The sequence below is a fragment of the Bacillus rossius genome, chromosome 3 (genome assembly GCF_032445375.1).
Source record: "Bacillus rossius redtenbacheri isolate Brsri chromosome 3, Brsri_v3, whole genome shotgun sequence".
Taxonomy (NCBI): Eukaryota; Metazoa; Arthropoda; class Insecta; order Phasmatodea; family Bacillidae; genus Bacillus; species Bacillus rossius.
In genome coordinates, this window is record NC_086332.1 from 23,559,097 (window position 1) to 23,627,281 (window position 68,185).

A 68,185-nucleotide genomic window follows, 5' to 3' on the forward strand; every position below is an offset into this window, starting at 1 on the left:
TCACACCGAGTGCTACAGAAACAGATATTAGTATAGTCACCACTAGCAAATATCTTGACTCAGAACTGTAGCAGTGTCCATTTGCTGTATTCAGACCACACATTACACACAGAAAGTACACTATCAGAAACAAGTCTCCTGACTAAAAAAGTTAAATAAAAAATTAGTCTCTTTGGGGCTTTAATGGCATTTGTAACTTGCAAAATGCAAAAATTCCATGATAACATCGCTGTTTTTTTATATTTATCTCAAGACTGTATTCAAATGAGGTTGAAAAGTTACTTTTTACACTTCATAATAGAAATGGATTTAGAAGTTTCAATCACAGATAATTTGACAAGAAGTGTTTTCTGTGTTTCCTGTTTATTTTATACATACACTGAAAACTTATGCTCACATCTAACACATCCAGAGACTGGATGAACTTATGACCAGCATTTTAGATTAAGCAAATATAGATACACACAAAGTATAACCTCGATTAACCGAAAATTTGATTAACTAGGTACTCAATTTAAAATTAAACTTTGGTGGGGGGGGGGGGGGGGGGGGGGAGGATTTACCAAGCCCGCAAAGTATAATTCATTAGGGAATTGACAAGAAAGGAGTAAAACTAAAAACTATGTATTAAAAGAGAAACGAACAGACAAAGAAACAGAATTGTTTGTTGATTCGGGAAAGTTATTCGTTAAATTGCACGTACCTATGCATATCAAATTGTAAATATAATTCATATTTTTCATTGAAACTGTATCTTTTTGTTCATTACAAATAATTTCATACATACATATTTTTTAAGTAATTAATGTATTACTTGTATATTTGTTTTGTACAAATTACTTAACTAAATTTTTCTGTATTTTATAACCTAAATACATCTGAATTTGATCATCCGTGATTTTCGCTTATCCGTGCTGTACATAACTTTTTTTCTTTCTGATATTTCATGCTTCACACTTTTCACATGCACATACTCTCTCACTAATTTTCTTGACATGTTCAAAATGCTCATCGTTCATATTCACGTGCATGACAGATGTGCACAAAGCTTTCATTTGGTAAATGGGGCTAGTCCAAGAGAGTGGTGGCAAGTGGCAGCAATGAAAATAAATGCAATGGGGATCTTCAAGAAGCCTGATGCCTATTTCGAGCAGCTGGACGTTGATTCAGGATGGACGGCAAGCGAACAAGCAACTAGTTTCTATAACCACGGCATTGCACACACTGCGCAAAGTGCTTGGTTTCTGCTAATATTGTATCTCGTTTTGTGCATCATCAACCTGCTGAGTGTGATATTGATGAAAAAGAACAGCACAAACAAAAATAATCTGCAAGTAAAATTAAAGAAATAATAAACCATACAAAAGTTATGTATTTCTTTTATTTATTATAAGTATATCCTCTATAAACAAAATTTTAAACAATGAACATACTTTACACCCCTGTACAATATTTTTCAAACAGTGAAATCAACTTGTTTCAGTTCATAACCAGACAAAATGTATTCACATTATTTTTATCACTAAACTTCGAACACTATATACAATAAATACATTTGTAAACAAAATGTGACAAACATAAGACTTGACACACCGTAAAATCACTGCAGTACAATTTAAACTTCAAATATTGCAATAGCAAACCATGCTACATTTATACAATTGTATTATTCTTGACAACAACAAAATATTCATAGTTTTTATAAGAACCAGGGGTGTATGCTAAGGAAAACTAGGGATGACTATGTCCCCATTCTGCAAAATCCTACAAAATCAATTATTCCCATCAACCAAAAGATATAATTTGAAAGAAAACAGCACACAATATGATTCTATCACTCCCCCCCCCCCCCAAAATAATTATTCTGGGTATGCTTCAGATAAGAACAGTGTATCATAAGGTACCATAATATAAATATTCAATAAATGCAACAATAAAATGGAATGTATTTGGGTTAGATCAATTCAGCAAATGTAAAATGATTAGTAGTTTCAATTCCAAAAATCAAAAATAAATAGGTTTAAATAGCTAATTTACAATCCCAGGTACTGTGTTAAAATACACCCCAGAATTTTGAAAACAATTGTTGTAACACACATTTCATACTGCCTGAACAGGGTTGCTACAAACATGGAAGTCTGAAATTCCCTGACTTTTCCAGTTTTTCCACATCTGAATCGACAAGTTTCTCTGACCTTCCAGACACAAAAAATTGCGGAGACCACTTAGTGTTACTTTCTGGGGGGAAAAAGAGGCTGTATTTACTGTTCAAATATGCCACCTTAGCAAAATTAATGCTGTTTTAGATAGATTCATGTGTTTGTAAACAATTGCTATCAATTCATCTAAAACTTGATCGTTGGCTAACAAATTTTTATGTAAAACGTGAAAATAATTTTTTTCTCAATGGATTTACACTAAAAAGACAATTGAAAAATTAATTGAATTTCATGATATTTAAAGACTTGGTATTTCTTGAGGTGCCTAAACATAGGCGTAAGCAATATTTTACATTTTGCTGTCAAAGGAATAAATTTCAGTAATATTTGTTTTGTTTTACCCTGACCATTTTAATTTCCCTGACTGTTCCCCGTTTTCTGTACTTATAGCAACCCTGTGTTACACCCACACATACCACGCCGGATTATTCTAAATTGATTTAAATGAAAAACACACATATACAGGTATTCCACACAATAAACAAACTTATTTTAACACAACTAACAGTGTTAATCATCCTACAATATGGTCAAACATAGATTTCTCTTCAACTTGCCGGACGTGAACCCCAAAAAACCATGCATAAGGACTTTCAATCGTAGATCACATGAACTGAAATAATTTTTTTTTAACTTAAGTTCTGTACACACACAGAAAGCAACAGTCAAGTGTAACACTGTATTATGTATTTTAAAGTTATCCACTTGTATGACATCACACTTCTGTCATGATGGACTGAAACACTGCATTAGTGCTGTTTCCCAGTCTCATTGTTAGTATTACGAAAAACAAGCAACATTTATGGCAGGAAAGATTAGGTAATGAGAAAAAAAAAGTTAAATCCAATTCTCCATCTTAATAATACCTAAAACTATGTACACAGCTTTGAATATAAAGGGTATAAAATATTAAGGGTCACCCCAATATTTGTACATTAATAATAATAAGCATAGGCCACATGCCCCTGATGGGAAGTCCTCTCATCAACTATGTTGTTGTTTCGATGAGTTTATAACCTATTAGTAATTCATATATATTATTTTTTTGGATCAAAACAAGGTACTGTAGTTATGGAGAAGTGAAAGAAAATTGTTAAAAGAGATGATTTAAGAAGAGTAATAGTGAACATTCTACACAATATTATGCACTATTTTCATTATTAATTCATTATTAATAATAATTAATTTCTAATTATTTTTTCTAGGTTTTTAATCAAGTGACATTGAGAAATACAATAACTGGGTATTAATGCAGTTAGTTTAAAGCAGTTGAATTTGATAAAAATCCAAGGGCAACGCAGTGAAAAATAATAATAATGTAATTGTGTTGAATCACATACAATCATTGTCAACTGAAAATAAGAGAAAAATTATTATTATTTTACAATTAACATCACTAACATTTATAACGTTAATTTTTTATAATCAAATAGTTGAAAGTATTTCAGCTTGTCTATTCTCTAAAAGTATCTTAAAAGCAAATGGTAATAAACTGCTAAATGTGAACATCAGCCCAAAGTTTTCTTCCATTAGAACAATCCCAACAATTACTGGTAATTACCAATGTTATGTTAAACATATTGTATGGTTCTTATCATAAAAGTATTCTTTGGTTATATTGATATGTTAAGTAGTAATCAAGAAAAAATTTAACAACGAAACTTGTCTCTGTTTGCAATTTTCTTTAATACCTCCATAACTACCTTGTTTTGGACAAAAAATATTATACATATAAATAACTTACATGCTCACCTAAACGTTAACACACTTGATGATAAGACTTTCTATTAGGAGTAGATTGCCTGTGCTTAACAGTCTATTTCCTTTCAGAAAGTCCTCAGTGAACCAAAGCAGAAAAATTATATCCCTTGCCATATACAAAGTTAAAACTTATCAATGGACTGTGAGACAATTTTCACAGCTATAAAAAAAAACGTTCAGTTGCAACAAGCAAACAGGGATCAGTATAACAGTAACAGTGTATCACAGATAGCTGATGCTATTGGTTCTGCACCAGCAAGGCACAGACAGACTCGGGTAGTGTTTGGAAGAGCCAAGATATAATAATCTTTACTGGTAAGTAACAATTACAGAGATGTTTTCAGTATTGAGGATAGTTAATAAATTTGCTCTATCTGATTGCGAACTAGTTTCAGAGTCAATTCGTGTCCATTCATGTTTTCTCGCTAGGCCTGTCATGTGCTTCTTTGAGCCAGATACCAACAGCACACCTATGGGAGGTTCTTCCATTTCTTTTTGAACATGTTGTGCATGCATGTGTGATGTTAACTATGTATTTATCAACTATGTATTCATTAACATTTGCCCATGTTGCAAACAATCTAAACATATTGAAGAGTCCAGATCGAACATGTGCTATTGAAAGAGTGGTCAAAAAATCCAGCCCATTGCCAGGCAATAACCAGCCTATTTCTCTTCCCAATATGACAATCATATCCACTCATAGCTTTCTTGTAAACAAAAAAAAAAAATTTGTGTTAATTTCAATATGATTCCATCAGCTTTGTCCTCCCTCCTTGAAACATCCCCACAAATTCCAAAGATACCCATTAACAACTTTTCTTACCTTCCTAAATAAATGTTGAGAGAAAAACAATATTTTAGGTGGGTAAAATGTGTACCTAGTCTTGAGAATTTTAGAATTTCCTGTTATTTACTGACATAATTCTGATGTGTTAATGCTAATTTTTTTATTATCATGTTGCTGAACTGAATCAATTAAAACAGTTGTGTCAGTACATAATTAACATTAATCTCGACTTGAAACAAGCTCTCGCACCACCTAAAACCTCACTACTACAAGTACTTGTAACAGCCAAATAATTATGAAAAACTTAACCATAAAAATAATATTAAATTACATTCACACACATTTTAAAAATGTATACATTTCACAGCATAGAGAAAAAAAAGCCTAGAATAAAAACTTTAGCATATTATTCTACAAAAGAGATAGCTACTAACCATTTAAATTTTATTGGTGAATTTTACACTGTGAAGCTATGTTGCACTTCTCCTACTCTCAGCCCTGCCCCTGTGCATGTGTGTGAATAACAATTCACAGGCACTATTCCGACCCTTCACTTTTATGCATTTACAGCTGTGGGGACAATTAGTTTGAAAAAACTACATGCTCCAAGGCTTAACTGTGGCACTGTCACATTTGACAACTTTTGTTTGGCTTCCCGATCTGTACACCAGATGTGACAGATGGCACATGGCACTGATAACACCTTGGAATGCAAAGGGACAGAATGGCAACAAACATTGCCCCTCTCCAACCCCAACCGTCGAGTGAGGGAGAGGGTTCCACCCACTTCCTCTCCTCTTCCCAGTGGCTGCTAGTGAAGCACGGGAGATAGAAAATGAAAGTAACCTTCTTGTCTTGGTTTTAACACTTTTATGGCCCTAAACAGTTTTTACCTTTTGATTTTGAAAATTTGGCTCTTTTGAAGTATAGTAATACATTACATAATTACATGGCATGCCTGAAGTTAAGGGGCCCGCCTAGTTAGGGCTGTATCTGTGTTAGTGAGGAAGGATGATAAGTAAGATGATTGCTGGTGCTTCTAGCGCAGTGTAGCCACTAAACGTATGGCTATGAACTAACACGCAATCTTCTCATCGTGCATAGGACAACTATGAAATTTGAACAGGCGACAGAGAAATGAAAATAAAGATGTAATGCAAGGCCCTTGGGTGCTTAAAAGAATCTTTATGAGCGTTTCTTGTTTAAAACACATGTTTTAACCCTTTTCACTCTCTTAAAAATACAGTTTGAAAACAAAATATGGAAACATAACTAACCATCCGCCCTCAGCGCATTCTTAAAAGCATTTTGTACAACAGACACCACTCGGATATCTTTAGCAGTTTTAAAATTGCCCCGTTTCTTTTGAAGCTCTATACACTGTATGTGTGCCATGGTAGGCAGGGCCTTTAACAATGACTGGTCGCTACAAATAGGTTTTCCTGGTAATTCAATGGCACTTTGTATTTATTTTATTTTTGAGAATGACAACACCTGTAACGATGACGTGAAATTGTGAAAAACATGTTAAATTGTGAAAAACATGAAAATTTAAGTGATTTTAGAATTCAAAAATTTTTTGTACCATACAAGGCAACAATCAGTTTAAATAAATACAAGAGTATAAAAAATGTTTACCTTTAATCAATATTTAAACAAAATCTAATTTACACAAAAAATATTAATTGAAATTTTAAAAAAAATTAAAAACTGCAAAATAAGTCAGAGCCAAAGAATTACCAAAATTTTTTTGAACACTAGCAGAGAACTAAAGTCATACTTCTTTCACATGGTGGAATATCTGTGTAATTGTTCGAAGTCAATCTTCCGAGAAAAGAGGTCAATTTAACCAGTGCTGAATACAGGAAAGCAAACACGTCATAACTATTGAGGGGTTTTTAAGTGACTGAAGCCACAAAAGTCCTCTACAAACTCCTTTTGCAATGATAGATTACAAGCCTCCTGGAATTGGTCCCACACACTTACAGAAATGTTGAAAGGTTCTAACAAAATGTTATTTTCCACATTAAGAATAGTAAGATCCGAAATATTGATGTCTTCTACTTCCTGATTTACACCTTCACTGTTACTGCTTTCAACTCTACGCAAAGCACGTGTTCGTTTCTTTGCTGCCCTCCTAACCAACTTACCATTCCGTGCTGGAAACTGCCAGTCGTGGGAAATCACATTTTTACTACGTGAAGATTCAGCAGTTTTAAGAGAGTAGTTTAACCTGTGGAGAACAACGGAACAAGGCTTCACCCTGTACAGAACAACAGAGCACGGCCTCACTCCTGAAACTTCCAAACCTTGCTTTAACTTCTGGCAAGGATTTATTCTTTCGAACCCATAGAATTCATCATTTCCTTCTTCTGCAATATCAGAACCTTGAAAACTGTCATCTAGGTTATCCACAATCTCTCCATCAGTGTCCAAGCTAATGTTAGTTTTGGGAAAACCCCAAAATTCATCCAAGAATTCAGTGCATGGAACTGAACAAGTTTTGCAACGGTGCAATGAGTTAAAATGTGATACATCTGGTTGAACATCACACACAAGAGAGAAAGTAAATTCTTTAAAAACCTTCAGAGATGGTTTCATTTCCTTTTCAACAGAAAAACTACTTTCACTACCAGAGACTGATTTTGGACCAACAGCACTATCCGGATTTGGCTTTTTTTCTGAGTTTGCAACATTCTCTTCAACAAAGTTGGTGGTTGCAGTGCTTAAAGAATATTTTATTACACTTTTGAAAGCAGCTTCAAGTCTTTTCTCACTGCCCTCATCAATATACTGCAGACTCATTGATGGTTTCACAGAGAGGGAGTACTTCTTTATAGTACTTGTAGATGGCTCTACTTTTATGATGGGATGATTATTCTTCATGCTTTTCTGTGCACCTTGGTTACCGTAAGGAGATTTCCACACTGATCTCTGACCTGTTCGTTGACTCCGCAAGTGTGGCATGGCAATTCTCTTCAAAACCATAAAAACCAGTAATATTGAATGGCCTAGAATAAAAGAAAAAAAAATTGCTAAGTATCTAAAACTTATCAGCGCATCACAAAAATGTCAACATAAGTTAGATAACCAATAATCCTAAATTTATCATTTTGGAAAAAATTATTTTACATAAATTAGCATGATCTTATTAACATACAATAGTATGGATATTTTCTGCTTCCTTTATTTGGTACAGAAATGAGAAATTTTCAGATTTGTGTGTATCTACAGTAAGTTAAAATTCAATATTTAAGAGTTTTATAAAATATTTAGAATTCTGTTAGCGAGCGTGGTTGTCGAACCCAGTGAACTTAACCTGGTCAGTCAATACGAAGATATTGGGAATGAAACACCTAGGTGTATATAGGACAAACTGGCAGACGAATAATCACAAGGGTTAAAGAACATATCAGTGACTATAAACATGAAAACCCACAATCAGATACAGCAGAACACTCCTTGAGAAACCAGACACAGCATTGATTTCGACCAATTCCACTCCATAGCCAAAATCTGACAAGACAAGAAAAGATACATTCAAGAATCAGTAGAAATATTAACACACTCAGCAAACATAAACAGAGAAGATAGCTACAAATTAAGCCGAATATGGGAGCCACTCTTCAGAAACCCTCAAAATCTAGCTCTGCATCTAACAAAAGACAGGTCACCTCTGGTTGGCCAAACAGCTCAGCCAATCAGAAAAGAAGAGACCATTGATTTCCCAGCACCCCCAGCCAATCACAGAAGCTCAGTTCCGATTGGCCAAACCAACAGGCTAACTAGACAAAAGGAAGGCTGTGATTGGCCCACAGCTGCAGCCAATCGGAAACACTCTTCTCAGGCAAGAGTATTAAAGGCAAAAGAGCTTGTAATAACCTCAGTAGGTAACTCTACCCTGATAATGGTGACTGCAATGTCGACTGCAACGTCAGTGATATATTCGCCTTGGTCGCGACTACAACCCAAAAACCAAGCTACTTCAGACAATGGCTGCGAAAGTCTGCAATCTTTATTAATGAAATTATGTTAATGATTTAATCAATTTATAAAGTATTGCCCATAACTGTAACATTTACTGATATGTTAGTATGAATTTCTAATGGTATTATGTTAATTGTATGTAATAAATGCCACAAATCTGAGTATTTTTAATTTTTGACTTTACAAGGTTTTTCAGGACATCATTGGGTCAGCAAGGAGAAGAAAAATATAATGTACCTACATTCAAGAATTGAATTTAAAAAAATAAATAAACAAACAATTAGTTTTGTATATGCGTATTTGGAATGCAAACCTACTAGTTTGGTATTATAAGAAAAATAATTTTGATTTTGATTTGATTTATTACACTCGCAACTGGGGTTTCATCTCCTGGCAAGGAGTCCTGCCCTTATTCACCCTCCCCCCCCCCTTCCCTTTAGTCATTTCCTCAGGTCCTTTGTATCTCTCACTCCAGCATTTCTTCCTCCAACCCATTCCACTCCTCTGGTTTTTTTTTAAGGCACCTTCAAAATGGCGATTTATACCTCCATCACAGAAGTGTGTAGGAGAAGGTGCACTATGCGTGCATATCGTAGAAATTCGTTTTTAAATTTTAAGGCGTCCTAGACTAAACTATTTATTCTGTGATGGAGGTATAAATTGCCACATTGAAGGCGCCTTAAAAAACCAGAGTAGGTTCCCTCGAAGCTGATACACTGGATAACACCCACAAGTGTGTACGTTAAGGTGCACTATGCGTGCATATCGTAGAAAAAGGTTTTTAAATTTTAGGGCGTCCTTGGCAATTTATTCTTTGATGGAGGTATAAATCGCCACATTAAATGTGCCTTAAAAACAACCAGAGTAGGTTCTTTCGAAGCTGTTACACATGTGTGTACGTTAAGGTGCACTATGTGTGCATATTGTAGAAAATTGTTTTTAAATGTTAAGGCGTCCTAGACTTGGAAATTTATTGTGATTGAGGTAGTATAAATCGCCACTTTGAAAGCTCCTTAAAAAAAACCGATTAGGTTCCCTCGAATCTGATACAATGGATAACACCCACAAGTGTGTACGAGAAGGTGTACAATGCGTGCATATCATAGAATTATTTTTTTTTTAATTTTAAGGCATCCTAGACGGCAATTTATTCTATGATGGAGGTATAAATCGCCACATTGAAGCCACCTTAAAATAAATACCAGAGTGAAGTTGTAGTTTAAGTTGCATCTCTATTCTCCAATTAAGTTAAGCTGATACACAGCCTGTATAAGGAAGATTTTTTTTTTAATTTGTAGGTTAAGTTGCATCAATATTTAATAATTGAGTTAGGCCTGTATTGCACCAACGTCTTTCGTCGAGTTACCCAATTTTTATGGTACGGTATTGTAACTATGATACCTCTTGGGAAATGAATACCGGATTCGAAGCTTACTTATCCTCTCAAATCCACAGACTGGAGAGCACTCATTTCTAATGAAGAAAAGTATCCAAACTATCCTAATGAAATGTTGGCGGTAAGGAAATTAAAGAAATTGTGAAAAAAGGATCTACGGGAATCGCCAATCGAAAGATTAATATAAAATAGAAATTGAAAGTGCCACCTCAAAATACAAACGTGTCACTAATAATACCGAACTACATCTATGATGTTATAATATGCTACACATACAAGACCGTCATTATCAAATTCAACTAGTTTATTACAAATAGCCCAAAAACCCGTTCTCACCATTAACACAAAGCAAAGACTTAAATTCACGATACAAAAACAATACACAAAAACAATAAAACAAAAATTCACTATCGCCGGTTCAAGCATAGACGAGACCTTATAGATCGAACACTACTAGAGCTGTAGAAAACCGTATGTATTCGGTACTGAGTAACGGGTGCGACATCTAGTTACGAGTAACGAAACGTTACAAACGGCTGGATTTCGTTACTCGCATTTTTCGTATGTTTTACGCATGCGCGCGCATATTCGATGAATTTACGTTACAAAGAACGATGTTTGTTTAATAATTTGGAAATTCGACTTCCAAGTTTTTTACTATTTATAAGAAAGTATTTTTTTCAAATTAGAAATATGTATGTTTTTGTTTTTTATTATCGCGTATTTTCACGTTTTTGTTGTTTTTATCTTAAAAGAGATAGTATAATAAAACCGCTTTAATAGAGATTTAATTGTTTCTTGGTTAACTGTTAATTATCAAATATTGTTAATTTTTTATATTCTATTTATTATTATTTACGCGACGTCATACTGTACACGTACACAATACGACTCGATTCGTTGCTGCAACATAACTGACGCCGTCCCCATTGCCTGATCTGAATTTTACGTGAATTTAATAGGTTCGATGGATTTTAATCTCGAGGGCGGGGTTCCTGGCCTCGTGGCTACAGGCAGGGACGCGTCGACAAAGGACTCCCCGGGCTGTTTTGGCCTCCCAGGACGCCTTATTAATAAAAACACACACGTACTTTTAGCTGGTTTATTCCGTCGCACAATTTACACGTTACACGCTCACGTAACTGGCCGCTTCAACGTCGACCTAAGCTCCACGCACGCCACCCTCTATTGGCGGACTTGTTACGGCCACACATTAGCCCGGTGGCAAGTACGTTGATAGGGGCTATTCCCGGCGATTTGCAAGTGAGATGCTCTGGCAGGCGATAAGTCTGTTCATACCTTGGTGGAAGTCCGCGGCACGCAACGTGAAATGCGTGGGGAGGTTGTTTACACAAAATTACTTAAAATCAAACATTACACAATAGTCACTGCGATTAGTCCCGTGTTCGGGTCTAGGTAAAGTGTTCCACTCAGCTGGTTAACTAATCGCGGCTACTCCGCGGGGTGGCGAGGGCCACGTTATGCTGGGTACGGGCGCGGTGGAATCCGGTAGGATATCACACACGTGACCGTGGCACGTCCCAGTTAATGACTCGTCTGAAAGTTTAGATTCGCATTTGGCGTAGTGCCGCCCTGCGGGGGCGATGAACTAGTTCCCGATGTGGGACTTTACAGCGTGAGGCGCAGGTGCCACGATGAGCCACCTAATCATTTACGTATTATACTAAAAGTCCTGTGTCGGACTGCACATTTTATTGAAGGACCGCGCGGGGTCTCGAACGGTCGATTCGGGCCGACCGGGGAGCTGAATAAAACGATTTGGCTATAATTACCTATTGTAGTTACTGGTGATGTTGGCGCGAAAGTTGAGAGCTCCCCGTGCGTGGGCTGCCGGCCCGGGCGAGTGCTGGATGGCGACTGACTAACCTCCCTGGCCGCCGGGGCCAGGGAGGGGGGAAATTTCGCGGGAAAACTGCGGAGCGCGGGAAGATGACTTCGGCCAGTTTTGTGAATGATAACCCTTTATAAAATGGTTATTAAATTAACATTAATTATTAATGGTTTTAGACTTATTAGTTTCTGTTTATCTTATCAAATGCATGAATAAATAATACCCTTGCGCAGTGCCACACCCGGCCGGGCGCTTTACACACGTAGGGGGCCGTGACTGATGTCACGCCGTTCGGGGCACTGCACTATGTTGCGCGCGCGGGCGCGTTCGAGGCGCGGCACTGATCAAGTGTTGAGGACACATAACGGCCTGTGCTCTCAGAGGGAGCACTGACGGCGGCGTCACATGGTGGTGTGTAATGAAGTAATTGATACAAATAATTGATTATACAAATAGTGCACTTGCACACAAGACTGTTATTTGTAGAGTATTTACACACTATAATGTTGAGGTGTCCTTTCTTAACCTCAATATTCGGCCCCACCGTATGGGCTCCAAATACTTATGTGGGGAAACTTGTGTATAGGCCTTCAAATAGATCTGTGCAGAAATTCTTCCTACTTGTGTTTTAAAGGAAATGGTACCACTCGGGTAGCCAATTAAATATGTGCGGCTGCTTCTCACACACACACTCTATATACACTTGTGTGAATGGCCCCACCTCTATGGAGATAAACATACATTACACATTAGGCTGTGTTAGACTGTGTAAAAATCGAGCTTATTGATGTGGCTCTCCAATGATATGTGAGGATATTCTGTAGGCCACAGTTAGGTATTAATAATTGAATAAAGGTACCAATATACATAGACATACACTAGGGCAAATGACATTAGAAATGACATAACACAACACTCATAAATAAAATATATAATTATTTATTGAACCAAAAAAAATGGTTTAAAATTTACCCTTATTAATAGTATTTATTTAATTACTTACTATATTCAAAACCTAACTGGTACTTGGCATCATAGATCACACATGCATTCCAATCAATTATCAGGAGTTATGGTGCGCACATTTAAGTCTTAACAAAAGTCTTTACTTGGATTCGTCGAAATTACACAGTTTTGCTATATGTTTTTAGGGATCTTAATTAAATTTTCCTCGGCTAGTAAGGTTCGAAATATCGTCGGTAGAGCTCAGAGTCTCTCAATCTGTAGGACCTCTGAGTTGATGTAATAGTGTGTAAAACAGTTAAATTCGTATCAAAATATCGTTTATATCGTAGAAGATGTCAAATTACTTCAAAATATCAATGTTTACATTTGTTTTTGACGGCGATGTGACGGAAAACGGGAGTTACGTGACGATGTGCATAAATGGAGGAAACAAATTTTTGGCACTTTTAAATACTCACGTTTTACACTCCTAGGTTTTTTTATCTTTTTAGATACATCCTAAATTATGTTCTAGACTCCCTAGAATACATAATTAATCATCCTCGGTTCGAGATGCTTACCGCTCATTAGCCAATTGTAGGATTTATTACCGACGACGGCACAAGCTTCAGCTTTCTTAGCTGGCCATTATAGAACTCTCTTTCTTACTAGCTTCTTAAATTAAGCCAGTTAACTTAACTTTCAAATGGCGGGCCGTGATTGGCCGAAAACCAAAATCAGTTACATTAAATACTTAATAAAACGTGAAATCCGCACACAACAATAGTGCGGATTACAAAATTTCACGTAAAATTTAAATAAAAAATTATTAAAATAAAAATTTATCTTACAAAATAACGACGTTAAATTTACTGTTTACCATCTTAAAGTTCATTTAGTCCTTAGAGGGGTTCCAACAATACATATTTCAAATAGTCCAGAAAAAGTCCATAGAGTCAATTTCTCATAGATACACATACAAATAAATTACCATTTCTGAAAATAAATAACATTAGACATAGAGCAAACAAAATAAATAAATTATAAATAATAATTAATCTGTCAAAACAAATAACATGTTGCAGTACCAGGTAGCTTTGCATTTTTTACGTAATTTCATGTCCAGAGATTAAGGACAGTGTAATTGAGTTACGCAGTTTCGGCTACAAAGCCAATTAATTGTTATCGTCGAAGAGTCTAAGCAACGTGTGTTGAGTTCTTACTCGTTAACTTATGCCTCTTATCTTTCATCGTCTGTAAATGTGTAACTTGTAATGTGCAATCAAACCGAGTAATTTTTAACTAGAAAGTGACTGTAACGTGTATGTTTCCAGCTTACCGGGTTTACGTACTTTTCTGGACTTTAATATTTCGCCACAGGTTAGATTGCAAATAACTTTGGAACATTCGTTTGTATGTGCCGTTCTCCATGTTAACGTAAATGTCTGCATAAGTTGTTGCAGCACAGAAGCTCCGCGACTATCCGCCGCATCTTTCACGTTGATAATCGACCACTGTATAAGTCCGTATATACCACTTTGCAACCTATCCTGGTCGCGCTTACCGGTTACGCATAGAGACACGCGTGTTGCAGCGGTCAGACAACAGACGGGGCCAGTACCTGGACCAATATGTGTATCGGTTTTGAATAAAGTGCAGTGTCATGTCAATTCGTTTACCAGTTATTTATAAGGCATCCTGGGTGGCCTGAACAGCCCGGGTAGGTTTCGAACCGCGATGCGCTCCTGCCTACAGCCACGAGGCCGAACCCCCGTTAAAATCCCTGAGATCACTTTCAACATTAATAATTACTTAAAAAACTTAGACAGGCAGCGAGAGTGACGTCAAGCTTCCCTAGGTAAAAATCTAAATCCGTTTTCATCCGCTCCACAGCCGGCCCTAAATCGACTGTGCGAAGTGTCGCGTGGTTCTGAAATAATTGGGTGTGGCTCAGTCATGAGCCGTTTCTCTTAATAAGTATTTTTTATCGTTTTGGGCAGCACACCGATGTGCCCGTGCTTCATGGCATAATACCTCCGTCAGGAGATTTAACTTTGCCCATGAAGGGCCGCGTTGTGCCAAACGCGTACAGTGACACTTACTAACAAATCAGATCCTGGGACGTGCCGTTGTCGCGAGTGAGTTATCAATGCCCCGGTACCGCCATGCCCGCGCCCAGAATTTAGTGGCCCCACGCCACTACGAGGAAGGGCTCTTGGTAATTATGTTAATCTAATCTGAGCTGTGTTTCTGTATCAGATTCATTCTGACCTACGGGACTTTTCCATGTTAGACTTTATCCCACGATATTAATGCTAGACTTAGTTTCAGCGATCAACCATGTATAGTTTTGTAATTCCAATGTTTCACCTAGATCAATTTGTAATACCGTCGTCCCTGTAACGGGTGCTGCGTTAGCGGGTGAGCCTAGTAGGGAAGTCAGCTGGTGTACTGTTTGGTCCGGATGGGCGCCAGGCTAGCTTGCAGTTAGGCCATGGTGGGTGTGGGTCGTCAGCCACTGTGCAGCTCACTAGGCTCGCCGGCAGTGCGGAGTTCGCGTTCAGAAAACACTTACATATATCACTACTCACGTCTTGCGGGCTCACATCTCCCGGCGTCTCACAGGGTCACACGTCCGTCCTGGGTCGCGCGCGGGCGAAGACTGGCTAGCGATGGTGACTGCACGGAGGAGGGGTGTGAGGGTTTGTTCTGCCAGCGGGGGCTGGTGCTGGCGGGGTGGGGACCGGGCTTTACTGCCCACGGAGGTACAATGTCAGTAATTAATTAGTTGAATTATTCCTTTGATTCGCCGTCCGGCGTATCATTACCCGCAGCATCCAGATGCGCTACGCGCCTTCATCACCACTACTACTAGTTTCAGGATAGCCTGAAACCCTCGGTGGGGTATTTCCAGGGAATACAGCAAACCGTGAATCAGTGCCGCCATTCGAGGGCTTTGTGTGCAGAGATTAGAAGGTAGACGATGATACAGCCAGTTACGTGATGGCGTACTGTACCAGGTGACGTAATGTACCGTGTGACGTGCTAATAAATCCAGATATATTTGTGTTCTTTTAATCGTTACAGCGCCCTGGGTGGCCTAAACAGCCCGGGGAGTCCCTTGTCAGCACGTCCTTGCCTGCAGCCACAAGGCAAAGAACCCCGCCCTCGAGTCAAAATTCTAGCTTTCACAATTTAAATTTACTTATTTTAAAACAAGCAGCGGGATGGTGTCACATGCAAAGGCCTTCTAATAATAAATATCAAACATTTATACAAATTTTAATTGTTTCTCAAACTATTTCAGAAATTACTATGTCGTAGGAGCAGATATCACCCCCCATGCGAAGTTTGTACAGTCTCAATACTAGAGTCGCGGTTCAGGCCTTTGGCGGGGGGGGGGGGGGGGAAACAACTCCTATCCACACTACTAATAAAAGATTGCAAGTTTGGTTTGTGTTTTTAATAAACTCCTCACACAGTCTCTTTATATGGGGCTACCTGAGACACAACACCCGTGCACCCGCAGAGTGAGGCTCGGCTGCACGTGTTTAGGTGGGCAGGCGCCTAGTGTGGGCTGCCCCTGTGGTATAGTGATATGTTTGTACGATTTGCTAGCTATTGCCCCCTGTTATTGATAGTCGGGATATAGTTACATTAAGGTGTTGGCGACTGAGGCGTTATGTCCGTCCCGCTACTGTGGTGACATGCCCGATGGTACATGCAATGTCTGGACACTAAAAACCCTTATTTACTATTACGAACATTTACAGGTATGATTCGCGATGTACTACACGTAATCCTGATTTGTCGTCGCCCTCGGCACAGTCTACTCGCGTACATGTCGCAGGTTCTCAAGTCCTCTCCGCGGCCACTAGTCTCTAATTCTTAATGTATATGTCCCTGATTGTCTTAAATAGTTCGCTATACTTCCCACTTATAACGCTTGGTCTCACCAGTCTCTGCTCTCCGACCCGGTCCTCTGCACACATCCGCCTCGTTCGCTCGCCAGATGACGACTAACTCCCCTCTCCGTGCGTCGCGCCTCGTCTGCCCGTCCTTCCCCCACCACGCGACACGCGCAGCCCTCGGGTGCTACCGAGTGTTGGCCTCGGCTTCGTCGCACGGTGGACAATGTTGTACAAATATTTTACGTTTATGAAAAACAACTAATTATTATTAAAAATAAAATATTACATAAATAACACTAGAGTTTATTACATATCGGTATGTTCATGTTGTCACGACTTAATGTTTTATTAAACAAATAAAAACAATAACACTTAACACACTGCCTTGGGCAGGGAAGGATCAGGGGTTGGTACAGCATAACGGTCTTTATGAGCAGGGGAGACACTTGGGTCGACGTCAACTAAATAATTAAAATCAAATGAAATTATTTATGGACGATAAAAATATAACTTAGTATAAATATAATTAAAAATTTTAATATTCATTATTCAGGTATTAAAGTAAATAAAGAACAAAGCCATAGAAAAGTTATACTTGTGTCGTGGTCTGGTCGACTAGTTCCTGACAATGCTGCTGTCCTGCCGGCTACTCAGTGTACGGTAGAGAGGGGGTTCATGCCGCGTGGCCGAGGAACTTAGTCTCCAGAGATTAAATGAAAACAATTCTAATAAAGTTTGATGGTCTGACTTGTCCCAGGCAGAGAGGAGGAGCGGGAGCGGTCCCAAAGTTGGGGTCGCTGCCCAAGAGCAGGGAGAGGAAGGAAGGAGGAGCAATCCTCCCGAGAGGTCGCTGCCTAAATAATACTGCTCAAGTATTTTTGCCACTTTTATTTACCCAGAATTACTGGGGAGAGCTTTCTGCCTGGCTTAGCTCAGCCAGGGTAAATATACAATGTATGTACATATTCATTAGGGAGGGCACATCTGTACCCTTCCTGTGCATACATATTCGAATTACAATACTCTTTACATTCACTTGTATAATTAACAGGTTTCTTGTCACAACACTGGGTATTTACATAATTGTCCTGAATTAGGCTGGGCAGGTAGACAAAGTTTCCTTAATTTACATTCCCCTTTGTTTGCCATCTAGGGGCGGGTTGCGAACTAACTTTCCTCCCCATAGATTATGTAGGATGGGTGGCGCACTTGGGGCTTGTGCTATCATACCAGCCGAGGCCAAACTGGTGGACATGACAATTCGCCCCCCTCCCTCTGTGGCCTTGACTGGGATCGTTGCACATGTCAGGAGTCAGCACGCTGGGCTTCAGTCCCAGGGCTGGCTCCTCTACACTGGCCACTACACTATGTGGAGGATAGACGGTAGCGGGCTGGTCTGCCCAGCCGTTCCCATGGTCGTAGGGTCCTGGGGGTAGTTGTCCTGGTGAAGAGGGGCTAGTAGGTTCCTGGGGTTCGGGGTTTTTGGACAGATCTGTTTTCCATCTCCATGGCTGCAGGTGAATCCTGTTCTGGGGAAACCATATTCCTCGGTCTGGAAAAGGCTCTTTCTTTCAGTGGCATCTTGCCTTTGAGAGAGCGCCGCTTAGCGGCTGTCTCCATGACTGCATGGTCGATTTCCCCTTTGGGGTTCCTCCTTTCTGGCACCACTGAAAACCACTGCCCGAGTTATTTTGGCTTAGCTTGGTTGTGGCAGAGCGAAGGGAAGGAGTTTCTTGAGGTCTCTGGTCCCCTTGCGTCAACACAACCATAGGTTGGTCTCTGTGTTGTTCAGTGCAGATTCCAGGATTAGGGTTACCACCACTTTGATTAGGGGCATTCAGGTCACCCATTCCTTTGGTTCCCCAGTCAAGAGTCCGGTGGGACGTTCGTCCGAAGTGTATAGTTTGATCTTCAAAGTCCAATATCGCCTGCTGCTACGTGAGCCAATCTTGGCCCAGCACAAGTTCTTCTCGAAGGTCCTTTGCGACTAAACATGGGATCTCCATCTCCATATCGGCTATGCAGCATTGTACCACAGCATTGCCCAGTAAGGTCATGGTGGATCCCTGGGTGGCAAGCTGTGCCATTTGGGGTTGGGAATTAATAGGGGTCCCTATTATCTGCACCACACTCTCGCGCACATAATTAGTGGTGGCAGCTGAGTCGATAAGAGCCTGAATGGTCTGTGAGTCCAGTTGCACCTTGACTCTTGGCAGTTCTTGTTGTGGGTGGTGCTGTACGCACATAAGGCTCGGGGTCGGTCTACCTTCGAGCCGAGCTTGGGAGTTGAGGTCTTCTACCTTCGGTGTAGGGGTAGGGCTCGTTGGCACCACTCTTTCCCTCCAGGGGTCTACTGTGTTGAGGCTGTTCCTTTCAGACTGTTGGCAGCGGAGCACTGGGCAGTCTTTGTGAAAGTGTTGTTCAGGGCAGTGCCAACACTTCGGCAACCTTTTGTTGGGGGTAGCATATTCTTGTACCAGGGTTGGTGGTGAACAAGGTTTACTTGTTACAGTGCCCCTAGTTTCGAGACAGTCTCGCTGCACGGCAGTGGCTCGAACCATAAGTTCGGATAAATTCTCGGGAGGCGGATGCCGTAGAAATGGCCGTAGGTTGGGCCGCACCAGCTCCAACAAGGTAGGAAGAAATTCATTTGGGTCTCTCCCTGGGTGTAGCCTCTTATAAAGTTTCCTTTTCTGTAGTGAGAAACTTTCGACATCCTCTCCTTCCTTTTCTTTGGTACCATATAATTGGGCAGTAAGCTTTGCCAGTCTTGATTGGCTTCCAAAATGGTTCAGGAAGCCCCCTGTGAACTCTTCCCAGGTGTCATACAGCCCTTCATGGTTATTCCACCATCTAGTAGCTTCCCCCATTAGTAGTGCTCCGACATGGTCAATCCATTCGCCCTGGGGAATCCCCTGGGTCTGTAGGGCCTGCTCCCAGTGCTGGAGCTGTTTGACAGGATCCTCCTGGTCTTGTCCCTGGAAAGGCCTCGGTGTCATCTTCGTTTCGGCGCCACTGGGAATTTCTGGGGTGTTCCTACATATCCCGCACTTGAAAGAGAGTTCCGTGAGGTTCAGTGGGGTGTCATCCCAGCCTAAGCAGGATAGATGGTACTCCCGATAGCAGCTCTTGCAGGTGGTAAGCACCAGGGCAGTCCGTGGGCAGTCTCGGGCGAAGCATCGGCGTGGTACAACTGATGTTGGCTTCTGGTCCCGCAATTGTTATCGGCAGGTTTGGCATATGTGGATGAAGTCTTGGGGATCGGTGTCTCGATTATTGTGTCCCAGACACTGCAAGTGGAATAATGTCCTGCAACACACGCAGGGGGTTTGGGGTCCATCCTGGGTACGGCAATCTGGGGCGGCACATGGTGTAGACTCCATTGCAGTACTTCTGTTGGGCGCCACCAGGTGTTGTCTTCACTCCTGGAAGTGGATGTATGCTCTGGCTGTGCTGATAGCTCTCGTAGAGGCAGGGCGTGGTCCTCAGGTTATCCAAGCTGAATGGCCCCACGTTGGGCGCCAAATTGACTTGTGCCAGGCAGAGAGGAGGAGCGGGAGCGGTCCCCGAACAGGGGTCGCTGCCCAAGAGCAGGGGAAGCTCGGGCAGAGGTGAGGAGCGGGAGCGGAAGCGGTCCCCAAGTTGGGGTCGCTGCCCAAGAGCAGGGAGAGATCAGGCAGAGGGAAGGGGGGGAGAGAGTGGGAGCGGTCCCCGAGTAGAGGTCGCTGCCCAAGAGCAGGGAGAGGAAGGAAGGAGGAGCAGTCCTCCCGAGAGGTCGCTGCCTAAATAATACTGCTCAAGTATTTTTGCCACTTTTATTTACCCAGAATTACTGGGGAGAGCTTTCTGCCTGGCTTAGCTCAGCCAGGGTAAATATACAATGTATGTACATATTCATTAGGGAGGGCACATCTGTACCCTTCCTGTGCATACATATTCGAATTACAATACTCTTTACATTCACTTGTATAATTAACAGGTTTCTTGTCACAACACTGGGTATTTACATAATTGTCCTGAATTAGGCTGGGCAGGTAGACAAAGTTTCCTTAATTTACATTCCCCTTTGTCTGCCATCTAGGGGCGGGTTGCGAACTAACTTTCCTCCGCATAGATTATGTAGGATGGGTGGCGCACTTGGGGCTTGTGCTATCATACCAGCCGAGGCCAAACTGGTGGACATGACAGGTCCTTTATGCTCAAGACTCCGAACACTTTACATGGGGCTGCCATGTTTCCGCCTGTGACTAATTCGAGGTGGGTCGAAACCCGGTTCCGCGCACTGATCCAGTTAAGAAAATTACGGGACGTCCCGCCCATGATGACTATCACTCCCACGGTAAAGAATATACTCCTTAAGACCCACGCGTGATAGGATGTCTGTCTGACTGTATTCAGCACAGGCCAGAAAGAAATAAAAAAAATAACACAGAACCTATGACTGCGAATGACCAGGATGAAACAATGAATCGCGACTCGCCCGAATTGACAACAGAACACGCGTGTGCGAATAGTAAAACGAAAGCTCGCGACCGTAACTGCTTAACGACAAGCTCGACTGCAAAGTTGATGAAACGTCTCCGCACGACAAAAGTCTAGTGGTTCTGCAAATACCGCGCCCGCTTGCCTCACCGTCCCGGAGCGACGTCCCCAAGACGTCCGTCGCCTCTCGTGCCGGGTCCACGACTGCCCTCCCACTCTCCTGCCGCGTCTGAGCGCCCGCGTCTCCCCCCTTCTCCGCGAGCCCGCGGAACACGCTGATTGGTCACAGGCGGAAGCCGCGGCCTTGGCGCCCGGTGAACAATTAAAAACTTTCAAAATACAAAACCCTTCAATACAAAATTAATTAAAATAAAATATAAGCAAAAATATGTACAAAAATGTAAAACAAAAATATATTTACAATAAAATAATAAGTTATATCCTGTAAAGCAAACATACGTCGCACGTCTCCGACACTTGCGTCGCATAACACACTCAAGAGATGGCGCTGGCGAGGCATAACGGCCTGAAGGAGCCGGGGAGACACTTGGGTCGACGTCACTTGTAGATAGTATCTTCCTGTATCGTAGAGTTTTCGGTGGTTTGTGTGCTGAGATTTCTAATCATGTTTAACTAGAGATTAGAGAAAGTTACAGATGGAGCATAAGCTCTGAGCACTGTGGCCAGTTTGTTCATGTAAGAAGATGGCGGCCATTTGTTTATATAGTATATAGAAAAGTAGTTTACTACATACTCTTGCGAACAATCATTTTTCTCGAGTCAACATTCTTTATTTGTTTAATATTCATGCACTTTTCCACCACCATACATACATCGCTTATGAGAAAATGCGATTTTCTTCACGGAACAATTTGGCGGCGACCTGCTTCCCCCTTACGTTCCCCGGCTTCAGCAGAGATGCCTACAAACTGTGGTTATGCTCGATTTTTAACTTTCTCTAATCTCTGTGTTTAACAAATTACAAGTATCGAGTATTAAAGTTTAATATCGAAAGAAAAGTACAGGTTACCAAAAAGTATCGATATGTATTTGTTAGAGTTCCTGTATTAATTGTATATTGTTTTTTATTTTTTATATTTTATTAATTTATTTACATTGATTTAATTACATTTAGTTCTTTACTATACGTTTGAAATCAATATGAAATTATAGAATGTAATATGTTGTTATATAAATTTAGACATTTTATTTAGAAAAAAATATTGTATAGTTAAATTGCTTTTATAGTGCACTAAATAATTAAATTAATATCCTATATAGCATGTGCGCAATAGGTTAGTAAATATATGCTACATGAAAGTGACATGAACATTTTGATAATCCCGCCAACGCCGCCATTGTCAAATTAGTTCAAGGTCCAAAAACCTTGAGCGCTGTAAGTATTCTTAAGGATGACATGAGTGATATTCAACGCGGACCTAACAAACGACAAACTCTCAGAACTGTTGTCTTAGTGGCTATACTTTCTTCATTCATTTTTTTTAAATTTAAAAATAAGATTTTAATAAAAAATAGTGATATTGAAAATATACGACGAATTGTATAATAAAATATGTCAGCTTCAGCATCGGAACTGAAACACACTTTACGAAAAGCAGACTTTCCGGCATGCGCACGAGAGGCACTTGATCGTATAGGTAATTTTAGTTCTCGACTGCTAACAGCAGTGAGTTTTCTGTAATAATTTCTGTAATAATATGTGTTTAATTATTTATTATGCTTAGGGTTCCGTTAAAGATATTTTTCTGGAGTATGTGCTGGTTTTAAAATGTACAATTCTGAAAATTGAGTTTTTCTAATTATAGTATTATTTTATTTACGGAAAGCCACTACCCGATAAAAGTTCCAAAAATTTTTTCGAACAGTTGATTAGATAAGGTTAGCTATATTAAAAAGGCTGTTAAATCGTGTGAATGGTTAGGATATGTTAGTTTCTTAAAATGTGCTGTCAATTGATCTGAATGAATGGTTGCATTAGGTTAGCCACATTTAAAATACAGTATTTTGGTGTGAATGTGCAGTGGGTGAACAACATTTAAAATACTTAACAGAGATTTTTGGGAAAGTAGTACTTCAGCACAGCCTTGTTGACATCTTTGATATTCCTACCATGCAATGAAAATGTACATAGGTACCTATATTTTTATATCAGCTGACCTACTTTCACCAAAAATTTTGCTTTGTTTTTATCACTTCATTGATTGCACAACTAACCAAGAGAAAAATGAGCTTTACTCTACGTCATGTTCTAAATTTTATGTTTCACCTAACCAAATAAACTATTTTTCTGAACATCGCGTAGGAAACACACACAACACTGTTCACATCCATTACAACAAAAGAAATGCATATAAAAACTACAAAACACAATTAATTTACTTTCAATATTTCTCGTGTAGATAATAAATTTACACAAAACAATTTGCAATTCCTCCATTTAATTTTTTTCTTTATTGTGAAACACGAACCATTGCTTTCCTGTTTACTACTATCATACAACCACACATTCTTTCTCTACACTGCACTGTTATATTAATTCAATAAAAATAAACACGAACTTGCTCTTCCCTCGTGACTAATACACTTATTTCCACACTTATCCAATAAATTTCTTAAGACCTACTTATTACTTATTGGTAGGGGAACCTGGGGAACCTTGACCATGTTTTTAGAAGAAAAAATTTAATATTTTTTCAGTGTTAACTAAAAATTTTTAAATACAACAGTACTGTAACTTAGTTCACATGAAACCAAAATAATATCTTCTTATTTCCATAAACAATTTAAAAACTATTTATTTTTAATATTGTTTTACTTAGTGCATCATGGGTAAAGCCTCCCTATGTGTGGGAGGTTTGACCCACCATAAGGGAGGCTTGACCCACTGTAAGGGAGGCCTGACAGGTGGGAAAAAAATTATGATTAATGTCAGAAATAATGACTGCAGTGTATGTTTATGGTAAATGCTTGTGTATATTTATATCAAGTTGGTATTAATAATATAATTATATCTAAAATACTATACATGAATTTTTTTTTTCATCCAACAAATGTCCAAGGCATTTAAGTTTACATTATATACATACAAGGTAGAACAATGTAGCCTATAAGAAAAATCAACATTAAAACAAACATAAGTAATTTACTATTTGTAGCATTAAATATATTTTAAATATCCACACATAAAAAGGTCTACCTTAAATTAACAATGGATGAAAAATCAAAATCAAATTTGATATTTAATGCTACATGTTCTGTACCACCACTTGAAATAGGTAATGGTAATTTTGCCACAATGTCTTCTTCTTGTACTACACATCTGTCCTCTAGTTGTGGATATACAAAAGAATGACTTGACTCCTTACGCTGCAAAAAGTTTATATCAAACTCATTAATTGAGCTACCCACTTCTGAAACTACTCTGCCAACATAATGAGCTATCATACTTTTTGAACTAAATCTAACCAATACAAAATCACCACATTTAAATCCATGACATTGTTGCTCATCATCATTATTATCAGACGTAAATGCCTCTTCTTCACTGTCAGTCAATAATGAATTTGGTACCAGCCTTATAATTTTTTCTTGCAATTTCTTCCCTCGAGCCTGTTCAGTTTATTTCTTTTTTTCTTGCTGCATTGCAAATGTATCTTCAATTTGTTTTTTGACCGGGGTAAAAGTAAAAATTTTCGAACAACCAGGCCTTCGTCCACCTCTTGCAGTCTTTCTTGGACCAGCCTTTGGAAAGGGACGTAAATCTTGTGGACTAATAACTTCAGTGTGAGAGCCTTGTGGGGAAGAAATCTGGCATGACACATCTGTAGTGTGAGTACCAGAATTGCCATCAGATAAGTGAGGGTGAGGCCTGTCAGTCACATTGGCACCTAGGAAGTCTGAATCTTCAAATATGTGGGCATTATGTATACAGATAAATTCCAGTACTTAAAAAGCCTTTAATAATGTTCTCAGCATTAAATGCTTTATGAAATGACTGTCCAATAAGAGCAGGAATGTCTTGAATTTTCATTGGTTGTGCTGGGTGGTTTACCATAAAGTTGTCTGCAGCCTGGTTGTAATAATTTTTAAAAGGACCGAAAACAGATCGGTCGAGTGGCTGTAATTTATGACTAGTATGCGGCGGAAGTGTAAGTAACGTTATACCATGATCTTTACATTTCTGGATGCCAGTTGGTGTTATGTGGCTATCGTGATTGTCCAGTATTACTAAAACTGGGTCCTCAATTGAACATTTACTGAATTTAATAAAGTGGTCCCAATATTTTTCAAAATTTTCACCAGTCATCCACCCACTAGGATGGCCAACCGCAGTTGAACAGGAAGGCGCACCATGCGTCATTGCCTCAGTTACTCGCATCCGTGGAAAAACAAATAACGGTGGGATTGTGGCTCCGATTGCTGAAACTGCACAACATACTGTGACAAGTGTTCCCCGTTCACCAGACGTTACTTTGGAAACTTGTTTTTCTCCTTTCTCTGTAATAATTTTGCCAGGTTTATGGACAGTGCTAATTCCCGTCTCATCAACATTGAATATTGATTGAGGGCCAAATTTATATTTAAGTAATAATTCTTGCAAATTTTTAAAAAAATTCTGTCACATTAGTTTTATTAAATGCCATAGAACGGCTCAGGCTTGTTGCTTCAGGTCTTCTAAGCGATAAGTTCTTGTGTCTGTGCATGAATCCTCGTAGCCAGTCGTAGGTAGCCATTTTGGTTTTGTACCATTTATCAGGCATTTTAACTTTATTGGCATGGCCAAATACAAAAACAAGCTCTCTAGCGGTTTTGGGTGTTAGTCCGTAGTGTAACTTGGCAGACAATATTAAGTATTCATGTAGCAAGTTTTCCATTTCATTGCAAAAAAAATTACCTGTGTTGTACTTAGGTTCCATACTAACAGTATCTTTGTTTTCACTGAGATTTTACTTTTTTACATAACGATCTAAAGTCTTACGATCCAAATTGAATTTCTTTGCTGCTGATCGAACACTAGAGCTTTCCTGAACCACACACAGGACTGCTGAACGCATTCGTTCAGGTGAATGTTTCTTCTGAACTCTCCCCTCCTTAGTTTTCCTAAGAAATGCATTCTGAAATATGTATGTATATATATATATATATGTATGTATGTATATGTGTGTGTGTGTGTGTATATATATATATATAATATGTATGTAAAATAACCAACTTCACTTTCAATATGCAAAGGGATAAATTCTGTAAAATTTTCTTTAATAGATATATTAAATAAATACCTAACAGATTAAAAAAATAGAAGTTTTATAACCATGCAAACTAAAATAATTTATAATTTGGATCATTATAACTATGTAACCTTAAATAATGTGCATTTGAGGTAATTTTAAACCACCTAACCTAAAATAACAAAATTTTGGTTTGTTTATGGAAAACATAACCTCAAAAATATAAAGGTTTAATATATTTATTATTAAATATTTTAGGGGAGGCTTGACCATATGGTCAAACCTCCCTTACTTGCCTATGGTCAAGCCTCCCTTAGTGTCCATTTTATTGTTAAAGTTAAATAAAACCATTAAAACTTTGACATGATAAGAAATGTTATACATCAAATTGGAGCTAATACACGAATAAACATTATTATCATTAATGGTTTGAATATCTTGAAACAAAATAAATTTCATTGCCTTACAAACATTTGCTGAAACTTACATGAAAAGATGAGGTAGGCCTATTCTTCTTAACACCACAGCTCAACCATAACAATTAGTTTTCCCTCCAAATATCTTCAGGGTGGCTAACATTACTGTAGGTAATTAAAAAATATATCACCAATGAACATAAATGTCTCTGACATTGAAATTTTTATGGTGGGTCATACCTCCCTTATGGTCAAGGCTCCCCAGGTTCCCCTACTTATTTATTCACTTAATTAACATCATAAATTATACTTATTAGTTCACTCCTTGTTCCACAGTCGCTCCAAATCTCATATTAATGTATCTAATATAATATATATTTTTTTAATGGCAATACTTTGGATTTATATGTTGCCAATATAATGCACTAGGTATATATTCCTTCGTTCAGCAATACCATTTATCATTGGCCAACTTCCATGACGACATACATTTTCCCTACTTTATTTCTGACCAGTAGTAAGGCTGGTATCAAATTTTGAACTTGAACTTTATTTTATATTACATATATATATGTAATGTTAGCTTCATATATAATCTTTTTTGACGTTCTATATTCAAACTGTGTGCTGACATAATACATGCTGGCAGTTTAATATAAAACTAATCATCAGGTGTTCATTGATGAGGACAATGGTTTCCCTTTATTAGTGTGTTCCAGTAGTCAGTTTTGGAGGGGGGGGGGGGGGCTGTTTGTGGCTTAAGATCATATTTTTTTGTCCTTAGGTCACATAAGTTTATCAGGAAAAATATGCTTTCACCATCCATGTTGGTATTTTATGCTCTGGCACTGGAACAGAAAGCAAACTGTTAGGCCAGTGCTGCACTCTAGTTCTGAAAAACAGAGAATTTCACTGTTTGTATTGTTAAATAAAAAGGTAGGTAGTTCATTTTGTTAATGTAGGTAGTGTAACATTTGTTCCTCTCCTTTTACAGAACAGTTATGTATCGCTTCAGATACTGGTCGCAACGCCAAAAACATGGAGATAGCTACGGACATAATGACAGAATTTGTTTTCTGTGAGACAGATAGAAGAGGCTCACGGAGAAGGGTAAAAAACATTTTCACAAATCATTACTTGTGAAATAATAGATAAAATAGTAAATATTATAAATGTGATTTCATAAATAGTACTTAAAAATGTTAGATAAATTTATATTTAGAAATAAACAGGCATACCTACACTAGTGTAAGCCTACTATCAAGAGTGGAAATTGAATTACGTACAGGGATTCACTGGTTTATTAGATTTAGCGTTGGGCTGAATCTACTGAGTTTATTTGGCAATGACGGGGAACTGAGAGTTGCAACTGGGGTAGTGCTTGAAATTCAAACATACATTAGAGTTCAGTTAACTTCACTTCATAAGTAAGGCGGGATGATAAGTGCGACGCTCGCTGGTGCTTCTGGCGCGGTATCGCCCCTAAGCTCCAGGCTGTGGACTGGTGCGCAGTCTTCTCATTCTGCATAGTACAACTATAGTATTTGAGTGGTAAACATAATGTTGTATGGCAGAAATAAAGAAAAAGGTGTGTTGCAAGTCCCTCGAGTCTTTTCAAGAATCTGTACCAGATGTTTCATGCTAAACAATTATCCTGACGCGTCATATTTCTTTTCACTATCCTAAAAATACAGCTACAAAATGAAATACGGAGGCAGAACTACTTATTGGCCATCAGCGTATTCTTAGATGCTTTTCGTAAACGGGCCCCACTTGGATATACGGAGACGTTTTAAAATCTTGTGTTTTTTTTTGTTTTTTTGTTAAGCTCTGCACATCATACTGTATGGGCCAGGAATCTTGCGAGCTGTCTGCGCGGGGGTGAAAGGGAAAGAGTGGTTCAAGGCCGGCAGGGGAAGTAGGGGTTGAAGGGGAAGGGAGTGTCATGCGATAGGAAATTCTGTCTCCCTTCCTGCGTTACTAACCGTTTGAAGTATATTGGCAGGTAGTGTGCGACGAGTAATGGAGGCGAATGGAAAGCGTAGGAAAAGTAATAAAGTGATTCACAGCAAAGAGAGAGAAATATTAGTAAAGTATTATCAATTTGTGATCAAGAAACTCGTGAAAAATGCCTTTCGATTCCTATTCACAAAGCAACGGAACGTGCTGCAAATTATACAGATGTAAGCAAAGCAATAGTGATGCGTATTCGAAAGAAACAAATTGCAATGCCAAATGAACCGCATACAACACCAGGGAAAAAGAGGTAAGCCATGCATTTTAAACATGTTTAATGTGCATTAGTGATATTAAACAATGGGTATTTATCATTGGTTATGTTAGTTTTACAAAATATATCAGACTTGCATATGTTTTTATTATTATTAAGATTGCTACATCATAATTTTTTTATGTGCAGGCCACGAAAAAAACGCAAAATTGAGATTGACAGCTTCGATAAACGTGTCATAAGAGACACAATCCAGGAATTCTATGCGGTTAAAAAAGTTGTCCCCACAGTACGCAAATTGATTCCCGTATTAAAGGAAAAGATAGGTTGGCAGTGGAGCCCTTCGTCGCTCAAGAGATTATTGCGAAGTATGCTGGGCTTCGTCTGGAAACGGTGCGAAGACAGGCGGCGTTTGTTAATCGAACGAGCTGACATAGTGACGTGGCGCTCCAAGTTCCTCACTCAAATTAGACATTGTAGGTCTGAAGGTAAGGAAGTTTTTTACCTTGATGAGTCGTGGGTGGATACTAATCTCACATTCCAGAAATGTTGGCAACGCAAAAATGACGTAACGGGAGTAACTAAAGGAAATGCAACCAAGAGGCTAATATTGGTTCATATTGGTTCAAAATGTGGATTTCTCCCAGGGGGATTATTGATATACAAGTCAGGTACGACAGTCGGAGATTATCACGGGGAAATGAATGCTGCTAATTTTGAAAAATGGCTGTCCGAACGTGTTCCACCAAACTTGCCGCCATCTTCTGCTATAGTAATGGACAATACGCCATATCACTCCAAACAAGAGGATAAGCCTCCTTCAAAATACAGTACAAAAAAACGAAATGATTACATGGCTAAAACGCAGAAGTGTAGTGTGTGATGAAAAAATGCTGAAATGTATGTTGATGGAACTAGTAGAAAAACACAAACCAAAGGAGAAAATATTACGGGTTGATCAACTTTAAAAAAAACCAGGACATCATGTCATTCGACTCCCACCATATATGTGTGAGTTCAACGCTATTGAATTAGCGTGGGCAAAGATAAATAGGTGCATTCGGGAATGTAATACCGTGGCAGAGTTCTCTGCGCAAGCACTTCAGACGCGCACACTGGATGCTGTTAACTCTGTAACAAAGGATGACTGGGTAGGCTACTGCAATCGCGTTCAAAAATTAGAAGACGAATACTGGAAGAGGGACTGCATCATAGACATGGCAATGGACCAGTTCTTAATAAATTTACATGACGACAGTGACGATGACGAATTCCTTTCATCAACAAGTAACAGTGTAATGGACAACAGTGATGAAAATAGTGATACTGACAGTGCTACATCGTGTTTGGCTCAGCCTTTGTAAGAACTGGTATTTATTCTTTGACTTATAGAGCTCTGGTAATATTTTAATGTTTCCATATCGCCTCGTTTCACATAACTAAGAGGTGCAATTTTGCCACTCTTGGCTTACATGAGCTGCGGATCTAACCAACACTGCCTTCACTGTGGTGAGTTTCGAAACTTTAGTCAATTTTCTTTACAGTCACGTCATGTTAGAATTATAATTGTCTATATGTGTTCAATGTAACAAAATGCCATTACGTTTTTACAGATACACATTTCAATGTTGCGCTTTCATTACTGCGCTGTATGTTTTTATAACGCCTAATATGTAGCCGGGCCGTGCCTAGTTCCTTGCGCGCCGCACCGCCGCCGCTTCGTTCTGCCGATCCGTGCCGAGCAATGTTTGTTGTCGGAACTATGGAATGCAGCTCGCTACTTTCGTGGTCCCTACAGTATGTGTGCCCGGGTTGGCTGTGACCTTAAGCAATAATTAGGGATAAGATTATACAGTGAATTGCAATTAAACCGACTGATTAGTTGGGCACCTTAACACCACATTAATATCCGTTGATTTGCTGGCCTGTATTATGTCAGATAATCAAGACACTACTGTATTTTATTTTAGTTAAAAACCAAGTTATTTGTATTATCTATAAAGTTTATGTTTCTAATTACCATTTACAGTGTCAGTGTGTGCTAACATACTGTGCCTGTGAATGAAGATCAAATAATAAGTTTTTCTGCCCTGTCTAATATTCTATATGTTTAAACCTTGTGTCCATTATTAAATTGAGTAGGACAGTAAATAAATTACTATTACTCATCCCAAACTCAGCATTCTGCAAGGTGTCATCACTTTTATCATGACTTTAAAATAACTGCTTCCCTTGTTGTTCAGAGTGACTTTTATACGGAGCTCTTTTATAAAATTAAAAAAAAAAAAAAGAAGTTCTTTAAAGGATTACCTGAATAATATTTTTGGCATATTGTGTAAAAAATTACCTTTACATAAAGCTTGACAGTCTGATTGATCATTAGATTAAAATAAATTATGCCTGTGCTAGCAATTGTCCTCTTGTGATTGGCGGGCATTTTGAAGAGAAGCATTTCCCAGTTTGGCCGAGCCTGTCAGGTCGCGTTTGGTCCCGCACGGGATGGCTATGATTGGTGTGCTGATAGTAGACTTGTGTCTGAAATAAACACAGACAATGCTACACCTTTTTAACACACAGAGGGTCTGCATATATTCTCGTGAATAATGCTTGGCCCTAGTGATATGTGATTGAGGGTGCTTGTGTGTGTCTGAGAGCTTGCCAGATGGAAAGTTAACAAAAACCACCCAGGTGGGGTTCAGTCTCATACTGCTGTGCTCTTACTTATTGGTAGGGACCTGCAAAATTTGCGGATTCATCGATCTCTAGGATGGACTCCACAGTCCTTTAAATACTTGCAGAAATGACACCTGTTCATCGGCTACTAACGCGTGAGACGTCTCAACTAGATTGTCCGTAATTCGGCACTTTCTTGGTTTAGTGTTTCCCATTGGCTCACAGTTCCCCGGATAAAATGTTGGCCAATCGCAGAAGCGGTACGAAGGTATAGTTGTTTTGATGCTAGCCTATCGCGAAATGAATCCGCGAATTTTGCACGTCTCTACTCATGGGGCGCGGTGGCCGCTGTGCTCAGAAGCTGAGCTGCATCCAGGAGCTGCAGCTGCTGGAGGCCCTGAGCGACTACTTCAAGCCGAGCTTCTCGGGCGGCCTGAGCAGCGACGCGACGCGCCACGCGGTGTTCGCCAGCCTCTTCCCGCACGGCAACGCCGACCGCCTGCACGTGCTGGTCAAGCTGGTGTCCATGGCCATATCGACCAAGAACATCCCCGTCCTCTCGGCCACCGGCATGTGGATGCAGGTGAGCAGGCTCTCGCAGTTCATGATTGCTTTTGTTGCTTGTGTGAAAAAATTACCTTTTTATACGTTTGGTGATTTTCAAATGAGAGTAAAATATATGCCCAGGCAGTATTGAGGCACTGCAGTGCCAGTAAAGGTGAGAGTCGTGGTGAGAGAAAGAGATTAGGTGTAAGACACATATAAACTCAATATGAAACATTGTTCATTTTATCTGCTCTTTTAAAAATACACAGAGGAAGTGATAGGCGGTGTAGTCTGCATTCACTCCCGGGGTTTGAAAGGAGCAACTGATGTGCGTTGTAACCTGAGAAGGTGGCTAGGGTTGCACTGTCATCCTTCCTGACTTGGGGGTCGGATCTCATAATGGGCACAGGATACTTTTTTTTTGGAAAGTCGGAGAAGTTGAAATTGTTCAGGGAAATCCCCCAGTGATATTAATTTGAGGTGAAAATGTCATGCTCCATCCTGCCATCACCCATATTGTAAAAGCATATTTTTCCAAATGGCACTGCAAGGTTCTGTTGAATATAAAAAGAAAGAAATACTACAGTGGAGAGAGAACTAGGTCAGTTATGGTGGAGACATGATTTTTGTTGTTTCAGAAATTTCAAAGTACATGAACTATTTTTTTAAAAATTAGCCTGGAATATTTGATATTTGATAAGGTAAAGTCACGAAAATTTTATTACAGATTTGTGTGCTCACCCTGGATAGCCTTGAGGTTTTGCTGCAGCCTTATTCATTTTAGGGACTTGTCTTGTTTTCTTTTTATGTATTATACTGCAGATGATTTTTTAGTTATATTTTATATGCTTTACTATTTGATTTAACTAGTTGGTACATTTTTTAGTATTATTTTGTTTTGTTTTTTTGGGTAATTTTCAAATTACATTCATACAAACTAATGTAAAAATTAATGAAAAGCTTGTGAGTTAGTGAGAGAAAATGTAAGTTTTGGTGGAAAAAAAATCATAGATTTATATTGTCTGCAGTTTTTAGCCAACCGGTTAGAGCAGTGTGCAGGGTATAGGTGATGTGAATAGGAGCAGAAACCGAACTGTACTCTGTATTGGATAGTGGCACCTGAGCAGGAAAATTGGGAAACCTTTAATTAGCCTTGAATTTTTTTTGGTGCAGGAAGTCCGTGAGAACTAGTGAATTTTTTTAAAGCCATCAGGAATTATCTGTTTGTCTAGCGATTTGAAAAGAGCTTAGTTGAAAAACGACATGTTATGAATACAAATGGCATCATTTATACCATTTTTGAATGCTGTGTACTGCAAACTTTGGCAGCGGATGTGACATGAGACATAATGTTGTCGGCTTGGTTTACCATGAAATGTACTGAAGAAGGGGGATGGAAGTTGTCACTCACTTTGTTTCTTCTCTTGTTTTTTTTTTCTTTCTTTCTTTCTAATTCTGAATATTTACACTAATATTAAACAGAAGCAACAACAGAAAACCACTAAAAATATGATTTGTCATGTGAAAGACTAGAGAATCTCAGTTGGAGGATTAAAAAGAAATAATAATAATAATAATGTTCAATTTGGAAGAAACTCCTTGGATAGTGCCATAATTTTTTTCTTTCTCGTTTTTATTTGCAGCACGTAACTACACCAATATAACAGACAGTAAAGAACACACATATGCAATTAGGACTCATCAGAATTCTAAAACAACTGTATGATATGTGACTTTTGTTTTAGCTGAGAAAGTAAATGTCATATTCTTGGGCTTTGTTAGTGGAAAGAAATAGCATGTGCATGTGGCAAAATTATACAAACATATTATTTTGTCCTGCTAGTTTTTAATTCTCTTTTGCAGAATTACTTTAATGTGGAGTGCATCAGGAGTAATTAAAGTCTGAGGATTTTTATTGGTGGTTGTTTTATCTTCTTTTTTTTTTACTTATGTACTGCAGAGAAAAGTTTAAACTAGCACCAACTTTTGTTTTTTAAAAAAAATGGAAAAAAATAGGTTGTTTAAAATTTTTAAGGATGAAATATTGTTTTTATCTCAATTATGAGTTGATTTAAATCCTAGGTATGTATTTATAAATGTAGAGGTAGTATCATGGTTTGATACCATATATATTTTTACGATTTATTAATATGAATAAATAATCATAGTGGGAAAACTACCAGGTTCATAAATGGATAGCCCAATTAGAGATTTTACTACACAGTTTAATTGATTGCCAATATTTACATCACTAACAAATAATCTTATAAAAATGCCTAATAATCAATTACACTTAAAAAAAAGTTTACTCCCCAGTCACTCGGTTCTTACACTGCACACCTCGCTGGGCCGCACCTCCGGCGCAACCCTCCGCCGCGGGACTCCGCCGCCGCCGTCGCACTTCCCTTTGCTGAGGGTCCGCTCGACGCTTCGCTTGGGACTCTCGCCGCACCCGCGGCACTATCGCAGAGAAACTCACTCGCCGAGGAACCCTTCGCCCAGGAACTCCACCACACCCGCGGCACTATCGCCCAGACTATCGTCCCGGAACTGAACTCTCTCACCGAGGAACTCCGCCGCTCCCACGGCACTTTCACTGCGGGAAAACTCTACTCGGAGGCCGGCATCCTGGGCTTATATAGGCCCAGGCACCACTTCTAGAAGTGACGAGTGCGGCTGGGGCCAGTCACGTCATCCTGCGCCGACCCGACTCCAGATTTATCGAGATTGGCGTCGGGAGCTCGCGCGACCGCAGGCGGAATTCCCACAGGTATCAGGTTAACGGCACCAAGGCAGAGCGCCACGCGGGGGCGGAGGGGTGGAGGGGGGTTGCGACGACTTTTGTAATCCAACAGGCGCGCAAGGCATGTCACGTCAGCGGCGGCCAATTGACGTCGGTATCCGTGCAGAGCCGCCAGCCAGTTTCGAACCCGCGTGCGCTGCGACCCTGCTTACGTTTCGTAACAATAATATAATTAATAGTAAACCATGTCCATAAGTACTCTGTACTGTATTACTAATGAGGTAAATGTACTTTACAGCAACTGGGATGCACATCGAAAGGCAGTTTGGACCTGGCTGAAGGTGTGGTGAAGGATTACTTTGATCTCGTGCCCAAGGCTGCAAGCGTACTGCAGGACCTTCCTCGTCTGGCCCCACAGTTCACTGCCAACTTCCTGACGGCTGTCGCTGAGATGTACAGTGTGAAAGGTACTACGGCACGCAGTCTCACCGTCTCGTAACGACTTCAGCTTTGGCACTTGGTATTAATGGAGGTTGTGTTCACCCCAGCTAAACACTTTAACTACCTACACATCATAACTAATATTGCCTCTGTGCACATGAAAATCTATTTAGAATTAACATACTTGTGTGGATTTTTGCTTTATGTAGTGGAGTTGTACAAAATTTTGTTTAAATTACTGTTATTATTTATATAGTTACTGGATTTGATATTAGTTCCCATTTGCAGTAGTTTTGAATGGTAATGATGAAGGTAAAATGAGTTTCCAAGCTTGCAAAGTTTCAAAGTTGTACTATTTTGTTCAACTTATGACTGAAAAATAAATCATATTACTACATATTTTTACTGGCATAAATATTTATTTTATTTAAGTTAATTAAGTGTGATAATTATGTTTTACTAAAAATGTAACAAAAACTATAAAAATTGATAATAAATCATCATACTACACGTGAATCCGACCATGCAGATAGGATGTCAGTCGATAAAAAGGCAAGATTGAGTTTGGTCTCCAAAGAAATATATACACTGTAGGTTTTTTCAAACAAATATGTCCAGTGCTCATAATTCCATATGAAATCATTTTTTTCATGAAGATTTATTCATACTATGTCTGTGAGAATTTTGTTTTGTTTCAGATTGAAGGTTTAGTGATGGAATCCCTTTCCGCATGGACAGATTCACGTGTTATTTGTGTAGTGTTGTCTGTTTCTGGTACTGAAAATGCTACATGTAACATGAAATGTAATTTCCTTTTCTTTTGTAAAGTGTAAAAAATAAGGTGCATGCTAGTATGTGAACTATTTTGAAATGTTTTTACATTATTCAATATACATACAGTAAACATTATAAGTTTTCAAAAATTAGCACTGGACCTATAAATAAGCATGGATAGAATAATAAAATTATCTTTCTTTTCAGTTTTTTCTAGTTTTTCTTCAGTGTAGATTCTTTATGTTACTCATTTGCCCAATAAGTAAATGGCTTTGAGGTTAAAATCTTTAGGCTTTCAACAGTTCAATCATTTTCTAGGTCCTTGATAAAATTTTGAAACAGTCTTTGCTGGTAATGGTGCTTTAGTTTTGCTCAAATAATTTGGAACCTCTGTTTTTTTTTTCTTTTCAATTTTATAAAATTTCCTGTTATTAAGTATAAATTTCTTTGTACCTTGAGAATTGTCGTAAAAGGTACTTAACTGTCGAGTTTTAAGCTGTATCTTAAATTATTTATTCAATTTAGTTTTACTTTGTTTGTGTCAATGTCTTAATTTGTACGTCTCATTGAGGACGTAGTTGGCCGTGGTGAGGTGTGAAGTATGACTGGCCATCCCTTATCTGCAGATAAGAAGCAGGTGTTTGCTCCTCCGCCGGAGATCCTGATGGAGGTAGTGCATCAGTGGATTGACCAGAACCCAACACTCTGTCTGGCAGCCCTGCTGACCAATGTAGCAGTCACAGTAGTCACGCCTTTCGCTGGGCTCTTCAAGTGGTGTATTCTGTCTCCGCTGTACTACTGCAACCATCCTCAGTCGAATGATTGCAGGTGTGTTCTTTCTTATTCCATTTGAAGCTCGGCTACCAATTACATCAGCGTACAGTTTTGTTGATTATTGAAATTCCTTAACACTGTGCATAATTGAAACTGTGTTTTTTTGATAATGTTTCACTGTGACAGAAAATTATGGCAAATCATTTTTTACTGTGATCAGGAAGAGAGGGGTGGTTACGATTATTACTAGGGATGTTGATTCGAGTAGTGAAAAAAATTGAGTATTGTCATGTCAAGTAGTCAGGACAACATTTTCTCCCTTAGTTTTCATGTTGTGTACAGGTCACGAAACTTTAATTTTCAGCTGCTAACGTTTAAAAAAAATTATTTGGTACCTTACTTCAGTTTATAGTTGCATACTAAATATAGAGATTGTCACACTGTTATTTTAGGGTGTCAAAATTTGGAGAAAAAAATTCTCACATAAAAATCACATGATGTATTTTATCCCACTGTTGGATTCAGAGTGTCATAAAAGTATGCACATTACAGGTCACATTATGGTATTGATTGTAGTGCAAGGATTTCCCTTTTGGTACAACTGTGGCAGTTACTTGGCAAGGGGGTGGGGGCAGGCAAGTATCTGGTCTACAACAAAATGTTTTGACAGTTCTTATCTTTTAACGCTCGAGTTTTTTTCTTCCCATAAAAACCATATTTAGCCAACATCTCATGTTATTTATGACCCCAAACAATGGTGTTAAGTCTAGCTTTAATCTTCAGAATCTTCAGTTTTTTTAATTTTCTTGGATACGAAGTGGAAGATAATGTGACTGACTTTCCAAAGCTTAACACTCCCCTATTATGGTTGTTAGGACTACTATCATCATCATTATAATTAATGTTCACGTTTATCCTTATCCTATACCCAAATACTATAATTTATATGCCCTGTACGAGAATATTCAAAGTTTATATACTATACATGAATAATATTTGGTTAATGCTCAGAACATTAAGCAGTAGTAATATTACATTTAACTTGCTCATTAGTAGAGACCTGCAAAATTTGCGGATTCATTCGGTGATAGGCTAATTCAAACACATATACCTCTTAGATAATTTTGCTATTGGCTTACTGTTCATCTGGATGAAACTCAACCAGTTATAAACCCTTAACCAAAGAAGGATTGAATCACAGACAAACCAGCTGAGACGACTTACAAGTCGGCAGCCAATGAACTTGCGTTATTTGCCCAAGTGTACAGGGGTATGTGCAGTCTATCCTGAAGGCCATCAAAACCGCGAATTTTGCAGGTGTCTACTCATTAGTTATCAGAATATTTACGGTTACTATAGTACTTCAATTTTCTTTGTCACTATCTGTTAAACCTTAAAATCCAGTTAGGTGGATGGTAAATACTAGATGTGTTGTTGCCTAGGTGACAACAAGACTTGGGGGATAAGTCAAAATAGGAAAATAAAAATCAACTTCATACAAGATTCAAGGCTGATTAGTGTTGAGCATGGAAGTGGCACAAACTTGATAACTCACGTGAAAATTATACATAGTACAAAATTTTGGGTAGTATTTTAAGAGGAAATTGTTTGTGTAGAGTTGCTATAAATAGAAGGTTGCCTTAATTGGACTCACCCGTAGATACTTCTTAGCAGCTGTGATAATGGCGAGAGACGTTGTAACAACCCAGATTACAGCCTTCCCCATGACAATCCAGTAATAATAATTTGTTATAAATTGTTGTGTTATTTCAGGTTAGGTTATCAAGTGATGTAAAGTTTTTCCTTATAGAAGTAATTTTGAACTGACCATGTCATGTATTGTAAACATAATTCACCTGGTTTAATGCTTTTGTTTTTATAATGCATCAGTTTATTTTACAAGGTTTTTTTTCTTCTTTTCTGGCTTCTTTGTGTGGGAAGGCATGCTGACGTAATTATCCTTCGTTTTTTTCCACGACCGAGGCTTGTTTCACACGCCAGGCGTTTGAGACTGTGACGAGAGTGTGAGAGAGAGACAAAATTGCTGGGTCATGGGGACAGATTTCAAAATTTCGTGGAAGTTTCTGTTGTCATGCGCCGTGATTGGCTGAGAATTACGTCAGCGAGCCCAGGTTTCTGCCCACACAAAGGGAAGGAAGGCTGTATGAGCAGTCATTGTTTGAGTACCGTGCTGTGAGGTCGTGGTTGGGTGATGGCTTACCTAATATAATTCGTAAGAAGTCTACGTGTTTATTTTCTTTTCTATATGCACATCTAATTTTTTTTTTGTTCTGTGGTGCGGGCGAATATATTTTTTTTACGTGAATAAAAAAGAACAGGTAATCCATAAAACATTGCATATGAATGACTCGTGAGTTGCTACCAACCTGTATGTTCACTCATTCTCCTAATTATGAGCTAGCCGGAGGTGGTGAGCGGTAACGATGTTGGAGAGATTATTTTTTTTGCACATTGCTCCTTAGCAGAAAAATTAGAAGGATCATACCTAGAATTTGTTGACAACAAATTTAAAATATTTTGCTTTTAAATCTACAGCATAGAAAAAGCTACCATATCAGAGCAGAGTGACAGACAGTAGTACTCCCAACTCATGGAGGTTGTGTTGATTCAAGGGGGGAAAACAGACTGAAGGTAGTCATAAATTTACTTTTATTTGCACTCATTAATTCAAAAAAGTTTATTACTTTAACGAAGAGATTATTTTAACTATAACTTTTATACATGTTTGCTATTTAACTTCTTCTAACCTGTGTTATTCTGTTAAGGACTCTAGCATAAAAACTGTCACATAAATAGTGGTCAAAAATCGCATTAAATTCTTGTTTTATATGCCTAAAAATGTGGTTTGTTGAACCATGATCAGCTCATGTATAGGTTATTGGCAAGGTAGAGATTGTCGTGAATGCAGGTTGCTATACTCTCAGCTGCACCTGGCCCTGATAAAGTCCCTGATGAAGTGTGGCCAGCCGATAGCGGCCAACGGGAAGACTGTGATGCTGGTGCAGCAGTTCCTCCCCACGGTGGAGGCTCTGGCACGCTGGCAGCGAGACAACTCCGGGGACCGAGCTGCCGAGGCCATAGAGTTGGCACTTGACAGACTGGCACAGGCAGTGCAGATAGGGCTGTTCACCAAGTGTCTCATTGGGAACAAAGGTGAGCGAGAGGTTTCTGCCTTGTGTACTGTAGTGTATTAGAAGTAATTTAACGTTAGGAGGTTCAGTCCACAAAAATATTAACAATATAAGGACTGTAAATACAATAGTAAAAATTAGTGGTGCACCGATGCGGATACCGATGAATCATAATCGGCGATTATGGGTACTTACTAATTAATCGTAATCGGCGATTATCTTAACGATTACTTTGCCGATTATTTACGTCCGGCGTAATTAAGTAGGTTTTTACCGTGTAATATTTTGTTACACATTTTAAGACGAAATACGGTAATATTTGTATATATTACAAAATTCATCTAACTCCGTCATATCAAGATTACAGATATTTCGTTAAGTTTAATAAATCTCATTGCCTCGAACAATAAAAAATACATTTTTCCTACACGTTTATTTACGTTTCGTCTTTTGTTCTGTCTTTTGTTTAGTGGCCTTGTACATTACATATAGCCAGAGACGTAAAATAGATGGCACGCAATCAAAATACCACAAGCAATTGCAGTGGATTCTATGACAATCGATCTTTTCGAGTCGTAGTAGCGGTTCAAAATCGTGGTCCCGATACCGTCTAGTTTTTATCACTGCATTTTACAAACTCGTTATGGGCGTCTTTGGTAACATTATCCGTTCTGATATTTGTATATGACGTGAAAAGTGAAAAAGTATTTATAATTTTATATATTCAGTCAACATAAATAAAATCACATCTGCTAGAATTGGTTTTGAGTCATTTTTATATAATTATAGTGAGATGGCGACTAGGGAGAAAAAAAGTGAAGTGTGGAAACATTTTTCTATAAACTCAAGTGAACAAAATATAGCAACATGTTTACATTGTTAAACGGTAATTTCTCGATGCAACCTTATGTGATAGTCGATAATAATGCTAGTTTTCCGCAAAAAAAACTTACCCACTGTAAATTACAATTATTAGACTGTAGTTCAAGTTGTTTACAATAACAAATAAAAATATAAGTTAATTTAATTTACACTTTGCAATGACTTAATTGTGTATTTTATATATTTTTATACTGTTATTATAACTGTATTCTCAATTTTACCTAATCTTGTTATTAAATTCACATGGGAAAAAAAATTTGTTTGCATTATTACACTTAAAAAAATTTGTTCATTATAATCGGTAACTGAATCGGTATCTGCCGATTATTGCTCTCATAATCGGTAATCGAATCGGTAATCGGTAAAGTCATATCGGTGCACCACTAGTAAAAATATAGATTTTATAACATAAACATACAGCCAAAACTCATTAATACGAATCCACTTTGTACGAAATTCATGTTTATGCAAAGTACTTTCACAGACCCAGAAAATGAAGTATGGTGTTATTCAGTACTTTTAATTTTAAATATGGTTAATATGACATACAAAGTTGTTTGTTCCCTCATGTTGCTGTTTACATGTATAAGTAAACATTTAATACAAATTTCACTTCCGAAGTTAAAAATAAAAAATCACGTTTTCGTAAACATCAAGTAAACAAATGTTCTCCAAAGTTATATGTATACTACAGTGAAAAATGGTTGAAAAACAAGATGAATAGTGTAACTAGTGGTCATGTTAGTAACTAAACCAGTAAAGATGCCATTTTGTAAATTGAAACTCAAAGGAAGATACTCTATGAAGTATTTAACTTAATCATTGAAAGTGTACATATGTAGAAGGTATATGGTAATAAGTTTGGTTATTTTCTTTTGTTCGCACATGTGGTATAACCTGAAAATTGAGTGTGTGTTGTATTGTAAAATGACTGCACAATTTAAACGTAATGATCTTATATTGCAAGTTAAAAATAAAATTATCAAAGAAGTTGAAAATTGAGAAAAAACAAAAAATTGAATCGTTAGAGATTAACATCACGCAATGGTCCTTGTCAACGATATATAAAAAATCGCAAAATATTTGAATTGGCTTTTGTGAGTTCTTGTGGGTTATCAATTAGAAAAAAAAATTTCAGGTCCCAAAAACATGAAGAAATTGAAGCTACATTGTTGCATTGGTATCAAGAAATACATGCAGCAAATTTTCCAATTTCTGGATCTGTGATGCAGAAGGCAGGTTACTTAGCACCGAGGTTAGGGATTCCGGAATTTAAATTAAGCAGTAGTTGGCTACAAATGTTTATATAATATAGTGTATATAATATTCTTTATTATTGTAATTATAGGAATTAGAAGGTAATAAATTTAGTTTGTCCTAATGGTTGCCCAATTGTTTAATACAAACTTTGTTATTACAATGTGCTAAAAGTATGGTCCAGGTTTGTAATAATGAGGTTTGACTATCTTCAAAAGGGGCTCAAAATGACATAGCAAAACTAGAGGTGACAATGTGATGTTAAACCGTCCAAAATGTTTATTACAACCATATTTGTGGGAAGTGTAAAGCGTTGTAACAACAGGGTTTTACTTCTGTTGTCAGTTTTTGTAGTTTGTATATTCCATAATATAAGTACATATACCCAAACCTTATAACTGACACTTAATTCAATACTGCTGGAATAGGGTTTTTTCTCTCACAATTATTTGCTTGAAATAAAAACTTTTTATTAGTGAAAATAAGTATATCTTTGTTAAGGCCACCAACTGGTTTGCATTATAATATTGTTTGTATTTGCAGAGGAATTGCTACAGTGCTTTGACTCCCTGCCAAAACATCAGTTACTTGGAATCATCATGAGGAAGCAGTCAAGCTCAGAGTGCTGAAACAGCATGTGAAATGGTTGTAATGATAAAATGTGTTGTGAAGTGTACATGGAACTTCTGCAATAGAAATAGTGGACAAAAATTTTTTTTAATTTTAAAAATATATTGTTAAAGTTCACCTCTTGTGAGTTTTCAATTTTCAGCATGCATAACCTTTTGTTTGATGTTGAAAAATCATTTCTGGGTTAAAAAAATAAATACTGTATTTTGTAAGGGAGTGTTAACAACCATCAAGCTGTGACTAGTTTAGGTGATCACCTCACTCCTGAATGTGACAATAAATATGGCCCTAGATGAGGAGAAATTGTACATAAAGAAAATTCATATGCCACAGCAATATCTGTTGTTTCCACAATGCTGAAATCCAGGTTTTACTTTTTAACACATTGGTACTGACTTACAAAATCCACATTTTCTGGTGCCAGGCTAGGCTCTACAAATGACACCACTTCATTGACTAGCCACATTTTACCATCTTTTCAGGTTGCAAATGATTTGGTCATGTGTTTAAGATGTTTATTATTGGCTTATTGTCTTTCAACACATGTTAAGCAACTTTAGATGAAAAGTTAAATAGTACATAGTAAATAGTACATAAAAAGTACATAGGTAGAGATGCTATTCTGTTTGAAAAAAAAAATAATTTTCTGTTTATTGAGAATTTATCCTTTATAATGAGTGAATCTGATTGTAAATAAAAACCAAACCCATTATTAATGAGTGTGTGTGTGTGTATGTATGTACACACACACACACACACACACACACAGAGAGAGAGAGAGAGAGAGAGAGAGCATGTTTGTATTGTGTGTTTAGCTAACACCATTTAAAGACCAAGTTGAATTTATGGTTTTCGTTATCATCATTGAATACATAAGTAAAATTAAATTAATTATAGCGTTTAAGCATGGCTAAAACTAATGTATTCAGAATAATTTTGAGACATGAAATACCCAGTACAAATTCTTGAAACCACTCAAGGTACTCACTTTACACTTTTTGTCTTCATTTATTCGCTATATAATGTTATGGTTATTACTAAAATTGCATAGTTGCCCTTTGCAGGAATGACATGAGATTAGGTATACATAGTTGTATGGTTACCGTTTTGACTAGAAACTGGTTTTACAGCATTATTTTTTTTGTTATTAAAATAATTTCCCTTTGATAATTTACAGAAACTTTTAGTTATTAATACAGTTTTAGGACAGTGAAAAAATTATTCTAATAGACACATACCACATATTTGTGATTTGATAAAGTTTGTGTACGCATGTCCGTAAGTTCACTTTTACGTACGTACGCATGAGCTGCATGATTTTGATCATAATAAACTGCTGAGCATCACAATCCAATGATCTTGTTATCATACAACTCATTTTACAGGTAGCTTCTCGTGCATAGTTTATTTTTATGCTCATTGTAATTATTTGTATATAAAATCATTGCTTTAATGTAAGATTGGTATTTTAACCTATCAAAGATTTTGTTTGCAATAACTGATAATAACAAATTAACATTTGCTTGTTAACTACCTAAAGCCAGCAAATATATGTGTATGATTGTATGTGCATGAAGCCATATTTATTGTTATAGTTGAATCAACACTTCTAGTGTTCAGTTGTTTGACTACCCTAAAGTTTCGAGTTCTTACTGCATGCCATTCTTTTACACAACACTGAGATACACAAAAAAAAAAAAAAACATTAATTTTTGAGGGTTCAGTCAAGGATTAATGTTAAAAAATAATAATTTGGCAGGCCTATATACGCTATACTGGATTAAACATTATGGTGATAACAAAAGCAACTTTTTTACTTATTTGGGCAGAACAGCTACAAGGAAAGTGGGAGAAGTCTTTATTAGCATTAATAAAAACATTTTATTTATAAATATATTTAAAAAAAAACTGTACACAAAGGAAGATTAAAATGGTTTGAACCTTCGTGACTGTTTTAACGCAATTATTTTCTTCTTATCTTCTTCAAATTTCTGTCTCAATGCAATAATATCTGTAAAAGAAAGTTAATAATCATAAATACAACTACCCCAGTTAATTAAAATAAGAAATATTTTATTATGATCAAATACTTACGTTTCATTTTTGATTCCTTTATCTGGAATGTGTAGAAATTTTGCAACTCTTTCTTGGAGCGCTTTTTCTTTTCCTTGGCCAAAATCTGTCTTCCTACACTTTCTTTTCGTGCGAAGCCCGGTTTTCTACCCCTAAAATTAAGAGAATCAAAAGTTATTAAGACACATTTACCTACAATTTCAGAGAGCCAGAAAACATAACTTTCAAGAGTCTTGGCCGGTGGCAAGAAAGGCAAAATATTTACTAGGAATTACATACATAATTCAAGCTTCATGGTTTCCCACATAACTAGGAACTATGGCTTGTGGGATTCCATTATTGGGGCACCGAGATTTAACATTTCAAACTGGAAATTATGTTTTATAACTATTTTTGTGCAAGCACAGCAGTTAATTGCACTGTCAAGACAACTAATGCACAGACTAACCAAAAAAAATTACAGCATCAAGGAAAAAAGTCTCAAATTGAAAATGAAATGTGTATTGTACATGTGTATAGCATGAATGGATAGATAATAATTTGAAATAAATAATTTAATTTTTAACTGATAATCAAATACTCAGTAGTAATAAAAGCCATTTGATCCAGCAGATTTGGAATGGCAGTACTGGGTAAGCAATTTTGCCAGATCATTATCTACAATTATATTTAAAACCAGCTGCTCTATGCAAGAAAAAAAAATACCCATGAGTGTTTAAAAAAGTTCTCTGTTATGAAGTTGTTTCCATGGCTAACAAATGCACAAATCTACCGAAAACATACAGACTCAAGTGGTGCTGGATTACAGAATGTGCCAAATTCCATAATTTTGGATTAAAGAGAGCTGTATGATTATAAAATATAACCTCCCCAAAATAAAGAATCAATCATCTGAAATAACTATTCAAGCTAGCTGCCAAATACAGTGTATGTTTAAAGGAATGAAGCACGAAAAAAAAAAAACTAAAGGAAACATTAGTACACTTGTATCATGGTTGTTACTCAGTAGTCCCCATTACAAATTCAGAAAGCTTCAAATAATGCAGGCGAAAACACTGATTTTAAATTAAATAACTTTTTCACGTGAGGGACAAGTACGTACGTGAAAGATAGCAAGGAAGGACTCCCTTGTCTGCCCTCCTAATCCAAAGCAATAGAGTTAAGGCCAAGTAGCCATGGAAATAAGTAGGGGCATACGTAAGTAAATTCTAAAAAGTCCAACCAACAAATGGAAACTATTTAAAAGCAATTAGCAGACATAGTGGTTCTATTACACCCCCCCCCCCCCCTTTTTTTCACGAAATTCTGCATATGCTCATGGCAATAAGGGAGGTGGTAGGAAGTGGCAACATTGCAGTCCTCACCTTTTGGTGACAGTCACCCAACCCTCATTATCTTCTTCCATTGCTTGTTTCTCTAACTCTGCTTCCTTTGCTGCATTGAGATCAAATTTCTCCATGAACTGATCTATATCTTTCTGAACAGCTTCTGGATCAGGTATCCTTGCATTGTATTCTTCACACCATTCTACATGAAACAAAATCAAACAGCCAACTCAAATTACATGACTTGCAGCTTAAAAAAAATATTTGCAAGACCTGTGTGTAAGAAACAGTGGAATGGAATGATTCCAAATATCCATCTCTACATGAGGAGAGGGGAGGTCAGCCCGATGGTTGAGTGGTCAGATCAAAGCAATCCAGGTTCCACGCCTGATTTTTTTTTTCCCGAGTGGTAAACGTGGCGATCATTGCTGTGAATTGGTGGGTTTCGTCGGGTACTCTAGTTTCTCCCCTTTCCTTGCCAATGCAATCCATCAACGCTCCATCCACATCACTTCGCCCCTTGTCACTGCACATACTTACTTTTTTGCAAATACCTGTTCCACAAACAATCACGCAACTAAGCAACGGTCAATAAAACATTCAGAATGAGACGGAGAAAGGAGGGTAGAGTTCTTAGAATCAGGGTGTCTACAGGTCACACATGTCAAAAAAAGAAATGAAGCTGAAGATCTGGTCATGAAAATAACAAAAAGTCCCAAAGTAAACAGTTAGGCCAGGTACATACAGAATGAAGCACGACATGACTTTTTGTCTGATTGTAGTTGACTTCCAGATATTAATATAAAAACACTGCACACATAATCGGACACGGCACAATGCCACAGAACTTTTGCGATCACACACGCGACAATATTGAATGACCACTTCAACTTCATTGTGAGAAGATGGCTGAACTATTCTGCGCATGCAACAGTATATAAAAATTTGTCAACAAAGGTTGGCCATATTGTTTTTATAGCAGACTACTTAAAAGACTGTCTTGTTACTTTATTTTGAGTAAATATTCACCTGTAAAGCATTTGAATTGATTTTTCCTCAGTATGGAGCTGCATGCAGAATGATTAGTACCTTTGTTTAGTACAGGAAATACCTCTTTTTTATAACCCATCTTTATTTAAAGGAGTATCACGACAGCAATTTGATTTCAAGAATGTGGTAAAAAATAACTAATAAAAATACACTGTTAAGCTGTCGCGAGGCATTGTGTAGTGTCGTGACATGTCGCGTCCTGTCTGATTCTGCTAGAAGACATAAAACTTTAATTTTCATGCACGAGAAGATGATCGACGTATGATAGAACACGAGCATTATATTCTCTTGGTGGAGGAGAAATATGTGACAACTACCACTACCACACTTTTGAAAAAAGTTTGTATGTTTGTAGCTCATGCTTAGTTTACTAGTGCAAAATTTTTTATGCCTAATTTCAGCTAGTCACTCATTAAATATAAATACCTAGTTGGGCATTGTCCTTAAATCACAAAAGGGTTTACGCAGTGCAAAATAAAAATCATGTTCCTGTATATTGTTTTATTGGGTTTATATATAAAAGGAATCATGTTGATAAAAAATTGTAAAAAAAAAAAAAAAATGGTAAAATAACCAGTAAAAGTTTGCAAATTGGTTCACCATGTATTTGTAGTTACCCTTACCCTATGGCTCAAACCCACAATAAAAGACAAAGGAATCACACCTAACTTTCCTTACTAGGAAAGGTGGGGATGGAGGTTGCAAGAAGAAAAATAAAATAGCAGTAGGCAAGAGCAAGAAAATTCAGGGTTCCCGCAGACAGGAAAAAATATGGAAAACAAGGAAGAACTCAGGAAATTGGCAAGGTGTCTTTGAAACCTAGAAAAACAAGGGGAGGGTCCGAGTCGGGACTTAATGAAGAGTAGAAGCAGGTAGGTGCCCCATTCAACATCCTAAAATATCTCGCCTGAGTGGGCCCTAGGAAGCGAGAAAGATTTTAAAATAAACTTTGAGGGGTATTTTTAATGAATTTTTAAGTCAGTAACTTGGCGCAGTGGTGAAGCACATGATTTGGCAACCACTGCTTCCATTTTTTCATTTCAATTTTTTTGCTTGCAATATTAAACTGTGAAGCAGAAGTAAAGAGTTCGGGGTCCCTGAAAAGGCAACCTGAGCATGCAGTGGCTACTGCAGTGCCGCCGTGCCATGCCTCAGCACAACAGACGAGAGCAATCTGCTCATGATTATGAACTACAGCGTGGACGAATAAAAACAGCACAGTATCCGAGCGTTCAAATCGAGTCATGTTCTGACATGTCATGCTACACACTTTAGACACTACAAAACCTCGAAAGCCAACCTTGCTTACATTACAATTTCAGCAAAAGTCTGGAATTTATTATTGCATATAAAATCTGCATTCTTTGATAGTCAGCTGTTCAGTTGTATACAATACAGCTACAGTAAAACCCTCTTAAAAAAAAATCTTACATAATAAGTTTTAAAAATTAAGCACTGGACCTATAAATACATACAGCTTCACCCAATTAATAATATTTTCCTCTTAATATGTAAGTCTAAATTTCTAAGTTATTTAATTCCTGACTTTTGAGATCTATAATTATTGGATTCAATGCACCATTTAAGAATCCAATGCAGGATTCAGATTTGAGAAAAGGAGATTTGATCCATTATATTACTCTAAATTACTTTCTGTTGTCTCTTGTCAATGATTGTGCAGCCATTTGGTAGTTATAACAACATTTGTTTTCAGCAGCAAAATAAGTTTCTTTTTTTATAAAATGAATGATACCTACTTCTTACACCACAAATGATGGGAGACTTCTTGCTTGATAATACAAGTGGCTCAGTTACGCTCAGGTTCAATGCATTTTGCAGCTCAGATGGTTTCTTGAATACAACGTAAGCCACTTTGAAGCCCTAGAACAAATCAGAATAAGAAAAATTAACGAACAACAGTAATGACACAACTGTTAAGAGAGTACAAGTGATATATCCAATATTTACCTTCACAGGGGGATGTTTTGGGAAGAAAGCTGATTCTTCCTGGGGAGGAAGGCCAGCTGTTGGCTTCTGATGGAAGTACACAGCATTTACTTCACCACACTTGCTGAATACATTTTTCAAGCTATCCTGAAATAACACAACCAGGGTGGGACATTGCAATATGCATAAGAAATATGATGGTGCTACAACACATACTATGTTTGTCTGATAAAAGAACACAAACCCACTAGCGTTCCCTAACTCCGGAACTAGTGCTGACTGGTGGTGGTAGGATGTAGCCGTGATTCCACGGTCATCAGTAGAAAACATAATCATATTACAGGTGAGAAATTATAGTTTTAAAACTGCACCGTGATTCCACGGTCATCAGTAGAAAACATAATCATATTACAGGTGAGAAATTATAGTTTTAAAACTGCAATGACAAACACATCAGCTAACGAAACAAAGATTATGTCCAGTATAGCAAGATGACAGCTGCTAGATTTTAAATGAATAAAATTTAAAGCTGCTAATTTTAGGCCTTACAGTACGTATTATTACAAATTGTTTTGGGCCTACTGTATAACTAGTTCACAATGTTTGACAGCAGACTACAATATCAGAGCAATCTCTGTTTGTTACGATACATCCACGTCAAGTAAACACTGCACTGCTGTGCTAGAAAGCTGTGAATAACATGACATCACTTACCTAAACTTAAATAACAAAGAGAAGTTACCTGTGTGCAGTATGGCGGAACATTCACTATAAACAGTGTCCTGCCTGCTGGTTTGCTTTCATTCTTTTCACGGACAGTGTGCTCTTTGCAAAACAGCCAGTGTGATGCCACTGATTTTGTGCTGAACTTCACAGGCAAAGCTAAAACAATCAACGTAACTTTTGAGTTAATACATAGCTTTATCTGGTTAACTAAAGTACCTAACTACAAACCAATTTGTCAATCAAAAAATACTTTGCATTGTTCTGAGAAAGAAGTTTCAAACAGTATATAACCATACATTATTTTAATGGCTCTTGCAAAAGGCACGATTGATTTAAGATTTCTTTACATACACAATCAGTATGCAAACTTATTAAATTTGTATTCATTGCATAGTGTACTCAATGTGGTATTAAGATAAAAAATATTATAAAATATGTGTGCACAGTTCAATAGGTTAGCTAAATTAATTATAATTACTGTCAACTATACTTAAAAAAGTATTCTAATCAAACCAACAGTTCACACAATTTAAGTTTTTTTTATGGAATATACCTTAACACCATTTAAACTATTTCACTGACTTTCCAAATGTAGCTAACCTAACTTACCACTCTTAAAAACTGCAAACTAATTAAATTATCATAATGCCCTCTGTAAATTTTAAGATTTGTGGCTTTTCCGTGAAAAAAATTTATAATTCCAAATGGGTTTTTGAACACTTCAGACATCCCTCTAGTTACCCCGAAAACAGTGTTTTAAAATTCCTAAATATTTCAGAGAAATTACCACTTATAGGTTATATAAGGTATCCTGCATAGTGACATAGTCATTGCCATATTGTGCAGGGGCGCAACAACTAACTTTTCAAAAGGGGGGGGGGGGGGGGGGGGGCAATATACCTTTTTATAAAGAATCATCGATACCCCCTATTCAAGCGGGGGGGGGGGGGGGGGGAATTTGTATTTCAAGGTGGAAAATGGTGCTATTTAAGCAGTTTTATTATCTAAAAATTAATTACACAGCACTTTCTTTGCCCCTGTTTGCCCCCACTTAAAGGTTTCAGAGGGGGGGCAAAATACCCTGACCCCCCTGTTGTTCTGCCCCTGATATTGTGCTTTATTTTTTATTAGCATGCCCGAGACATATTTCCACTAGAGATTGGCCTGATCACCTGTGCTTGCTATAATGATGTAAATTTTAACAATTTATTAGCGTAACAGAGACTGTTTTCCACGAAAGATTGGCCTGATGGTTGTAGCTGCCCTCGTAGTTCAAGGACATTCGAAGATGGTACAACTGTACAGCAAAAGACGCTTTCCATGCTGCAACATCACATCCATAGTAGGCTACTGGACCACTAGCCTCTTTTAGAAGATGCCTTAAAGGCCCGGCCACAACAAATACAGAATCAACACATGGGTAGTTATAGCGATAAGCACTTACTCAACACAGTACTAACATAGCGGCCTGGGTGTAATGGTTATAAACTTAACGCTTTTCCTTTATTTATTTTGGTTGATATAGCCTTCGAAAAAATAATGCTGCTGTAGTTGGGAAAGAAAAAAATTAGTATTAACAGAATAAAACTCTACATAGCGCCCAAATTGCAAAAATAAATGTTCTCACCTTCCGAAACTAGACCATGAGGTTTATAGTTTAACTCCATTATTTGAACATAATACATAAAAGCAAAAAATTTTGCATAATTTTATCCACACACATTTGCTTATTTATTAATAATAAGTTCTCAAATGATAATGTAGTAGGATGTTCAGAGCTTCTGATTGCCCGAAAACATATCACAGTTTTAGCAATACACAGTATTAAGCTAGAGTAAAACCAAGAGGACCTCTACTTGAATTCAGTTCGAAAAGGCCACTGCAATTTGGTACAAGCCCGATGGCAAGCATTTTACTCTACTTCTCTCTGTTTTCTCTTAAACTGAGCCACACTCGACAAAACACTCCATCATCCAACACATTCCACGCCCATAACATTTTTACTACCATCAAGTTTTATCCCCTTTCTGTTCTACTTCTCTCCCTAACAATCTTGCTGGAGTTCTTCTTTCTACGTCTTGATTTTCCCTTCAAAACGTTTCTTCTCCAGTTACCCCATCCTCCCACCTCACCCAACATTTGAAATACCCTAACAAGTATCTCCACTAGCCTTCTGTATTTTAGGCAATCCCACCACATTTCCTTCAACAGATCTGTGGAACTAGTAACATACTCTCCCTTTTCATTTCCATCTATTCACCACTCAGTTCCCCTTTCCAGGGCTTCTGCATATGGGTCCCATAATGGTGTGGCATACACTAGCATGGGGTGCACCAACAAGTTATAGGTTTTCTTTTCTATAGATGCTGCTCTTGACCACCTTCTGAACTTGCACTGCCCAAACCCAAGGATTCCTAGCAGCACTACCTCTAGGTATTTTTTGCTTTTGGTCTCACCTATGTCTCCACCCCTCAATCGGTAGACCCTCTTGTTCGCTTTTTTTATATATAGTAAATCTCACTACCTTTGTTTTGCCCACATTTATCCTCATGTCATTCCTTTCTATCCACTCCACCAGCATGTGTCTAAGCCTTAACAAAATATGTATAACCTCAAAACAAAATTCATAAAAATTTTCTTCAAACACTTCTAGGTTTTAAATTTTGCCAGTGCAATTATGGAATATAAAAATAAATATCCTGCCAATACAAAACACTCCGTTATATATGCTATTTCTTTTATAAATACCTTTAAATCCCTCCATAGAAGTACTAATTGCATAAACAAAAATTGTGTTCTGTTTTTATAGACTGCATCTGGATATAGAGAAAACCAGAGATAAGTAAATGGACCAGATAAATCCAGAAAAGGATACAACATAAACACATCAAATGGCAGAGAGGTTTGAAGTCAGGAGAGGGAAGGTCCGCCATATTGCTTAGTGAATAACATCATTAATTTCGCATTTGATTACATTGCGCGTACTTGAAAAATTAATAATTTATGTATCGTCAATTTAATTTTTGAGTGTTGTAGGTGATTCTGTTGTTATTTATCACACGTTTGGTTATTTAAGAAGAAGAATACCATGTGATTTTGAGCCAGTGTGACAATCTATAATGCATGTTATATTACTATATTATGGCATCGTGTATTGCATAAGGTAGTGTGGACAAAAGTACTAGGAAAACTGGGAGCCAGTTACTGAAAAAAAAAAAACATAAGAAGATAACCTTTCACAGGTGCATTCTGCTTGATTATTATAGTGAAATACAATTTTTATTGGCTCTATTAGTTGCTATCTATAAGATATTTAAGATGCAATAGACAATGTCACAATTCCGTATGACCAAATGTAATCAGACAGTAGTGAAAAAGCATTGTTACACATCAAATATTAATATCTGTTGGATGGATTCATTGTTTTATTTATTGCTATTCTGTTTAGTTAGGTAAGTGTTATCCAGCATACTTTTCAACAGTGGCGTCTCGTAAGGGCAAGCAAGGCAAGCAGTGCTTGCCCAGGCGGTTTCCAGACATTGTATTTTTTAAATAATTATTTTATTCAGAATAGTATTTTACTTTGGCTCGTGCTGTTAGGTGTATGTATTTTTTTACACTATCTTCTTGGGACCCAGTAAAGGTAAATTTACTACATTATCAATACTTTAAATTACTGCGGACTGTTAGCTAGGTTAGTATAGATACATAAAAATACTGTCAAATCATATTAATGGTTGTTTAGGAATTTCTAATTTAATATTTAGCTATCCAGACCTAACAAACAATTCACACAATCTCCCAATTTTTTTAATGTAGCTATACTAACCTAATTAACCATCAAAATCATTATTTTAACGATTTTAATGGTTTTATGAGTATAACAACATGTGTGTGATTGTTTGTTGTTTAAAACAGCTGTTCATGTAACTATTTCTCTGCTACATAGGCGCCAATTGCTTAGTGAATGCCAGCTTCAAGAAGTATCGGTTATGTTCCATCTGATCCATTTACTTATCTCTGGAGTGCCCATCATGGATGCTAAACATGAGTTTGGCAGATGCCAACCCCAGATGTCTGTCGACAATTCATGTGATGAGTCAGAAGAGGGTAAGGAAGGAACTGACATTGGGGGAAGGTACCCATCACACAAGCGGTGGGCTCCAGTCCGGACATGCTGTCTAGACGAACACGAGCCATGCCTACACCCTGGCCGAGCCCAGGAAATACATAATTTAGGATGTCAATCCCCCACCCCCCCCTACGGACGAGCCTGTGAAAGACCAAGTTAGCCATGCCTACACTCTGGCCGAACCTGGGAAATACGTAATTGAGGATGTCACCCCCCGGACTAGCCTGAGAAAGACCAGGTTGATGTCGTACCGACCATGGCCTTTAAGCCCGTGCTCCGCACCGCCAGTACCGTATCCCGTTTTCGGAGCGCGCCACTTGCTCAGCCGGATTGAGTCAGGCGAGCGCCTCAGGCATGACCCCAATAGACAACAAACCTCATTAACAGTCACCGCGACCACTGGTCTTAATTAAAATGCCCGTGACTATGATCAAATCAGAATAGGAGAAATCCCTCTAAAACAATTCACAGTGGGACAATATGTTAGTAAATTTACAGTAGCCAACTTGATGTCACAATTTAAATAATTAAATACATTAAAACCATTGTTAAGCCTTAAGCACCCAATTACCAGGTGCTACATTTTAATTGGGCACCTGGAACATGTTTTAACTGGTCATAGAGTAAATTCAATTAATATAAGATTTTTGACACCGACTCACAAAGAAGAGAAAGTTTCTCTTCCTTGCGAGGCGGCCATGTTCGGCAGTCTCGAACCACTCCGCGCCGGGAACAGACGTGTGTCCGTGGGCAGCATCCAAGTTTTCTTTCTTTGATTATTTTATTCTGTACTAAATCTTTAAATTTAAAACGTCTTATTAATTCATCGCTGCCCACGTCGACTCGGCGCGTATTTTGCGGAACCGGGCCTATCCCGACCATCTTCATCGTGATACCACGCTGCAGATCGTATCACTCACATAAGTGTTTCACCGAACTTAGGAGCCCGCTCATCGACCCCCCCCCCCCCCCTGCACCGGTTAACTTTCGGCGCTGGCCGTCTCCAGCGAGCATCGAACTACGTCCCGCGAGACTGCCGCGGTAACCATTTCAGTGTCACATATAGTTGTGTTTAGTGTTGGTGAGAATTTTTGTAGCGGGACTGAACCGCGGAGCGGACTTGTAGAGTGTACCGTGTACCCACATGGACCCCCGGTGAAACTCACAAATTAAATGTATTCTCGCCAACTCGCATATTATTTTCCGTAATTCCCCATCCTCCACACGGCCGAGCGGCCTTCACAGTCAAGCGTAGAACCATTCAGGTTACATTCAAGCCGTGTACCTGGCGGGGCACGCGGGGGCAGAGTACCCACGACCACACACCAACGGCCTAGCAGCCTGCTAGCCTGGCGCCCCTCCGGACAACAAGAGCATCACGACGCCCGTAGCACCCGTCAGGTACCCCCCGGGCCTTTCACAGAGGTCGGGTGACGGCAAGGTTAGCCAGGCCTACACCCTGGCCGAACCCGGGAAATACATTATTGAGGATATCACTCCCTTGGACGAGACTGAGGACAATACCTCGGACAAGTTCTTGCCCCTGGAGGGGTGCCTCCCGCTGGACATCACACCCGAGCCAGCGGCACCCCCCTCCCCTTCACAGTGGCCACAGAGGACCCGCAGGGCTACGGTTCACCTGGCTGAGTATAAATGGACCAATCATCAGGGGCCGGGCCAGGGACCCTACAGTGCCACTGTTTTGTCTAGAGACGTACAAGACTGTAAAATCCAGATAAAAATAACACAATTAATAACGATTCATTCGCGAACAACTCGATTGGCAACAAGCGTGCACGATAGCACAACTTACCGCCATGATGGTTCAACAACAACAGTTGCTTCGTTGCCGGAAGCTGCAGGGCTACCCAACTTGGAAGGCAGCCAACTTGAAAAACTTGGTGCTGCTGGCAAGCAGCGCGGGAAGTTCAAAATTCAAATGTTTCCAAACACTATACACTAAAGTACACACAATATTTACAAGTCCAAACATTACCGCCCGCCTTGAAATGTCCCATTTCAACAATCGTACGGTAGCGGGCAGAGCTTCACCACAGGACGCTTCAAAATTCCACTTGAAGTCCGGATAGTAGCCACTCTGGCAACACCATCTTTCCCAGGATAGAGCTCCACGATGCGCCCCAAGCACCACTGTAGAGGTGGAAGTCTGTCTTCTTTCAGGAGCACATGTTGGTTGGCAGTGGGACTAACTCCCTGCTCATGCCATTTCTGCCGCTGTTGGAGCGTGTGTGGTAATCCCTGTGCCAATGATGCCAAAAGTCCTTTTGGAGGCGTTCCACAAGTTGCCAAAGTTGAAGGCGGTTTAGCCATACATCCCTCAAGTTAGGCTCTGGTAATGTGACCAGTGGCTCGAGGGTTAAGAAATGGCCAGGGGTTAGACCACTATGTTATTGGGATCAGAGCATAGGCGTGCGCAGGACTTCAGTATTGGTGGTGCCAGATTACACAACAGCCCTGTCATTCACGGACCCCGAGCCTAAAGCGGGGGGTCCGCCGGAAAAATTTGGATTTTAAAGCGCAAAATGGTGCTATTTAAGGTGTTTCCGAACAAAAACATTAAATACACAGATGTAAAAATTTTAACATTTTTATGACAAATTATGGCTTTGAACGTTATAATCACCAGGAAAACTATTAACTATTTACAGTTTTAAGCTTTGTTGAGCCATAAAGTAAATTGCACAAATTGTTTGCACGGAATTCATGCTGGTGGCTTTGAAAAACCATACATGTTTTCTGAAGACTCCAAATAAATGCTAGAAAAAACATTCTCAAATGTTAAGTTTTAAAATCAACAAATCAATGGAGTTTTTGTAACATACCTTAAATATGTAAAATATTAAAATAATAAAAATATACAAATAAGAGTGGGCAAAAGTTTTAACTTTTGGAATACAACAAAAATGTTTTGTCGGCGACTGCATATAAGTCATCGAGTAAGTCTAACCTTTTAACTAATTAAACTCTCTTTTTTTAAATAAACCCTGGCGGACGGCGGCTATTATTCCGTGCGCCTGTCGAGTGGAGTGAACAGTGGACACCGAGCGCGCATTCTATGTAATTCGAGGAGAACTAGGAGAAGTATTTACATTTCAGAAGTTTCATAGCCGCGGCCCGCGTGTACCACACAAGTAATTGCAACTGGCTTGTTTCCGTGTGTATAGTTGCTTCGATTGATAATTGATATACTGATAGTGTTATGAGCACATATCTGTAACTCGACACGATTAGAAAACATATTTATTTTTTTTTGGAAATAATACGGATTTTTGCAAATATGTATTATTTCTGCTTGTAAAAAACAAAATAACGTTAACCCTAATGGTGGTGCCAAGGCACCTGTGGCACCTACCGTGCGCACGCCTATGGATCAGAGCTCAAAGGGCACAGAGGTCTCGAGTTTAACGCAGCTTCCACCTGCACTAGAAGGGTGTAAAGCTCTTCAAATGTGAGCACTTGTTCACCAATAACTTTACTTAAGTGAGTCTTGAAATACTTTTCCCGGGCCTCCCACAAACCACCAAAATGGGGGGCCAGCAGGAGGGTTAAAGTGCCACATGACACCGAGCTGGGACAACGCATCAGTGACAGCCTGCTGGTGTGGTGCCGACAACAAAAGTTGCTGAAGTTCCTTAAGACGATTGTGAGTTCCGACAAAATTGGTCCCACAATCCCTGTAGATGTCAGATGTTCTCCCACGCCTGGCAAGAAAACGTTTGTAGGCTCCAATAAAAGTCTCAGTGGACAGGTCTGAAGCTAATTCTGCATGAACAGCCTTTGTCGCACAGCAGACGAAAATAAAAAGGTAAGCCTTCAAAACATTTGCCCCACGGACCCGACCAAGTTTAACCATAAAAGGACCAGCATAGTCAACTCCTACCTTGGCAAATGGTTTAACCTGTTGCACTCTCATAGCGGGAAGATCACCCATGAGAGGTGTGCTTGCTACTGGTCTTTGCTTGAAACATGGAACACAGTGACGCAAGCAGCGAGAGATGGCATCCTTATCTGCAAGAATCCAGAATTGTTCTCTAAGAATTCCTCTAAGAGTTTGAACTCCAGGATGATGATACTTTTCATGATAGTGGTTAATAATGAGATCAGTAAAATGGTGAGATTTTGGAAGCAGCACCGGGTGCTTCTGCTCAAAAGGAACACTGGAGTGAGCTAAACGACCACCTACCCTTATCAGGCCACTGTCATCAAGGAAGGGTACTAGTTTGCGAATCTGAGGGTAAATGCACTGTCCATTCTTCAGAGCACTTATATCCTCTTTGAAATGATGTGAATGTACCCAGAAAAGCCAAAAATGTAAAGCCTTATTCAGTTCATCAGGAGACATATTGTCAGTCTTGCGCACTTTCAGTGACACACGCCAATTGTGGGCAAAGCGCAATAAACAGCACGTGTTACGCAGAAGCCTGGTTAGTCGACTGAAACGCACTGCCAACTGGCCAAGATCATCAGAGGACGTTACAGTGGTCAAAGTGACAGTCTTCTTCTCCATCACAGCGGGATCCACTTCCACTGTATCTGGTGACTAGGAAGGCCACTGTCCGGGTGACTCTATTAACCACGGTGGACCAGTCCACCACAAGTGATGATCCAATAGTTGAAGAGGGAAGAGACCACGAGAGGCACAGTCAGCAGGATTGAACTTAGACAGTACGTGTTTCCACCAACTGGGACGGGTAAGCTCTTGGAGTTCGTTTACCCGGTTAGCTACAAAATCTTCAACTGATGAGGAGATGAGTTAATCCATGCTAAAACTACTTGTAGTCTGTCCAGGCTGTGATGGAAGATACAGGCAAAACTTCTTGGTAAGTCTCAATCACATGGTTGAGCACACGAGCCAACAGCAGTGCTCCACAAAGCTCCAGACGAGGTAAGGTTTGGGTTTTGACTGGTGCAACCTTGGATTTACTTATCAGCAGACGAATGATGGTTCGATCATTCGGGCACACTATGCGCAGGTACACCATGGCTGCATAACCAATCTCAGAACTATCGCAAAAACCATGCAGTTGATAGGAAGAGCCTTCTGGACCCTTAATAAGCCGAGCGACAGCAATGGAGGACAAACGAGGGAGCTCCCGGCTAAAATGATCCCACTGAGAAACAAGATCAGGGGGGAGGTGATCATCCCAGCCAATGGACCGCACCCACAACAGTTGCAATAGATGCTTTGCAAACATTAACAGTGGAGTAAGCCATAATAGAGGATCAAATATTCTGGCTATGTTGGCAAGGATGCTCCTCTTCGTAACAAGACTTGAGTGGCCTCGAATTACATAGCATAAGGTGTCCGAGACTGGGTTCCATTGAAGTCCTAAGACCTTGACCACAACTTGACTCTCAGAATCCAGATCAAATGATTGGGGCATATCAACATCTTCAGGCGGAAGCCAGTCTACGAGCGCTGAATGGTTGCTCATGAACTTCCTCAATTTGAAGCCCCCTTTGGCAAGAAGAGCTCGAAGGTCCTTTTGGATGGCCAGAGTAGATTCAAGAGATTGAGAACCGGAAACCACATCATCGACATACACATCGGATTGCAAAACTCTTGAGGCAGCTGGAAAGTGGTCTTTCTCATCGACCGCCAGTTGTTGAAGAGTTCGAAGGGCCAAGATCGGAGCTGAGGAGATGCCGTACGTCACCGTCGTCAATCTATAATCCTGCACAAATTCCGAATCACAGAAGCGCCAAACAATGCGTTGGTAGTCCTGGTGCTGGGGCAGAACAGATATTTGACGGTACATTTGTTTAACATCTGCCGTAAACACAAAAGGATGTAGCCGAAAGTTCAACAGTAGGTCAAAAATGTTTCTTTGCAGCTTGGGGCTGGTTAGCAGTGTGTCATTCAATGAGACACCGGATGAGCTCTTTGCAGACGCATCAAAAACTACCCGCAGCTTTGTGGTTGAGCTCTCCGGCTTCACAACACAATGGTGGGGGATATAATATGCTGGAGTCACATTAATCTGATCATCTGGAAACTTTTCCATGTGACCCTTGGCAAGATAGTCTTCTATGAACTCTGAGTACATCAGTTTGAGCCTTGAGTCACCTTTCAAGCATCTCTCTAGGCGCATCAACCTATTTATAGCTTGAGGTCTAGAGGTGCCCAACTCTGGTCTCGAGTGGCAAAATGGCAGGGACACACTTTATCGATCTTCTTCATTTCGGACATGAGTTTCAGCAAACATGGTTTCGCAACAAACATGCCCAGGAGACTTGTGTTCTACACGTGGGAATTCTTCAATTTCCCAGAACTTTCTTACAACATCATATAATGAAGGGTAATATGTAAACAATAAGACACAATGCAATTCCAGGCGGGATGGTGCAAGTTTGGCATCCACCTTTCCCATGAGAATCCATCCCAAAACAGAGTCGAAAGACACTGGAGACCCTTCAATATTGCCTCCAGTTACGAGAAGAGGAAATAGGTCAACACCAATAAGCAGGTCAATAGGACCAGGGGTGTCGAAATAAGGATCAGCAAGCTTCAGATGAGCCACTGATCGACGCACATCCGATGAAAGTTTGGCACTCTGCAAGTTATTAGTAATGCGTGGTAACACAAATACATCCAGGGCAAATTGATTATCTGGATTGCCCACTGGGGAGATGACAACTGATGTGGAAGATTTAGCCACATTCACAGGTGTACTGGAAAAACAATGTATCGGAAGATGGGCCTGTCTGCGAACCAGCTGGAGCCTTTGTAGGCACTGTTCGGTGATAAAGCTGGCTTGACTGGCAGTGTCTAGCAAAGCACTTACAACACAATGCACACCATAATGATCAAAAATCTGTACTTGAGCAGTTGACAACAATATTGTTGTTGTTGAGGTAGGTTTAGCAGCAGTTACTGCAACAGTGGCAGGATTAGAGTCAGATAATGGTGGTTCCTTTTCTGAGTTGGATGGGATGGAGTCTTCATCTGATCGCTGACCCCCAAAATGCAGCATGGAATGGTGACGTGCCTTACAATGGTGACATGACGACATAGATGGACACCAATTTGATCGATGTGATGGGGAAAGACAATTCAGACACAACTTATGCTCCTTTACTATTGCATATCGTTCCTTGGGGCTACCCTGCAAGAAGATAGGGCATGACTTAACCACATGAATGTCACTATACAAGAGACAACTTTGTGACTGTGGAGAACTTACTAATGTGTGTACAGACTTACCTCGAGACTGCCTCCAGCTGTTTTGGTACCCTTGAGCCATCTGTTTTGGAACCTGATTTCCCGAACTCCTAGAATGGGAAGCTATCACAGCCTCATGAGCACGACAATGTTTTTCAAGAAACGAAGTGAAACTACTAAGAGTGGGAAACTCATATGTTAATGTCATTTCCCATTGTGTTTGTAAGGCAGTATCCAAACATTTGCATAGACTGGGCAGCAGCATCAGATCCCACTGGTCTACAGGGACAGACAAGGCCTTAAGAGCAGACACATTCTCTGTAATAGTGTTCAACAGTTGGCGCAATGTCTTGGGAGAGACAGCTGATGCAGGGGGTACTTGAAGTAAAGCCTCCACATGCAAAGACACAATGAGCCTCTTGTTCTCGTACCTACCAACAAGTAGTTTCCAAGCCACATCAAAGTTTACTTCAGACATGGGCAAGGCCTGAATCATGCTGAGGGGTTCATCACTGAGGGCTGTCTTCAGATAAGCCAGTTTCTCAACAGATGAAAGGTCACTATTGTTAGCAATGAGAGTGCAAAATAGGTTGGAGAAGTTAGGCCAATTTTTAATGCTACCCTCAAAACTTGGAAGCATAATTTTTGGTAAAGCCACCCTAGAATTGCTCACCTTGAGCCTTGACGATGTTGAGCTCTCCATCGAACACCCCTCCAGGGCACTTACTGTCGCCATGACTCCAAAATATTTCTCTTCGAAATCGTCCATACGTGCCGTCAGTTCTGAGAGATCGATGTCAGAATTTTGTGTTGCCCCAAGAACCACAAAATCCGCCTCGAACTTATCACGAACTTGGGGTAGATCACGAACTGTGGCCCGAAACAATCTTTGCTTAGAAACATCGTCAACATCACTTTTAGACAGGGCGACAGCACTTTTGAGCCGAGCCTCTGCTAGTCGGATTTGCACGAGTGCCGAGCCTATATCTCACAGAAGCAAAGGACGAAATAACCAAAAAGGCACAACAAAGAAATAAACACAACGAAGACCAATATAACCAAGGTTAGACACAGCAAATCAAAATTTATATCTAGCAAACAACACCTAACACAACGAAAAACATGAGCAGACGCCGATAAATAATACAACATAACCCCAACACGAAATATATTCTACGAAAACAAAGAAAATATAAGTTTCTTAGATTGCTAAATCTCTGCGAATTTCTTCTAAAACATGTTGCCGAAGAGATATTGACCATGAAAATACTCTAAATAACGAAAGTATAGCGCACGAAATAACATGAACGAAGTGTTATTGTTTACCACCTGCACACGAATCACGTTTCAAACAACACCAGAAAAAAACCAGAACTATCCGGCCCGGAGGACCAAATGTTTTGTCTAGAGACGTACAAGACTGTAAAATCCATATAAAAACAACACAATTAATAACGATTCACTCGCGAACAACTCGATTGGCAACAAGCGTGCACGATAGCACAACTTACCGCCATGATGGTTCAACAACAACAGTTGCTTCGTTGCCGGAAGCTGCAGGGCTACCCACCTTGGCAGGCAGCCAACTTGAAAAACTTGGCTCTGCTGGCAAGCAGTGCGGGAAGTTCAAAATTCAAATGTTTCCAAACACTATACACTAAAGTACACACAATATTTACAAGTCCAAACAGCCACCCCAGTGCAACTCAATGGAGCTAAGCCACATCAAAACATCACTGCCCCTACTGAGGGGAAACGAACATAGTGAGGGAGGCACACAGTCATTTTCTTGTTTGAAGAGGGATGCTCGCGGCAGTCAGGGCCTTGAATCTCACCCCAGGCATAGTACACCACCCCAGTGCAGCGCTTCGAGTGCATCACTCCCGTGCGATCATTGTGAGGCGTCTGTGCACATAGTGGCCTCAGATAGATCATTTGACGCCAACCGATAGTGCGCCTCTTAGTCGCACAGGCCGCGATGCCTCTCCGACCCCTTTTCAAAGCCGTGTGCCACGAACACGCCCGCGCGTGCAACATGATGAAACGAGTGTGAGTGCACCGAACGACCCACAGCTAGCACCAGTACCGGCCACATCGGCGGAAGCACTCCACCGGGTGTGGCAATGTGCTTCCGCCGGACTATAGCATTCAAGGGCACATGTTTTCTCTCACAGACATAAACTATGTAATGTATAATTCGTCAAACATTTTTACTTATTAATGCAATTGTTCAACGTGTGAATATGTCCTAAACTTGGCCACGTCTGTTTCCCGCACGCTCCGCTTTTGGCACGTAATTAGCAGACCTGTTGTAGCTCTGTGCTACACGAGATCGTCAGTATACACCGGGAGTTCGGAAAAGCTGGTCGTCTTCGCGCAACGTTGAGAGGTCACCTTCGTGCCAATTCCACAACCTCACCTAGAGTGTGAGTTACGACCCCCACTGGCCTTGCATCACCGTACAGGTCTTAGCAGTCGTCGCGCGCCTAACGCCATAACAGCAGCATCGTCCGCCTCGTATTGTTCTTATCAAACTCCCCCTCTCTCTATTATAAGCGGGGTCATCACCGAACAGCCGTACACGCGCAGAGCTCACTAGCCCCGAACAGTCGCGGCCAGGGGATGGATAGCACTATGTAAAGTTGGATAAGGAATAAAAACACACTTCATGTAGCCGAGTATATAATTTGTAGTGTAAGGCATATTGGGTGGCCTAAACAGCCCAATTATCACCTCTACGGACACGTCCCTGCCTCCTGCCACTTGGCCGATCCCAAACCCCGAGACCCATTCCTCAAGAAACTTGATAGCTTTGACGGGGAGGCAGCCAGACCGGTGTCAATATATTTTGCTAAAATATTGTGTGAAGTATTTATGTGACTATTCACTGGGCGACGAAGCCGAGGCCAACACCCGGAATCTCTCCGAGTGCTGCACGTGTTGCGGAGTGGGGGTAGGATGGGCGGAGAGGCGCGACGCGTGGCAGGAGAGGGGGAGTCGGCATCTGGCGGCAGGACGAGCAAGATGCGCACGGTGACCAGTGTCGCAGAGCAACGACGGGTGAGACCGATTCTGGGGAGTATTTCGCGACCACGTGTGTGACACTACGAGTAGCCATTGTAAATAGTTTAATTGTATATCAGGTTCTCGCTCATGACCAGACATTGCGCGTATCAGCGGACACATTTTTACTGTAAAGAGGCTGGCTCTATGCCTCAGGCGCCGGGAATAAATTCGCCTGTTTCACTGTCATCATTGAAAAGGGGAACATCTAGGGATCATAAACGTACGCACACGAGACCACGGGGGACAGCTTGCACTCGGCGCCTGCCCACCCCAAACACGTGCAGCCGAGCCTCATTCCGCGGAGGGACGGGTGTTGTGCCGCGGATCGCCCATGTAAATAGATTGTGTGAAAGGCCCAACAAATACTTGCGTTCAAACTGTCGAACCATCATTGCAGTACGGATAGTGATAATTTCCCCCGCCATGAGGCCTGAGCCCCTCCTGAGCATAAGACGCAACCAGCATAATGGGGGTGATATCCGGAACTATGACAAATAAAGTTTGGTGACTAAATTTTATGTATTTATACATGAGATCCCTTTGAAGGAACACAGATGAGCTCTCAATAACTGCTTGGGCGGCCATCAACTCACCGAGCTCGGGGTATTTCTCCTCCCTGCACTTTCTTGCACTGCTGTGGTGTACAATCTTGTCGAAGTCGCGGATATCAGCCCTCCCAAGACAGTTAACTTTCGACGCTGGCAGCCTGCAGTGAACTAGTAATCACGTCCCCGCGAGACTGCCGCGGAAAATTCAAAGTGTTATGTTAGTGTCGTGTTTTGTTTTGTAATCAGCGTTTGTTAGTGTAATAGTACAACGGCTCAGATGCCGCATAGCGCATTTTCCTAGCTTTTGTAGCGGTTCTGCCACCGCGTAGTGTATGTCTAGGGAGTACAGCGTACCCATGCGTACCATCTCAGAAGTCCGTGGATTAAAAGCCAATTTAATATAAACTGTGTCGTCTACGATTTTTCCGCACCATTCCGTCCTCCACACGGCCGAGCGGCCTCACAGCCAAGTAGGGAGTTTCAGGGTAGATTTTCAGCCGCGTACCTGGCGAGGCAGGCGGGGGCAGAGTACCCACGACCCATCACCAACTGCCTAGTGTCCCACTAGCCTGTGACCCCTCCCGGACAACAGCAGCACTGTGACATCCGTAGCGCCCGTCAGGTACTTCCCGGACCATCTACAGAGGCTGGGTGATGGCATGTTTTACTTTAGAGAATATATATTTATCTAATATATTAAACTTCGCGCAATTTGTAATAAAAAATTATGATTTTATGAACAATTAATGTTAAGTTTAGTCAAATTTCTGTGATAAATTACCCAAAAGTACACTGATAAATAGTACATAATTTGCCAAAAACCTTGAACATGAATGTAATCGAAGTGTTAAAAGGCTTAAGATTAAAAGAAGTTTCCCTACCAGTATCTAGCTAAGGTTTCTCTTCTTCTTAAATCAAGAAAGCCAGCTTTTGTGTGTTACAACCCATGTGGCTGACTCGATGTTCTGGGATAGTGGATGAAGAGTGGAACGATTGATTTAATTCTTAATAGGAAATTAGTGAGCTCTCATGAGCATTTGTTTGAATTCCCAACTATGTAGATTAACAATTAAATTCACTTCCACATTCTTTAGTGATAATATTTTTTTAAGATTGACGTCGTACCTCCGTGCCTCTGAGTTAAAGCCCGGATCACAGCCCTGTCCATAGCGCGCCGCGGCTTTGAAAATGACGTCACTTCCGCTCCGTGCGCGCGAGAGCAGTGCGCCGGCGTCCTTGTATCCAGTTCCGTGCGAGCCACCTTCGAGGCTAGACGCGGCCGCGAGACACTCCATAAATTCGCCGCTATTATCACTTTTGTTTTATATTCTATAGTATGTTATCATATCTTTTATCGTTTTCTTTACCGTGTGCGTGAGTGTTGTTTTGTATCTGGCGTGTCCGCGGGCAAAAACACGTGGACTAACATAACTAGCCCGCACCGCACATTTCTCCAGCGCGCGAGATGTCCCTCGGCAGCTACACGGGCCGGACGGTCCACCCCTGTCTCCCCGCAGGAGGGTGCTCTATGCGAGAGAGCTGGCGCCGGGCAATACAAGAAAACGGCCGGGAGACGTCCACCACGTCTCCACGTATTCTACGGAGATGGGTATGCGACAAGATTTCCATTTTTTAGTTTTTTTAATGATTTCAAGAAATTTAATATTTTTTTCAGGAGACAGAAATATATATATATATATATATATATATATATTTTTTTTTTTTTCTTCAAAATACAGATTTTCTTAGCATATTCAAAAAGTTGGAAAACCTTTTCCTGTGTGTTACAAATTTAAATCATATAGTATGATTTCAAGCTTTTAAATTATTGAATATATACTCTTTGTTTCTTTTACATTAATTATTTTTGTGGCTAGAGTTGACTATCCTGTGTTTTGAGTATTTCGATGGCACGAAGAAAAACAGATAATATTTTCATATACCATGTACCTGATGTTTGAAATAATTGTTCTACATAGTTGTTAGGTTATAAAAAATTTATCGTTATAATGAAACACAAAAAATAATGTGTAACTCTTACGAGTAATAATGTAGGCCTTAGTTTTGACGGGGCATTTAATGGCTGGTATTAATTGGTAAGTAATGTATAAACGATATTTGATGTGGTATTTTATGTTATATTGTTAAATAAGATGTTATTTAAACTTAATTTTCTTTTGTTCGAAGGTATGCTGGATATCCGATAAGTCAGTCCTGCATGACTAAGCCAGTACCCCTGTGTGGCTTAAGCAACCTCCAGCTAAGGTTTTTGTGCCCGTCTGACTTAGAGGAGGTAAAGATTAGTTTTAAAATTTTTTAAGACGTGTTTGGTTTCTAGCTGGTTTAGTGGTATTAAAATTATATTAATTTTATAATAGCCGTAATTTTAAAATTATCATTAATAAGTGACGGGATAGGTTACTGAAAAAGAGGAGATAAAGTTACAGGTTAATGGGAGGCAGTAAGTGGAAGTTTTAAAGGTTTTGGAGGAGGATATATTGTGGAAAGTATACTTCTCATCAAGTGGAGAATCAAGTGGGTGACAGGAGACAGTGTTAGTGGGTGGTTTGTTTATGGGAAAGACTAGAATAAAAATATCAAGATATGTTGCACCTTTGAAAGTGCTAGAACTAAAGTCAACATACAAAATTGATGTGGAAAACATTTCTTTTGACAATGCATCTACATCCAACAAAGTCAAACCATAACTTGTAAGTACTGTAATATGATGTCAGATAACAGTACATTCACATGATAAGTGGGTTGTGTAAACTGTATTTATGGTCAAGAAAATGGTATTAAAAGAAACTAAATATACTTGTGACAGTTGGAGTAGTGGTGAATTTTTGAGTTCACAATTATTTCCAAGTGTCTTACATAGTGCATGTGGACTGTTTCTGTCTATAGTCTGTAGTTATGCATTCATCCCATGGATATTGCATAATGATAATTCTTGTACGGCCATGAAGGCCCTTGGATACCAATATTCTATATTCAACAATGGAAGTTTCACATAAATATCGTG

The 68,185-nt window shown here is 39.3% G+C and overlaps 4 protein-coding genes across 7 annotated transcripts in view; 2 read left to right on the forward strand and 2 right to left on the reverse strand.

Moving 5' to 3' along the window:
• Positions 1–6,395: 6,395 nt before the first annotated feature.
• On the reverse strand, positions 6,396–10,597 carry LOC134530351 (uncharacterized). Of its 2 annotated transcripts, none has more exons than XM_063365103.1 (2): positions 10,490–10,597; positions 6,396–7,781 (listed from the first exon to the last, which is right to left on the reverse strand). In XM_063365103.1, the coding sequence occupies exon 2, from the start codon at positions 7,756–7,758 to the stop codon at positions 6,655–6,657; it is 1,104 nt and encodes a 367-aa protein (XP_063221173.1). In that variant the 5' UTR covers positions 7,759–7,781; positions 10,490–10,597; the 3' UTR covers positions 6,396–6,654. The 2 variants fall into 2 exon arrangements, with proteins under 2 accessions (XP_063221173.1, XP_063221174.1); XM_063365104.1 differs by having other exon boundaries at positions 10,430–10,564.
• A 12,167-nt stretch (positions 10,598–22,764) lies between these two features.
• Positions 22,765–43,429, forward strand: LOC134530353 (integrator complex subunit 15). Of its 3 annotated transcripts, none has more exons than XM_063365107.1 (7): positions 22,765–23,001; positions 28,003–28,118; positions 32,270–32,494; positions 35,499–35,667; positions 37,042–37,243; positions 40,119–40,363; positions 43,024–43,429. In XM_063365107.1, exons 1-7 carry the CDS (start codon positions 22,917–22,919, stop codon positions 43,107–43,109), a joined length of 1,128 nt encoding a protein of 375 aa, XP_063221177.1. In that variant the 5' UTR covers positions 22,765–22,916; the 3' UTR covers positions 43,110–43,429. The 3 variants fall into 3 exon arrangements, with proteins under 3 accessions (XP_063221177.1, XP_063221178.1, XP_063221179.1); XM_063365108.1 differs by having other exon boundaries at positions 22,776–23,001; positions 32,288–32,494; XM_063365109.1 differs by lacking the exon at positions 22,765–23,001 and adding an exon at positions 23,032–23,242.
• A 1,522-nt stretch (positions 43,430–44,951) lies between these two features.
• Positions 44,952–53,067, reverse strand: LOC134530354 (ribosomal RNA-processing protein 7 homolog A). Its single transcript, XM_063365110.1, has 7 exons — positions 52,980–53,067; positions 50,248–50,387; positions 49,527–49,652; positions 49,316–49,439; positions 46,548–46,710; positions 45,205–45,335; positions 44,952–45,121 (listed from the first exon to the last, which is right to left on the reverse strand). The coding sequence occupies exons 1-7, from the start codon at positions 52,993–52,995 to the stop codon at positions 45,036–45,038; spliced, it is 786 nt and encodes a 261-aa protein (XP_063221180.1). The 5' UTR covers positions 52,996–53,067; the 3' UTR covers positions 44,952–45,035.
• Positions 53,068–67,029: 13,962 nt separating this feature from the next.
• The window catches only part of LOC134530355 (N-alpha-acetyltransferase 60), a 13,653-nt gene continuing 12,497 nt past the window's right edge, over positions 67,030–68,185 (forward strand). Inside the window, exons 1-2 of the mRNA XM_063365111.1 lie at positions 67,030–67,256; positions 67,348–67,453. Coding sequence (XP_063221181.1) covers positions 67,240–67,256; positions 67,348–67,453 — 123 coding nt within the window. The 5' untranslated portion in view covers positions 67,030–67,239. The remainder of the gene's footprint in view (positions 67,257–67,347; positions 67,454–68,185) is intronic.

What these genes read in the sequence shown, in the direction of transcription:
- LOC134530354 (XM_063365110.1), bottom strand. An exon ending in CATCATTTGTGGTGTAAGAA is followed by an intron (nt 46,711 to 49,315) that starts GTAGGTATCATT and finishes TGTTTCATGTAG; the next exon opens with AATGGTGTGAAGAATACAAT. An exon ending in AAAGGAATCAAAAATGAAAC is followed by an intron (nt 45,122 to 45,204) that starts GTAAGTATTTGA and finishes TTTCTTTTACAG; the next exon opens with ATATTATTGCATTGAGACAG.
- LOC134530351 (XM_063365103.1), bottom strand. Translation starts at nt 7,758, where the DNA reads ATGGTTTTGAAGAGAATTGCCATGCCACACTTGCGGAGTCAACGAACA.
- LOC134530353 (XM_063365107.1), top strand. Translation starts at nt 22,917, where the DNA reads ATGTCAGCTTCAGCATCGGAACTGAAACACACTTTACGAAAAGCAGAC. An exon ending in GAAGAGGCTCACGGAGAAGG is followed by an intron (nt 28,119 to 32,269) that starts GTAAAAAACATT and finishes CGCTGTGCTCAG; the next exon opens with AAGCTGAGCTGCATCCAGGA. An exon ending in CCACCGGCATGTGGATGCAG is followed by an intron (nt 32,495 to 35,498) that starts GTGAGCAGGCTC and finishes TGTACTTTACAG; the next exon opens with CAACTGGGATGCACATCGAA.